Consider the following 68,896-nt stretch of genomic DNA (forward strand, 5'->3'; position numbering starts at 1 on the left):
AGGGGGATTTGGGGCAGGACCTGGGGGGGGGGGGGTCAGGTCCCCCCCGAGGGTTTGGCACCCCTCTGTGGGGGGGGGGTGGGGTGTGGGGGGGGGTGTTCAGCCTCTCCAGGACCCCCGGGATACGAAGTCCCCTTCGTCCGTCCCCCCCCCGGGATAGGGGGGGTCTCAGCCCCCCGGGACCCCCGGCATGGGATGGGGGGGTCTCAACCTCCCGGGGCCCCCAAAATGGGGTGAGATGGGGGGGCTCAGTTCCCCAGGGACCCCCCCGGGAGGGGGGATTCAGCCCCTTTGGTTCCCCGGGATGGGGGGGCGCCGGGATGGGGGATGAGATGGGGCGGTCGCAACCCCCCGGGACCCCCGGATGAGATGGGGGGTGGGATGGGGGGGTGGGGGGGTGTCAGTCTTCTCGGGACCCCCGGGATGGAAGGGGAGGGGGGGGTCTCACTCCCGGGCCCCCCGGGATATGATGGGGGGGGTGTCTCAGTCTTCCCGAGCCCCCCGGACGATATGGATTGGGGGGGGATGGGGGTGTCTCAGTCTTCCCGGGAGCCCGGGGTGGAGGGGGCGGGAGGCGGGGGGGGGGGTCTCACCCCCGGGATGAGATGGGGGGTAACCTCACCCCCGGGACCCCCAGTATGGGATGGGGGGGGGTGTCTTAGCCCCCCAGGACCCCCGGATGAGATTGGGGGGGGTGGTGTTTCTCAGACTTCCCGGGACCCCCGGGATGAGACGGGGGGGGATCTCATCTTCCCGGGACCCCCGGGATGGAAGAGGGGGGGGGTCTCACCCCCGGGACCCCCGGGATGAGGGGGGGTGTCCCACCCCCGGGATGAGACGGGGGGAGGGGGAGGGGAATCCCACCCCGACCCTCGCAGCTCCGGGCAGCCGTGCTGGGGGGGGGCCACCCGGGGGGTGTGGGGGGGTTAGTGTTGGGGTGGGGGGATACAACCCCCGTCCCCCCCCCCGTCCCTCCCTCCCCGCTCCCTCCCTCTCTGGCCGTCGGTGCCGTCCCGGAGGAGGGCCGGGGGGGGGGGTGGTGGGGGTGGTTTGGGGGGGGGGGGGGGGGGAAAGGAGGAGGGGGGGGGGGGGGCGGCCCCGGCTCGGGTTACAGGGCCCGGGGGGCCGCGGCGGGACATATACGCGGCGTCGGGGCGGCGCGGGCACTGCTCGGCCCGACGCACGGTGAGGGGCGCCGCCGCCTCGCCATGCCCGGCCGCCACCCGCTCCGCCTCGCCGCCTCCCTCCTCCCCGGCCGCATCCTCCTCTTCTTCCTCCTCCTCCTCCTCGCCGCCTTCGCCGCCGCGCAGGACCGAGACCTCCGTGAGTACCGATCACCCCCCGACCCCCGAGAGGAGCCCCGGAGATGGGGGGGGGGGGGGGGGGGTTGGTCGTAGGGAACAAGGGGGACATCGGGGGACAGCGGGGGACAGCGGGGGATGGAGGGGGAAAGTTTCAGAGTAGTGGGGGGGACACCCTGGGGTGGGGGGGGGCAATGGGGGACAGCGCGGGGCAGGGAGGGACAGCGTGGGGACACCGGCGGACAGCAGAAGGAGAGTGGGGGACATCGTGGGGACACCGGGGGACAGCTTGTGACACTGGGGAACACCCGGGAACAGCGTGGGATGGAGGGGGAAAGTTTGAGGGTAGTTGGGGGGGACAGCCTGGGATGGGGGGGACACTGGGGGACAGCGTGGGACAGGGAGGGACAGCGTGGGGACACTGGGGGACAGCACAGGGAGAGTGGGGGACACCGTGGGGACAGCAGGGAACAGTGTGGCATGGAAGGGGGACAGTGAGGGATGGAAGGGGAAAGTTTGAGGGTACTGGGGGGGACAGCTTGGGATGGGGGGACACTGGGGGACATCTTTGGACAGGGAGGGACAGCGTGGGACGCTGGGGGACAGCACAGGGAGAGGGGGGTACAGTGTGGGGACACTGGGGGACAGCGTGGGGACATGGGAGACAGTGTGGGATAGAGGGGAAAGGTTTGAGGGTAGAGGGGGGGACCAGCCTGGGATGGGGGAGGGACACTGGGGGACAGCGTGGGACACTGGGGGACAGCACAGGGAGAGTGGGGGACACCAGGGGACAGCGTGGCACAGAGGGGGACAGCGTGGGATGGAGGGGGGGGGTGTGGGATGGATAGGGAAAGTTTGAGGGGAGTTGGGGGGAGACCAGTCTGGGATGGGGGGGGTCACTGGGGGACAGTGTGGGATACTGGGGGACAGCGTGGGGACACTGGGGGACAGTATGGGATAGAGGGGACATAGTGTGGGATGAATAGGGAAAGTTTGAGGGTAGTGGGGGGGACAGCCCGGGATGGGGAAGGGACACTGGGGGACAGCGAGGGACACTGGGGGATAGCACAAGGCGAGTGGGGGAGACTGGGGGACACTGGGGAACGGTGTAGGACACTGGGGGACAGTGTGGGATTGAGGGGCCATAGTGTGGGACAGATGGAGAAAGTTTAAGGATAGTGGGGCGGGCAGTCTGGTATGGAGGGGGACAATGTGGGACACAGGGACAGCGTGGGACAGAGGGGGACAGCACAAGGAGAGTGGGGGACAGCGTGGGGACACTGGGGGACAGTGTGGGACACTGGAGGGATGGAAGGGGAAACTTTAAGGACAGCGGGGAGGAGAGCACGGGGTGGATGAGGACAGTATGGGACACTTAGGGGACGCCTGGGAGACTGGGGGACAGCCTGGGAGACTGGGGGACAGCATGGGACACTGGGGGACAGGGAGGGACAGAGGGGACAGCCTGGGATGGGGGGGGGGCAGCATTAGGACCATGGGGTATGGATGGGACAGCGGGGTGCAGCTTGGGGACAGCAGGTTACAGCGTGGGGACAGTGGGGGACAGCCTGGGGTGTAGGAGATGGGGCAGGGGACACGGCGGGGACAGTGGGGGACAGCAGGGTCCAGCCTGGGACATGAGGTCCAGCTGGGGACACAGGGTGTAGCTGGGGACAGGGGGGTCCAGCCTGGGGACACTGAGGTCCAGCCCTGGGGTACATCCCAGGGACCCTGGGGACTGGCCTGGGGACACTGGGGAACAACCTGGGGACACCAGGGAACATCCTAGGGACCCTGGGGACACCAGGGCATCTCCTGGGGACGCTGGATCACATCCCAGGGACCCCGGGGCACATTCTGGGGACCTGGGGCCACCTGGGGCCACAGATGACATCTCAAGGTCCCTGGGGCCACCAGGGCACATCCCAAGGCCACCAGGACACATCCCAGGGCCACCTGGGCACCTCCTTGGGGACCATAGGGCACCTTCTGGGGACCCTGATGTGCAGCCTGGGGACACTGGGGCTCCTCCTGGCCACCCAGGGGCACCTCCTGGGGACATCAGGACACATCCCAGGGACCCTGGGGCACCTCTGGGGGACGTGGGGGTGCAGCCTGGGGACACCAGGGAACATCCTAGGGACCTTGGGGACATCAGGACATCTCCTGGGGATGCTGGATCACATCCCAGGGACCCCGGGGCACATTCCGGGGACCTCGGGGACACCTGGGGCCACAGAAGACATCTCAAGGTCCCTGGGGACACCTGGGCACCTCCTGGGGACAGTGGGGTACCTCTTGGGGACACATCCCAGGGGCCCTGAGGCACCTCTGGGGGACGTGGGGGTGCAGCCTGAGGACACCACGGTGTCGTGTGTGTCCCCCAAGACCTTGGGGACACTGGTGACAATGCCCACATCCCACCAGAGATGTAGGGGCTTTGGGGACACACTGAATGTCCCCAAGATGGGGGACACTGAGTGCCATTAGGGTTCCTGGGGAGGTTGGGGACCCCCCCACCCCCCCACTTCAGGCTGGAAACCCTCTGTGTCCCCACTGAGACCTTGGGGACACCGGTGACAATGGCCACGTCCCACCAGAGGTGCAGGGACACACTGAGTGTCCCCAAGACGGGGGACACCGAGTGCCATTGGTGCCCTGGGGAGGTTGGGGACCCCCCCACCCCCCCACTTCAGGCTGGAAACCCTTTGTGTACCCCCCGAGACCTTGGGGACACCGGTGACAATGCCCACATCCCACTGGGGGTGCAGGGACACACTGAGCGTCCCCAAGACAGGGGACACCGAGTGCCATTGATGCCCTGGGGAGGTTGGGGACCCCCCCACCCCCCCTGCTTCAGGCTGACCCCCCTTTTGCTGAGCGCTCCCCCCCCCCCCCTTTCCCGGGTGACCCTATTCCTCTAAGGGGTTGTCACCCCTTAAAGGATGGCAGTGCCACCACCTCCGTCACAGCTGACTGCGGTCCCCTGCCACCCCCTCCTCTCCCCCCCCTGCATCTCCCCCCCCCCCCCATCCATCCCCGTGTGTGCGTGTGTGTCGTGTCCCCCGTCCCCTGTCCCCCCCTGTCCCCCCCCCCCAATTCGCTTGTCCCCGCAGCCGAGGCGGGCAGCTGCCTGCAGGACGGGCAGAGCTATAGTGACAAGGACGTGTGGAAGCCGGAGCCGTGCCGTATCTGCGTGTGCGACACGGGGACCGTCCTCTGCGACGACATCATCTGCGAAGAACTGCGGGATTGTCCCAGTCCCGAAATCCCCTTCGGAGAGTGCTGCCCCATATGCCCCACTGACCAACCCAGCGGTTGTAATTTATTTATTTATTCCTTCCTCTCCTCGAATAAATAAATTACCCGGTCGGGGGAAGGGGCTTTTAGTTTGCCCCATAGTTGGGGGGGATATGGGGGGGGGGGGAGGTGGGGAGTGTGGGGAGGAGGGGGGGTGGGATACATCCACGAGGAGCCCCAGGGGAAAAGGCAACTTGCCCCCCAACTCCCCCCCCCCCCTAATTTTTACAGGGGGGTTAAAAAAGATAAAATCATCCCGGGGTGGAAAAATGTTATTTCCCCCCCCTCCCCCCCTAAATGGCAGCTGGTTTTAAAGCTTTTGGGGTGTTTTTTTTTTTTTTTTTTAAATGAGATTCCTCCAAAGGCGGATGGATTTGGGGTGATGGGGGGACACACACACACTACAGCCTTGTGTGTGCCCCCCCCCCCCCCCCCCCCATCATCCCACCCAAAGGGCCGCTCAAATGGTGTTTCCACCCCTAAAACTGTGATAATTCCCTCGGAATGATGGAAAAGTGCTGCCCCCCCCCCCCTTCCACCCCGCCAGGAAGGGCTATGACCCCCCCCAAAAAAAAACCCAAAGTTGCCTTTTTTAACCCTTCCCTGCCCCCTCGGGGGGGTGGGTGGTGGTGTGAAGGGTTAAGCCCCTTCCCCCCCCCCCAAAAAAAAACCCACCCTGCGCGGCCCCATTCCCGCATGCTGAACCCCGCTTTGCCCCCCTGCCCCGCTTCGGGGGAGCCCCCGCGCTCCTGTGCCCCCCGGTTTGGCCCCACAGCCCCCCCAGGAGCATCACCACCCCCCCCCCCCGGGCTGGGGACGGTGTCCTCTGTGTGTGTGTGTGCCCCCCCCCCCCGCCCCCTCCAGCCTGTGTCCCCCCCCCCCTAATTTCTCTTTATTTCTTTGTTTTTCCAACAGGGCAGCCTGGCCCCAAGGTGAGGTTGGTGTGTGTATGTCCCGTCCCCCCCGTCCCCCCCCCCCGCAGTCCCAATTTCCTGGGGTTTTCCCCCAAAACGGGCTGGGGGGGGGGGGGGCTCAAGGCAGGACCCCATAGCATCTGCATGGGATGAGCGGTTCGGGGGTTGTCACCTCCCGGGGGGGGGTGTCACCTCCTGGGGGGGGGTTGTTACCTCTTGGGGGGGATTTTTTTTACCTTTGGGGGGGGGGATTTTTTAGAGGGGGGGTCTGGGGGTGGCCCCCCCCTTGGCTCACCCCATGCTTTGCCTTGCAGGGACAGAAGGGTGAACCCGGTGACATTAAAGATGTAAGTGCCCCAAGTTGGGGAGGGGGAGGGGGGGGGGTTGCGCTGGGGTACCCCCGAAATGGGGGGCCCTGTTGTTGTGGGGATGATATGGGGGCGGGGAGGGGGGAAATCCCCCCAGCCTGCACCCGTCTCACCCCACCATTGTGTGTCGTCTCGTGTCCCCCCCCCCCTAATTTCACAGGTTGTAGGACCCCGAGGGCCTCCGGGACCGCAGGTGGGAGCGCGTTTCTCCGGGCGCATTGCTGGAATATTTGTGGGAGGGGGATGTGGGAGGGGGGGTGGTCGGGGGGGAGACCTGACACACCCCCCCCCCCCCCCTTCTTCCTCTCTCAGGGCCCGGCAGGCGAGCAGGGACAACGAGGGGACCGTGGCGAGAAGGGGGAGAAGGTGACTGTGTACCCCCACCCACCCACAGGACCACTGGTGTGGTGCCGCAGAGAACTGTCACGCTCGCCGCATGGATGACACCCCCTCCCCATCTTTTTTCTCCCCCCTTCCAGGGTGCTCCCGGCCCCCGCGGTAGGGATGGAGAACCCGGCACCCCTGGAAATCCCGGCCCCCCCGGCCCCCCCGGACCTCCCGGCCCCCCCGGCCTCGGTGGGGTGAGTATCGAGAGCGGTGTTTTTTGGGGTGAAATGAGGAGGTTTTGGGGGCGGCGGGTGCGCTCAGCCCCTTTCCCCTTTGCAGAACTTCGCGGCGCAGATGGCAGGCGGCTTCGACGAGAAGGCTGGAGGCGCGCAGATGGGCGTCATGCAGGGACCCATGGTGAGAGGGGACCCCCCCCCAGGACCAGGGACCCCCCCCCCCAAACCCAAACCCACCCCCCGCCCCAGGGGGACGTGGTGGCGGGTCCTGTCTTGGGACACGGGGGGACCTCTGCGTCACCAGCGATGAGGACCGTCCCCGTTTTGGGGGCACCCCACTGATTTGGTGATGAGGGGGGGTGGGGTGGCCACCTCGCCCCCCCCCCCAACACTATTGTCTCTGCCCTCAGGGCCCCATGGGACCCCGCGGCCCCCCCGGACCTTCTGGTGCTCCCGTAAGTATTCCCCCTCCCGCCAGGCTGGGGGGTCACCGGGTGGGCACCCCGCCACCCCGCTGATGCCACCGTCCTCCGTTCCAGGGTCCCCAAGGATTTCAAGGCAACCCCGGTGAGCCCGGCGAGCCCGGCGCTGCTGTGAGTGTCACCCCCTGTCCTGTGTGTGTGTCCCCACCCCCCCATCTTAGGGACATGCCACCCACCCGCTCCCACTCACCCACCGCTTCTCTATCCCCTTTAGGGTCCGATGGGTCCCCGGGGACCGCCGGGACCTCCTGGGAAACCCGGTGACGACGTGAGTCCTTTGCCGCGCCGGCGCCGGCTGGCAAACCCTGGCTGAGAACGGGCAGCTCGTTGCAGCAGTGGCCGCAGCCAGAGGCCAAAGGGTGATTTTATCCCCCCCCCCCCTTCCCCATCTCATTTCAGGGTGAGACAGGAAAACCCGGTAAATCCGGTGAGCGTGGCCCCCCCGGTCCCCAGGTAAGGCAGTGCCGGGCTGGATTCGCCCCCCCCTCCCCCCACGATGGACCCCCCCCTCCGCCATGTCCCCCCTTTGTCCCCAACCCGCTTTCTCTCCGCTCGCTCGCAGGGTGCTCGTGGCTTCCCCGGAACACCCGGTCTCCCTGGAGTGAAAGGCCACCGGGTACGTGTGTGTGTGTTCCCTGTGCCCCCAGTGTCCCCACCACCTGGTGGCACAGAGGGTGACACCCCCCCCCCCCCAAATCTCTCTGTCCCCAGGGGTACCCCGGCTTGGATGGCGCCAAGGGAGAGGCAGGGGCTCCTGGAGCCAAGGTAAGTGGTGGGTGACCGTCCCCGTGGCATCGGGGCTGGCAGGGTGACCGTCCCCATGGTGTCAGGGGTGGTGGGGTGATGGTCACTGTGGCATTGGGGTTGGTGGGGTGACCATCCCCATGGCATCGGGGCTGGCAGGGTGACCATCCCCGTGGCGTCGGGGCTGGCGGGGTGACGGTCCCCGTGGCAGGGTGCCACACACCGGGGCTCACCCTCTGCCCTTCCCCGTAGGGCGAATCCGGCTCCCCCGGCGAGAACGGCTCTCCCGGCCCCATGGTGAGTCTTTGGGATGGGAAATGGGGAAACTGAGGCACGGGGGGGGGGGCGGTAAAGTCCACCCCCCCCCCCGGCCCCGCACTGGGCAGCACAGCACCTGACCCGCCGCCGTGTCCCCCCCAGGGTCCCCGCGGGCTGCCCGGAGAGAGAGGACGTCCCGGCCCCTCCGGCGCTGCGGTGAGTGTGACACCGCCTGGGTCCCCGCTGGCACCCCGCTGGCACCCCGCTGGCAGGGGGCTGCCAACAGGGCAGGGGTCCTCCATCCCACCGCGGTGCCCCCCGTGACCCCCGCTGCCGTCTCCCCCCAGGGCGCTCGTGGCAACGACGGTCTCCCCGGCCCAGCGGGACCCCCTGTAAGTAAAAGGCTTCTTGGCCCCTTCCTGGGCTACCGCACCCCATGTCACCCCAGTGGGGGACACTGGGGTCCCCCGGGACCCCCCAAAACCCGGGCAGACCCCCACGCTCTTCTCGCCCTCAGGGACCCGTCGGCCCGGCTGGAGCCCCCGGCTTCCCCGGTGCCCCCGGCTCGAAGGTAAGGGGGAAGGGGCTGCTCCCAGGTGGGGAAACTGAGGCACAGCACCAGCTGCCCCCCCCCCTCACCCCATCTGTCCCTCCCCCTCACTCCAGGGTGAAGCTGGTCCCACCGGCGCACGAGGTCCCGAGGGTGCCCAGGGCCCCCGCGGTGAATCCGGCACCCCCGGCTCTCCTGGCCCTGCTGGCGCCCCCGTAAGTGCCATCACTCGCTGTGTTCTGTCCCCCCCACCCCTCCCCTCCCGCAGCGGTTTGTCCCCACATGTCCCCTGGCCTGGGAGCCAGGGGGATGGGGCTGATCCTGCGAGCAGGGATGGGGGGGGATCATCCTCCGGTTGGCAGTGGGGAAACTGAGGCACAGGGGTGTGTCTTTTTTTAGGGTAACCCAGGGACTGACGGCATCCCCGGCGCGAAGGGCTCGGCGGTGAGTACGGCTGTGGATGGGGACCGGGATGGGGATGGGGACAGGGATGGGGTGTCCCAAGCCCCGGGGGGGGGGGGGCTGGGGCTCGGGAGAGGGCTGGCCCTGTGTGGGGAGGGGCTGCCGAGGGCTGAGCTGCGATTTGGGGACGCATGGGGACCCTGGGGGTTGGGGGGGGACACAGGGATGTGGGAGGGATGGGAGGATGCGGGATGCTGGGGGAGGTGGGATGCTGCGAGATACTGGGGGACACGGGGACGCTGGGGGACACGGGGACACTGGGGGACATGGGGATGCAGAGGGATGCAGGGAGGTACTGGGGGACGCTGGGGGACACGGGGACACTGGGGGACATGGAGATGTGGAGGGATGCAGGGATGCTGGGGGACACTGGGGGATGCTGGGGGTTGTGGGATGCATGTGGGACATGGGGACGCGGAGGAGTGTGGGGATGCTGGGGGACTCTGGAAGATGCTGGGGAACACTGGAAGATGCTGGGAGGCGCCGGGGGCTGCGAGGACACTGTGGGACACAAGATGCTGGGGGATGCGGGGATGCTGGGGGACACCGGGGATGCTGGGGGAGGCGGGAGGACACGGGAGGTGGGGACATCGGGGGACACGGACCGTGCCGTGCCCCCCTCGACGCGGCCGGTTCCCCGCAGGGCGCCCCGGGCATCGCCGGCGCTCCAGGCTTCCCCGGCCCCCGTGGCCCACCCGGACCCCAGGGTGCCACCGGCCCGCTGGGACCCAAGGGACAGACGGTAAGAGCCCCCCGAGAGCCCCCCAAGATGAGGACCAGGGCCCTGGCCCCGCCCACTGCCTCATGGCTCCGCCCACTGCCAACCACCCCACCCACTCTGTGACATGCTCCGCCCATTCTGCCACAGGCCACGCCCCCATTGACATTGCGGGTCCCCTCCCCGGTCACCCTTGGGTCACCCACGTCTGGTCCCCAAAGGGGCCACTGGGGATGGGGTGGGGTGAGGATGGGGATGGGATGAGGATGGGGACAGGGATGGAGACAGGATGGAGATGGGGACAGGATGGGGACAGGGATGGGGATGGGGACACTGATGGGGACAAGGACGAGGGCAGGGATGGGGTGAGGATGAGGATGGGGTGAGGATGGGGACAGGGATGGAGACGGGATGGAGATGGGGACAGGATGGGGATGGGGACAGGGATGGGGATGGGGACAGGGATGGGGATGGGGACAGTGATGGGGACAAGGATGAGGTGAGGATGGGGACAGGGATGGAGTGAAGATGAGGATGGGGACAGGGGTGGGGACAGGATGGGGATGGGGACAAGGACGAGGACAGGGATGGGGTGAGGATGAGGATGGGGTGAGGATGGGGACAGAGATGGGGACATGGATGAGGTGAGAATGGGGATGGGGATGGAGCCGAGGACAGGGATGGGGACAGGGACAGGTAAGAGGACTGGGATGCGGATGGGAATGGGAATGGGGATGCGATGAGGAAAGGGATGGGGATGAGGATGGTGATGGGGACAGCTATGGGGACAAGGACAGGGCTGAGGCTGGGGTCAGGAATGAGGGCAGGAGTTGGGGAGAAGAAAAGGGATGGGGACAGTACTGGGGACAGGGATGGGGACAGGGATGGGGTGGGGACAGGGATAGGAATAGGAAGGGGGGACGGGGATGAGGTGGGCACAGGAAAGGAGACGGATGGGGTGGGGACAAAGATGGGGGTGGGCTTGGGGACAAGGATGGGAGCAGGAATGGAGGATGGGAGCGAAGATGAGAACAGGAAAGGGGATGGGGACGGGATGGGGATGGGATGGGGACAGGGATGGAAGTGAAGGTGAGGACAAGGCTGTGTTGGGGACAGGGATGGGGACAGATGGGGACAGGGTGGGAAAGGGATGGGGACAAGGACACGGACAAGGATGGGGACAGGGATGGGAGTGAAGGTGAGAATAAGGCTGTGTTGGGGACAGGGATGGGGACAGATGGGAACGGGATGCGGACAGGGATGGGGGCAGGATGGGAATGGAATGGGAACAGGGATGTGAACAGGGAGGGGGACAGGGTGGGGAAGGGATGGGGACAGGGATGGGGACAGGGATGGGGGCACAGGGATGGGGACAGGGATGGGAGTGAAGGTGAGGACAAGGCTGGGTTGGGGACAGGGATGGGAACAGGGATGAGGACAGATGGGCACAGGATGGGAACGGGATGGGAACAGGGATGTGAACAGGGAGGGGGACAGGGGTGGGGATGGGAACAAGCAGGAAGATGGGGACAGGGATGGGGTCACGACCTGGAGAAGGGACCGGGGACGGGGACAGCCGTGGGGACGCTGCGGCCCCGTCCCCCACCGCCGCCCTCTCGCTCCGCAGGGAGAACCCGGCATCGCGGGCTTCAAAGGCGAACAGGGACCGAAGGGCGAGACGGTGAGTGCGGATGGGGGGGGGTCCCCACATCCAACCCCCCCCCTAAAATCCCCCCCCACCCCCCCCCACCCCCCGCCTTGGCTGGGGGGTCCGTCCCGCGGCCCCTCGCTCTCCGAGCGGGGCTGGAGTGTCTCGTCGGCGTCTAACGAACCTCTTCCCCTAACGAGGCCCCTCGAGGGGCAGCGTCCCCCCTCCCACGGGGGAACAATAGCCGCTGTGTTCGTGTCCCCCCCCGCCGGGGACATTCCCCCCTCGCTTCATTAACCAGCCTCAATACGTGGGGCCGGAGCCCCGCCGCGGCGGCCGCCGAGCCCCGGCGCCGGCGGGACACGTGGCACGGCGAGGGGGCTCCTGCCCGCCACCCCCGGGGTCTGCCATTTATTGGGGGGGTGGGGGGTGGGGTGATGAGAGGGGAGGAAGGCTCCTCGTGACCCCTTTTTCCTCTTCTTCCTCAGGGACCCGCAGGACCCCAAGGTGCCCCCGGGCCGGCTGGTGAGGAAGGCAAAAGAGGAGCCCGCGGTGAACCCGGTGCTGCCGGTCCCGTGGGACCACCCGGAGAGAGGGTGTGTGGCCCCCCCCATGCCCCCCACAGCGAGGTGTTGTCCCCCAAAATCTTCCTCCCCCCCACACACACACACCCTGACTTCACTCCTCCTCCTCTTCCTCCCTAGGGTGCTCCCGGCAATCGCGGCTTCCCCGGGCAGGACGGGCTGGCTGGACCCAAGGTGGGACGTTGGGGTCATGGGTTGGGGTTGGGGGGGGGGAGGGGGTCCAGGGGTGGGGGTGAGCACCCCCTGAACCCCCAAACTCACCCCTTCTCCCCCCGCGCAGGGTGCTCCGGGCGAGCGTGGCCCCGCCGGCCTCGCGGGTCCCAAAGGAGCCACCGGTGACCCCGGTCGCCCCGGAGAGCCCGGACTGCCCGGAGCCAGGGTAAGAGTCCAGGGGGGGGTCATATCCTGCACCCCCACAGGGTAGGGGGGGGTGTGCATGGATGGGGGCTCCCCACTGAGCTGGGAGAGGGGGGGGTCAGCCAGGGCAGGACCATGTGGGGATGGTGGTGACACTGGGGGACCTGCTGGGGTCAGCCAGGAGGAATTGGGGTCAGTTGAGGTGCTTTTGGGGTCCATGAGGTGGTTTTGGGGTGGATAAGGTGTTGTGTTTGGGGTTGGTTAAGGTGCTTCTGGGGTGGATAAGGTGCTTTTGGGGTTCATTACGGTGCTTTTGGGGTTGGTTAAGGTCCTTTTGGGATGGATAAGGTGGTTTTGGGGTTGGTTAAGGTGCTTTTGGGGTGGATAATGTGGTTTTTGGGTTAGCCAAGATGCTCTTTGGCATTAAGATGCTCTTTGGGGTTGGTTCAGCTGCTCTTTGGTGCTAAGTAAGAAATTCTTTGGGTGCTAAGTAAGAAATTCTTTAAGATGGTCTTTGCTAATTAAGATGTTCTTTGGGGTTATAAAAGATGCATTTGGGGTTAGTAAAGATGCTTCTTGGTGGTAATTAAGTTTTTCGGGGTTAGTTAAGACGTATTTGGGGTTAGCAAAGATGGTCCTTGGGGTTAAGATGCTCTTTGGGGTTAAGATGCTTTCTGGGATTAGTGAAGATGCTCTTTGGGGTTAGTGAAGATGCTCTTTGGTGCTAATTAAGGCACTCTTTGGGGTTAGTTAAGATGAATTTGGAGTCAGCAAAGATGCTTTTTGGGGTTAAGATGCTTTTTGGGGCTAAGATGCTCTTTGGGGTGAGTGAAGACGCATTTAGGGGTCAGCCACCATGCTCCTGGGGTTAGCCAGCCCCCCCCAGCAGTGGCCAGGACCTGGGCAGGATGGGGTCCCCAGTGGCCCCCCACCTCGGGGCCGGCCGCTGCAGCCCCCCCAAACTCCTTTCCCCCCATCGCAGGGTCTCACCGGCCGCCCAGGCGACGCTGGTCCTCAAGGCAAAGTCGGCCCAACCGTAAGTGATGCTCTGGGGGGGGTGTCAGTGTGGGGGGGGACACACACCGGGGTCCGACGCGGTCCCTGCTGATGTCCCCCCCCCCCCATAGGGCGCTCCCGGCGAGGACGGCCGCCCCGGCCCCCCCGGCCCACAGGGTGCTCGCGGCCAGCCCGGCGTGATGGGTTTCCCCGGTCCAAAAGGCGCTAATGTGAGTATCGACCGATTTTTACCCAAATCGGGGCTGCGGCCCGGGTGCGGAGCCCATCACCGTCACCTCTCTCCTCTCTCTAGGGCGAGCCTGGAAAAGCTGGTGAGAAAGGACTCCCCGGTGCCCCGGGACTGCGGGTGAGTTGTTTTCCCTCTCTCGTTGCCCCCCCCCAAAAACACATCTTGGGGTTGCTGCAGCATCACAGCCCCCCCCTCCCCCCCACCCCAACCCCCCACCCCCGGAGGCATCTGCGGTGTCCGGGTGGGGAAACTGAGGCACGGAGGGTGGAGAGGGGTCTGCAGCATCGCACCCGGAGCTCAGCACCGACTGGTTTGTCTTCTCCGTAGGGTCTCCCTGGCAAGGACGGTGAGACGGGAGCTGCCGGCCCCCCGGGACCTGCCGTGAGTGTCGCAGCTTTGTTCACCCGGGGCCAAAACCCGGGTGGGGGGTCGGGCGTTGTAGCCCCCCCCCCTTCCCAGGATCTGGCAAAGGACCACCCCGGGTCCGTTGGGGATGGAGCCCCCGCGCTCCCCGACCCTCATGGTGTTGGGGCGGGGGGGATGTCGGTATCCCCCCGTGATTGCGGCTCTGCCCAAAATCTTGGGGTGGGTGGAGCGCAAACCCCAGGAAGTTTCGGGGTTCCTCACCACCGTCCTTCCCGCAGGGTCCCGCGGGTGAGAGAGGAGAGCAAGGAGCCCCCGGTCCCTCCGGCTTCCAGGTGAGCACAAAAAGGGGCGATTTGGGGTGCTGGGGTCGGGGTGATGCTTATAGGTGACCCCAAGCCCCCGTCCCTGGGGGTCTCGCTGCCACCATGCCAATGCCACTGCTTTCCCCTCCCAGGGGCTGCCCGGGCCACCAGGTCCCCCCGGAGAGAGCGGCAAACCCGGAGATCAGGTGAGGCCCCGTTTTTCCCTCCTCTCAGCCTGCGAAGAGGGGGTCAGGACCCCCAGTAGCCCCTGAGGCTGACCCCCGACTCTTTTTCCCCCCACCACAGGGTGTTCCTGGAGAAGCTGGTGCCCCCGGTCTCGTCGGTCCCAGAGTAAGTGTCACCCGTCCTCCCGGCTGCGGGGACAGGACGCCTCTCCCCATCCCATGGTGGGGTTTTGGGGGGGCTCGAGGGGGTTGGCAGAACCTGACCACCCCTAACCAGGGCCATGGGCTCCCCCAGTCCTGGTGGCTCAGCCTCCGCTGCGGCACGTCCCCTCTCCCAGTACATCCCAGTCCCTTTGGGGCAGCGCGGGATGGGTGTTCTGCCCACCTTCCCTGGGGACATCCACGCAGAGGATGTTGTGACCCTCTCTGTGGCCCCCTAACGCTGTGTCCCCCCCACCCCAGGGTGAACGCGGCTTCCCCGGTGAACGTGGCTCTCCTGGTGCACAAGGGCTGCAAGGTCCCCGCGGGCTCCCCGGCACGCCGGGCACCGACGGACCCAAGGTGGGTGACAAGGGGGGGGCCACGTTTCGGTGGCTCAGTGCCACCGGTGGAGCCGTGAGGCTGGGGGTCTGCACACAGCGGGGGGTTGGCACCCCAATAACTTCACTTTTGCTCTGCTTTAGGGTGCAACTGGACCAGCCGGCCCCAACGGTGCCCAGGGTCCCCCAGGGCTGCAGGGAATGCCCGGTGAGAGAGGAGCAGCCGGCATTGCCGGTCCCAAGGGAGACCGGGTAAGTGATGGGTGCCGGAGGTGTCCTGAGCAGCGTCAGGTCTCAGCTCAGCTCACACCACCTCCGTCTCACCCCGCAGGGAGACGTCGGAGAGAAGGGCCCCGAGGGAGCCCCTGGAAAGGACGGCGCACGCGTAAGTGGGATGGGGACACGGTGGGAGCAGGGTGGCCGGTGAGGGATGCTCGTGGTGGCCTCATCCTCATCTGTCTCTCCTCCACAGGGTCTGACGGGTCCCATCGGTCCTCCTGGCCCTGCTGGCCCCAACGGCGAGAAGGTGAGAGTCTGGGCAGCCCCTCGGCTGCTCCCGACCGAGGGAGATGCTACCCACCCCCCCCAACTCTCCATCCTTTCTTTTCCAGGGTGAATCCGGCCCTCCTGGTCCATCCGGCGCTGCCGGTGCCCGCGGTGCCCCCGTAAGTGCCACCCCCCCACAGCCCTCTAAGTGCTGGCAGTGCCACCACTGGCCTCGCTCCCCCCGATCCTTCCCCACATTTAACCCCCATTTCTTCCCCACAGGGCGAGCGCGGTGAGCCCGGTGCCCCCGGTCCCGCCGGATTTGCCGGCCCCCCGGTGAGTATTTGGCCCCGTTCCCCCCGGCACGGGTCCAGCGTCGGCTCAATCCGCTCACGGCGGCTGCTTCCCCGCAGGGCGCCGACGGGCAACCCGGTGCCAAAGGCGAACAAGGAGAGCCCGGACAGAAGGGTGATGCCGGTGCTCCCGGTCCCCAAGGTCCCTCCGGCGCACCTGGCCCACAGGTGGGTACAGCCCAAAATGTGGGGTGAACCCCACGGGGGTCCCTGTCCCCGGGAAATTTGGGGCATCGCCTGGGCAGACACATTTCTAACCCGTTTTCCTCCTCTTCCCAGGGTCCAACTGGTGTAACTGGTCCCAAAGGAGCCCGGGGTGCTCAGGGTCCCCCTGTGAGTATGGAGGGGGTGGGCTGTGGGAGGGGGTGTTTGCAGGGAGTGCGGTACAGCATCGGAGCTGCCTTTCTCCTCTCTTTCCACAGGGAGCCACCGGATTCCCCGGCGCCGCCGGCCGCGTGGGACCACCCGGCCCTAACGTGAGTTGGGGGGCAGCCGGGATCGCTGGGGGGCAGCTGGGATCACTGAGGGGGGGGAAGGCACTGGGATGGTTCGGGAGCAGCCGGGATCGCTGGGGGGCAGCTGGGATCGCTGACCCCCAGGTTCGGGGCTCAGGAGATGCTGCTTGCTCCATGCCAGGGGCCGAGCAGCAGAGGGTCCCCGAGAAAAACAGCCCCCCTGACACCAGGCAGCTCATCAGCCCATAAAAAGGGTTTTTTTTTCTGCGGGTTTTCAAGCGCAGGAGCTGACCCGGAGCCCAAGCGGTGCCAGGATGTGGGGGATGAAGGTAGAAAAGCCGCCTCTGTTTGCACTAATCCCATCTTGTCCCCCCGCAGGGTAACCCAGGCCCCCCCGGTCCCCCCGGCTCTGCTGGCAAAGATGGTCCCAAGGGTGCTCGTGGCGATGCCGGTCCCCCGGGCCGTGCCGGTGACCCCGGTCTCCAAGGCCCCGCTGGCCCCCCTGGCGAGAAAGGCGAACCCGGCGAGGATGGCCCTGCGGTATGTTTTTTTGGGGGAGGACCTCATTCCGTGCTCATTTGGTGCTGCGCCGCCACCCCACCGGGTCTGATATCCCCACCTCTGCCTCCCCGCAGGGTCCTGACGGTCCCCCCGGTCCCCAAGGTTTGGCAGGACAACGTGGCATCGTCGGTCTTCCTGGCCAGCGTGGTGAGAGAGGCTTCCCCGGGCTGCCGGGGCCATCGGTGAGTTGTCACCCCCTCCCGGGCTCAGCCCCTTCACCCCTCCATGCCCACGGCGGCATCATCCCCCCGGTAGCCATCGGAGCAGCCAAGCTAAGCTTTCCCGACCTCAGCACCGTGAATTTGGGTGCTTTGAAGCCTGCACTGCAACGAGGCGGTCACGGGGCCGGTAGCCCCCTTGGGTGCAGGTTGAGCACCCCCGGGATCCCAATCCTGGGTGCGCTTCGGGGTTTTGCAACCAGGAGCTGCCGGTGGCATCGGGACAGGGCAATAACTGATGCTTATTTGGGCAGAGGGGTCTGGCAGCCTTAAAATGGGGCGATTGCAGGGTGAAAGGCTGCACTGGGAGCTCTCCTGCTCACGCGTGTTGTCTCACGGCTTTTTTTTTCTCCCCCCTTTATTAGGGCGAACCTGGGAAACAAGGAGCACCCGGCTCTGCGGGTGACCGAGGTCCCCCCGGCCCCGTGGGTCCCCCTGGTCTGACGGGTCCCGCCGGCGAACCTGGGCGCGAGGTAGGCAGCACCCCGGTGCGCGGGGAGGGGGTGAAGTGGGACGGTGCCTCCGTCCATGCCGGGCTCAGGATCATCCCGGTGTAACCCCAACGGCGGCACTGGACTGGCTGATCCTGCACCATAACTCAGCTCCTGGCACCTCTTTGCCGGTGTTTTTTGCCCCAAAAGGGGAGTTTGCACGCATCCTGCTCCATCCCAAGGTCAAGATTTAATTTCCCCTCTTCTCCTCCCAGGGTAACCCCGGCTCCGATGGACCCCCCGGCAGAGACGGCGCAGCCGGCGTGAAGGTGAGTTTGCCCGTGCGCTTCCCGCAGCGCTCGCTATCCACATGCCCTCTCATCCCGACCGAAAACCCCGTGGGTCTGACCATCCCCTTATCTCGGCGCAGGGTGATCGTGGCGAGACCGGTCCTGTGGGTGCCCCCGGCGCTCCCGGTGCCCCTGGTGCTCCCGGCCCCGTCGGTCCCACCGGCAAACAAGGAGACAGAGGCGAGACGGTGAGTAGCGGCATGTTGGCGAGGGAAACGGCTCGTTGGCTTTGAGGTCTTGTTAGGGGAGACAGGAACCACCCTGAGCGCAGATAAATGAAGGAACAGCAGTGCCTCCCCGGGAGCAATTAGCTACTCGGAGTAATTGGGAGAGCCAGGCGGGTGCCGTTAGCGGCTGTCACTAATTCGGCGGTGCCCCGAGTGCCGTTAGTGTCTCCGAGCATCTTCCCAAGGATTCATGAGCACCAAGAGCCCAATTCGGGCTCTGCCTCCGCACAAGCACTGCCCGGGGAGCCGTAAGCGCCGGGAGGCTTAACCGGGGAAAATCTGCCACGGTATTTATTTGCAAGGATCGTTACTCGGCGCTGATGATCCGGCTGAGAGTATTTAAAGATGCCGTTCGGTGCCGGCAGCTGCCGATTCCCGGTGCTGTGAGCAGGGCAGCTCGCGGGCAGCGGGGCTGGTTCGGATCCCTCCTCCCCCCCCCTCCCCCGAAGGCACAGGGTACCCCCGGCATCATCCCGTGCTCCTGCCCCTCTTTTGACTCCCCTCTTTTCTCTCCCCAGGGTGCACAAGGTCCCATGGGTCCCTCCGGTCCTGCTGGCGCTCGAGGCATGCCGGTGAGTGATGCCGGGATCATCGGGGCATCCCGTGTGCGATGCATGGGGTTCTGGGGGGCGTTCGGTGGGGGTCTGCCACCCTGAGACTGACACGTCCCCTTCTCCCCTCCCAGGGTCCCCAAGGGCCTCGTGGTGACAAGGGTGAGACGGGAGAGGCTGGAGAGAGAGGGCTGAAGGGCCACCGCGGCTTCACCGGGCTGCAGGGTCTTCCCGGACCACCCGTAAGTGTTGTTTTCGGGACCCCAGCACTCGGCCCCATCATGTCTCGCCACGGAGCTGGATGTGGCTCCTTCAGGGTGGCTGCGGCCACTGGCGGAGTCTCAAGCCCGTGCAAAGGCTCTGCTGGGGCTGAGCACCCCTCGGTGCTGGAGGTGGAGCTGTAACCATCCACCCTCACGTCCTCCTCAGGGTCCTTCTGGAGACCAAGGTGCTGCTGGTCCTGCTGGTCCCTCCGGTCCCAGGGTAAGTCCTGCACGTGGCGTTTGGGGACATGAGAGGAAAAGGAGGCACCTCCGTCCTTGAGCCCCCCCAGGTCGCCCGCCTCGCTCGATGACGGCAGGAGCTAACACCTTCCCTGCCCTGGGGTCTGGCAACGACCTGACCCCCCTCTTCGGGGTTCTCTTGTAGGGTCCCCCAGGCCCCGTCGGCCCCTCTGGCAAAGACGGCTCCAACGGCATGCCCGGCCCCATCGGTCCCCCCGGCCCCCGCGGACGAAGTGGCGAACCAGGTCCTGCGGTGAGTTAAAAATGCCATCAGCGGCAGGGAAAGGGGGTCCAGCTCACAGAGCAGCCCATCAGGATTGCATCTTCTTCCACCCGTAGGGTCCTCCCGGCAACCCAGGTCCCCCCGGTCCTCCTGGCCCCCCAGGCACCGGCATCGACATGTCAGCTTTCGCTGGCCTGGGTCAGACGGAGAAGGGTCCCGACCCCATCCGCTACATGCGAGCGGACGAGGCAGCCGGCAGCCTGCGGCAGCACGACGTTGAGGTGGACGCCACACTCAAGTCCCTCAACAACCAGATCGAGAGCATTCGCAGCCCCGAGGGCTCCAAGAAGAACCCAGCCAGGACCTGCCGTGACATCAAGCTTTGCCATCCCGAGTGGAAGAGCGGTAAGAGCCTCCATGCCTGCCTCCTCCTCTCCTGTCCTTCTCCCCCATTCTCAAGAGGACAGCCAACTCCACGACGCTCTTTGCTCTGACCTCCAAAACCTCATGTTTGCACACCGTTTGTCCTCCCCGCTGCAGGAGATTACTGGATCGACCCGAACCAGGGCTGCACCTTGGACGCCATCAAAGTTTTCTGCAACATGGAGACGGGCGAGACCTGCGTCTACCCCAACCCCAGCAGCATCCCCAAGAAGAACTGGTGGACCAGCAAGACCAAAGACAAGAAGCATGTCTGGTTCGCAGAGACCATTAACGGCGGTTTCCACGTAAGCATCCCCCTGGGCTGGTACCGCACACTGAGAGCAGGAAGGGAGATTGAGCAGCAGAAGGTGTTGGGTGTCTGGTTGGAGGGATGGGATGTCCTTCCTTGGGGTTGTGTCGATACGAGGGACTGGGTGCTTTAGAGGACTATATTGAAAGGTTGGAGTTGGGCCAGTCAGGCTGTGACTTTTGCAGCCATCTAGGAAGATAAAGTATGGAAGTTCCCTCAAAAGGTGCCTGAAAATAGGGTGGTTGTGACACCCCCAGGTTTTAACGTCTCGCCTCTTCCCTCCAGTTTAGCTACGGCGATGAAGACCTGGCTCCCAACACCGCCAACATCCAGATGACCTTCCTCCGCCTCCTGTCCACTGAAGGCTCCCAGAACGTCACTTACCACTGCAAGAACAGCATCGCCTACATGGACGAGGAGACGGGCAACCTGAAGAAAGCCATCCTCATCCAGGGATCCAACGACGTGGAGATCAGGGCTGAGGGCAACAGCAGGTTCACATACAGCGTCTTGGAGGACGGTTGCACGGTAAGTCTGCGGGCGCCTGCAAGGGAAAGACGTAGACGATGAGTTGGGGTTCAACCCGTGGGGTTGCTGGTGGTTTGGAGGGCTCAACAGCATCTCATAACATCCTCCCTCCACGTTTTCTCCCCAGAAACACACTGGCAAATGGGGCAAGACAGTCATTGAGTACCGATCACAGAAGACCTCGCGCCTGCCCATTGTAGATATTGCACCTATGGACATTGGTGGAGCCGATCAGGAGTTTGGCGTGGATATTGGCCCAGTCTGCTTCTTGTAAAAAGAATTGTTTTATTTGTGTGTTTGTTTGTTGTTTGTTGTTTTTTGGTTTTGTTTTGTTTTGTTTTTTAAAAAAAAAATCCAGGCCAATACCATAAAAGTAAACTAAAAAAACCCACCAACCCACCCCAAACCCACCCCGAGGACCCGAGTACCTTCCAATCGCTCATACGACTTCTGCACTGAATGGCTGCAACAACCCCTCGATTCACGCCCTTCCGTCGGGGACCACCGCCTCTTTCCAACGCCGTCCGGGCAGGCTGCGAAATTAAAAACAGAAAAAAAAAACCAAACCCCACGGTCTTATTTATTTATTCTCTTCCTGTAAGACCTATTTTTTAGGTCAGGTGGAGGTGGGAATCTAACTGGCAGGTACGACGGCCCTTCCCTGCAAAAGGGATCTCGCAAATCCAGGTATCACGAATCCCCTCCCGCCCCCGTCCCCTCCCCCTGTGTATCACCAGCAGGAGTGCTAATGTATAAATACGACAAAAAAAAAAAAAAAAAAAAGAAATAATAATAATAATGGTGCTATTCTTGTAAAACAAGTCTGTATTTTTTAACATCAGTTGATATAAAAAAAAAAAAACTTTTGGTGGAAAGTACAAGTCGATCTGGTGTCGTTTTTGTCGGTGTTCGTTGCAGTCTAACGCCTTTCTCCCCGTTTCTCAGCCGCGATAAAGGAAGGGTTTGGGGTCAAATCTCCAACTTTTCTGGGTTGGGGCTACCTCACAAAGGGAAAAAAAAAAAGCACCAAAACAAATCAATCCCCCACAAAGCCAAAAAAAGGGAGAGGAAACCCAGCACGAGGTTTCTCTTAAGGGATCCCTTCTCCCACTAAACAGAACTGGTGCGAGTCAAGGCAAGCGCTTGGGTCACAAGTTAAAGGAAACCAGTAAAACCAGTGGGGAGGGGGATGCTGGGCCCGATCCTCACGCAAATCCATTTGGTGGTGCCCTCTAACCCTCTTCCCCATCCTCACCCCTGAATTTATCCCATTTTGTACGTGTAAAAAATGTAATTTCAGGATATAATTTGCAATACTGAGAGCGGTAGAGTTCGCAGCCATCGCATGTAAAGCAGCTGCGCCTTTATGGCTTCATAAAAAGTTGCATATGTAAATTCTTCTCTTGCTAATTAGAGGAAAAGATTCAGTAGTTGAGGTTTTATTTATTTTTTATTATTATCTTAAAGGAAAGTAGCCCACTGACCCCACAGGAGTTACAACCATGCCCGAGCTTTATGTGCAGGATGGAACGGGCAGCAGTTGACTGGGGAGTTTGAGTTTTATGACAGTGCTTTTGTAAAAACCTCAGCTTTTTGCATCCGTTGATAGCACAGGCACTGCCGTTTTTCATTAAGAGAAATTACGACTTTAAAGGATTAAAAAAAAAAAACCACCACACAACATGCTACTTTGGGGCCCTCATCTCAATTTTAAACACTCACAGCTGGCGACGCAGCAGCAACCGCTCCTGCTAAAGCACCTGAGGATCTTTAAAAAACATTGGCAGAGGAAATTCATTAGAAAGGATTGGAGGATTAGGAAGGATTTTCAAAATAAAAAACACCCTTTAAAAGGCCAAATGCTTTGCCACATGACCTGGAGGGCACCCCTAATTATTAGAGCTCCGGCTCACCCCTGCCGCACGACTAATTTGGGGCAAAGCCGCCTCTGTTCAGCCAAGCGGTGGGTTTAGGGTTCCTGCTGCAGGCACCCAGGGAGCAACCCCCCCCCAAAAAAAATAATCACCCAGTGGGAATATCAACCCTGCTTGTAGGACCTGGCCCTGAGGAGCAGGAGAGCATGGGGGTCTCTCCAAGACAGCGACACAGGTGGGGAAGGTAATGTTGGGGAGCAGGAGGCTGCGTCGCCCCACAAGGAGAAACCACATCTCGGCCAGGAGTGAGCACCGCCAGGAAACGAGATGGGTGAAGAGCAAAGCTCATGATTTCCTTATCTTCCTTAAAAAAAGGAAAGCCCAACTCATCATAAATCAGGGTTGGGGGGTTACGAAAGTTAGAGGAGTTCGTGGCAGAGACGAGCAGGGAGTGCACAGGGTGACAGGCACTAAAGTGGGGTGGGTGACTCCAGTCACTGGTCCCAGCTCCCCTTGTGGGGGGGAACAGGGAGGTGGTTTGCTGCTCTCTGGCTGAGTTTCTTGGTCCCCACCTCCCAAAAATCATCAGGAAGAGAACAGGTACTTCTGGGCAAAGGATGAGATGACACCACTCATGACGCAGAGCGCTAACTCCAAGACAAAGCTCGATTTCTACAGGGGCTTTTCTTCAAACAAAGGACAGCGCACAGTAAGGTACAACCCAGCTTTAATCAGCAGAATTCGGTTCTAGAACCCCTGCCAGGCAGAAACACCGCTTCTTGCACAAAGGCAAGGTGCGTTTTTATTTCCCACTCACACAAAATAAAGTATCCTTCATTGAACACCTTTTCTTTTTTTCTACCTGCGCTTTGTTTCCACACACACACTCACACAAACTCACATCCAAGAGGCAGCCAGAGAAAGGGGTCGGTGCAGGTGGGGAAGAAACGAGGGCAGCAGGAGCCATCAAGCTCCAGAGAAACTACAAAGGGCAGCAGCGGAATGAAATCCTCCAAGCTGCAAACGGCGCAAGTCCGCAGGGAGAACTGCGGCAGGCTGAGCTTTCACATTTATTTGCTTTAAGAGCACAGTTGATACCATCCGCGGGGACAACCGGCTCCTGGGAGGCAAGGCTTTGAAACACCGAACTCCCACAAAAAAAATCAGTTTAAATCTGCACTCGTTCACGGCAGGCACAAGTACAAAGCGACACTGAGCTACGAGTTCCTTGGTTTCAAACCCCAGAGGCCCCACAGCTGCCAATCGTGGGGAGAAGAAGGTTCAGAGCCACATGCGGAGGAAGGTCTAATTCACAGGGAGCCTTCATGCATCCCCAGCAGCGCCGCACTTACTGAGGTCGTCTTCATTAAGACGGCGGCGTTTTGGTACGAGTTTGCTGTAGGTGGCCTCAGCTGCCAACAAACAAAATCTGCGCAACAGAGGAAGCGTGTTTCAAAGGTTTCAATTCCTTTACCTCCTTCTAGTGCAAGTTACAGAAGTGAAAGCCTTATCTGTGCGTTCCTTAAGAGAATTATCCCTTTTTATCAAGCCCTGCTTTGAAACAAGCCAGTGACACGCTGCCACTGAATAAAAAGTGGAATAAATTAATTGGACAGAATTAGTTTACCCTGAAAGGACTCGACACAGTGCTAAGCTTCAAAACAGCTGCAAAAGTCAACCCTAAATCTTTGTGATCTTCAGACCCCAAAGCATAAAGCTTGAGAGTCCAGTTTCCCTACCAAAAAAAACCCAAACTAGTTCTTCGGAACAGAAGAGGAAGGCAGGTGCAGCAGGACCCTGACTTTGGGAAGGGACCTGTGTGCTCACACATGAGCAACACCCCAAGAGGGTTTCATGGACAGGCCAGCAGCGCAGCCCAGCTGCATGTGGAAGACCGCGAAAGGGACCCAGAGCTTTCAAGTATCTCCCACCAAAGTCACTCGTGGTCCCTCCACTTTCGTTTGAAAGTTCCTGGTCCTTTCTAGGAATCCATCTGCACGACCAAGTGCCCATGGAAAGCACCAGCTGCACCCTCAGGGCTTGCTCTTGGCTTTGGCTGCGTCTCCCATGGAGGAGGACAGCAGAGGCAGCAGGTCCTGGGCAGCCGTGGAGTTGGTACTGCAATCCACATAGTGGTACGTTTCCAAAGCGCTCTGCGTCACATGGCCGATGTAGGAGAGCTTCACCGATGTCCTGGGAGAGGGGGGGGAGAGCAGTTTAGCAGGGACAGGACTAGTGACAGCAATCCCTCTATCAAAATAGCAAACCCAGCAGGTTTTACACTCATCACGTAACTCCTTTCCCCCTCCCCACCTCAAAAGCTGCAAAACCTCTCAAACTTTTGCTCAAGATCACTCACTGCAGTGAGCAGGGATACACAGAGCTGGCAAACACAGCCCCCCGGGGCACACCACCCCTCACGTGAAAGCTCAACGTGGAGCAACCTGGTGTCTTCTCCCCTCTATCTTACATTTCACCCAACTGTGTCAACTGGCCTGGATTAAAAGCTGACACAGTGAACCAGGCTGGGGTGCTTGCCAAGGGGGATTTTCTTCGTGTACCCTAGATTTGCTGCAGCAGCAATTCCCTTTTGAGTCAGGAGCCAAGCAGAGAACCACCTACCTCATGAAGATCACTATGTTATGTACCTTCACCTTGGGAAACGTGCAAAAGAAACTGGAAGAGACCAAAACAAAGAAATAGGTCAGCACGGGCTAAGCAGGGTTGCAGAGACACTTGCGTTTCTCAGTATCTTCTGATGATATTTTCCCTTTAGTGCCAACTCAACTCGAGACACCGTCCAAAAACCACGTCACAACATCCCGACAAAGCAGCTTTTCAAGTCATTTCTAGCAAACAGTTACTTTCCAGGAAGCAAGCAGAAAACAAGTAATTTCCAGAGCAAATTCTAATTAAAGCAGCTTAAACTTGCCCTCTCCCCAGCTATACACAGAGAATAGTAAATCCTTACTACACATAGAAGAAAGGCCCACCCAGCTCCGCCCTCACAGTGAAATTCACCTGTAAAAGAGAAAAGAAAAATACATTCAGTCACTGCTTGAGTAGTTGTGTAAATCCACCCCTTCCAGAGTCTTTCCCACCTTCTATTGCCTCTCAGCTAGTGTGCCTAAAGCACAGGCTGCTCTAGCCAGGAGACTGTTTTGCCAAGCAAAGCTTTAAGGTATAGGTAGACTATCATCAAGTTAACTCGCCATAGCGCACAGGTTTCATACTAGATTTGGTGATGTTTAGATTGTAAGTGCAATGAAAGATGAATACCAGTTTGTCGCTCAGCGGCTGGATGCTGGAGACGTTGGTGATCTGCTGGGTTCCCACCACGGTGTTCATGTACTGCACCTGACTAGTCAGGCTGGTCACTGTCACCGAGTAGAAGTTGGAATTCCTGATCCGTAAGGTGGCCTGGATGGAAACAGCGGGGGGAGACATGAGTGGCAGCGACCTTCCTGGCAGCTCAGCACAGAATTTATTCCCTTGGGCACACAGACGCGCAAAAAATTTACCGTGATGGCAAGAATGACAGCGGAGTTCTTCTTGTCGAACCAAACCTGAACCACTTTAATCCCATCATCATCCACCAGGACAGAGTGTGGGAACAGGAAGAAAACCACCAGTCCTGATATCAGCAGGCAGAGCAGCACGGACAGCAGGACATACAGCTTTCTGGAAGAGACAGGGAAGGGGTCACCTCCTTTGCCCTAACACAGACTCTGCAGCCACAAGAGACCTTCTACCCGAAACCCAACCCAGCCAGCAAACAACTCCTATTTGTTCTTCCCTGGAAGAGGCACAGAAGTGCTGCTCTAACATTTTCGATATCTGAAATTGCTCAAAACCCTCAGCCTTTAAAAAGTGTATTTTTTGGTAATGAGTAACCAAAGAATCATTTTTGCTCCCATAGCGTTTTCACAATCTGGTATTTTGCTGTTGGTAAGACAGTTTCTTTCTAAAAGCTTCAGTAAAGGGCGCAGCGCATGAGTAGGATCGTTGTTTCCACGTTCACCCCACAGTGGGATTTCACAGGAAGTATTTAAAAGTTACACTCTCAACTGTATTTGTTGGCATACTTGGATGAAAACAAACCACCAGATGAAGGAGAGGCTGCAGACCGGGTGAAGCGTTTAGTTGCGGCAGTAAGTGACAAAAGAGCCTTGTTTGCTCTTCACAAAATGTAATTAATCTCTTACTACACACTTACGTTCTCTGTGGACGAAGCCGTTGGTCGCTGTAGGGTATCAGAGCCACCAACTCGTTTACCTGCTCTGGAAGGGAAAAGGAACATGTTAACTGATTCTATACATTTCCAAGGTCACTCATGTAAATAGTCGAAATTTTCTTCTAATATTTAGGCCTGAGAGAAGCACTCACCTGTGGGAATGCAGCCAGTGCCTTGGCAAGTAGGACAGGTGATGCTGTCCTGACCCGTGAATTCAACATACGGAAACTTGGCAATGTCTTCCACACGGTCTCGGCTATCGAGTAAGTCATCATCATCATCCTCAGCCTTCCTCCTCTGCCTGGAGGCAGCGTTATTAACGGAGAGGGAAAGCACAGAACCCATTGCAGCTGCTGTAGAAAAGCCGCATAACCTATGACAGGGGCAGCAAGGGCAATCCTGGTCATTAAATGGGTTTTCCACATGCTTCTGGCCAACAAGGAAACCCCACCCTGAATTCCATGCATGAGGGAAACAGGCCCACCCTGGAGATCCATCCCCAACACCCCTTGGAGAAACAGCCACAAACAGAAACAGCCTCCCAGAGGGCCCAACACCCACCACAGCCAGCCCCCCAACCTCAGGGCCGACTCCCCCAGCACCCTACAAGAAGAGACACCCTATTTCAGCACACCTCAGTGGAGGCTCATTGCCACAAAGCCCCTCAAAACAGAGACACCCCCCAAAACTCAACAACTCCACAGAGACAGACCTACACTCCTCAGGACCCCCCCCAGGGGGGAGACGTAACCCTTCTCCACTGCCAGTTATGCCTTCTTAGACACCCCCGACCCCCAAAAAACACACACAGCGCCTCACACACACCATACCCCCCCAGAGGCCTACCTGTCTCCACACACAGAAACGTCCCCACTCCCCCCCGAGACCCTCAAATCCCCCCAAAAAGGAACAGTTCCCTCCAAATGACCTCACAGAGACCTGCCCACCCACACACCCATGAAGAAAAAAGCCTCCCCAGCGATAAACCGACCCCAAAAAACACCCCTAGGCCCAGCACAACCCCTCAAACCCACCGCCACAACCTCACCTCCAGCCGCGCAGCCGCCGTCTCTATGACAACACCGCCCTGCGGCGGTGGGTGGAGCCTCACCCTGGCTCCACCCCTCCGCCGCTGCCGGCGCAGGCGCACAACGCGCAGGGCGGGATGGAGAGGGCGGGATTCTACAGAGCCCGCCCCCTCATTGACGCCCCGCCCCGTGCGCCCCCCAGCGAGGGGAAGTGGGCGGAGCTTTGGTGGCACCGCCTCACCGTGACGAACAGCCCCGCCCGGGCGTGGCGATCCCTCAGTGCGCATGCGCCTCACCGCAGGGGGCGGTGCCCACGGTCCCACCCTTTTGGGCGCGGCGGAGGGGGCGTGTTCGGAGCTGCGCATGTGCCGGTGCTACGCGGGGGGTCTCGCAGGCGGGGTAAATTGGGTGTGGGCGTGTCCGCATGCGTACGCCCACTGCGGGTTTCGCCCCGCCCTTCTCGCGCATGCGCGGAGGAGGGAGAGGGCGCGGTGACAGACCGCGCATGCGCGGGGTGGGAAACCAGTACGGGACCCCCTTTACGCCAGTATGATTGCCCCTGTCCCAGTACGGGGCTTTCCCACACCAGTATGAGGACCCCGTCCCCGGATGGTGCTTTCCCATACCAGTTGGGGTCACCTGTCCCAGTATGGATCTTTCCCACACCAGTATAAGCTTACCTGTCCCAGTATGGGGCTTTCCCACACCAGTATGAGGGCACCCATCCCAGTATGGAACTTTCCCACACCAGTATGATTCCCCCCATCCTAGTATGGGGCTTTCCCACACCAGTATGATTGCCCCCATCCCAGTATGGGGTTTTTCCACACCAGTATGAGGACCCCGTCCCTTATGGTGCTTTCCCATACCAGTCTGGGGTCACCCGTCCCAGTATGGAGCTTTCCTACACCAGTATAAGTTTACCTGTCCCAGTATGGGGCTTTCCCACACCAGTATAAGCTTACCTGTCCCAGTATGGGGCTTTCCCACACCAGTATGAGGGCATCCATCCCAGTATGGAGCTTTCCCACACCAGTATGGGGTCACTCATCCCAGTATGGAGCTTTCTCACAACAGCATGAGGGTCCCCATCCCAGTATGGAGCTTTCCCACACCAGTATGAGGACCCCGTCCCCGGATGGTGCTTTCCCATACCAGTTGGGGTCACCTGTCCCAGTATGGAGCTTTCCCATACCAGTATAAGCTTACCTGTCCCAGTATGGGGCTTTCCCACACCAGTATGAGGGCCCCCATCCCAGTATGGAGCTTTCCCACACCAGTATGGGGTCACTCATCGCAGTATGGAGCTTTCCCACACCAGTATGGGGTCACTCATCCCAGTATGGAGCTTTCGCACGCCAGTACGAGGGCTTTTGCGTACCCGTGCGTGCTCGTGCGAGGCCGTGCGTGCTGGTGCGCGCCTGTGCGAGGCTGCGTACGCTCGTGCGAGGCTGCGCACGCTTGTGCACGCTCGTGTGGGCTTGTGGAAGGCGGCACGGCAGTGGGAGGCCGTTCCTGCCGGGACGAGGCTGTGCCAGACCGTGCACGCTCGTGCAAAGCGTGCGAGGCCGTGCGAGCTTGGCGCCCCCCTCCTTTGCCACGGTATCCCCAAACGTCACCTCATTCTCCCCCCGGTGCTGCCCGGGGGTGTCGGCACGGGGGTCCCAGTGCCCTGACCCCTGGGACACCCCCGCCACGGGGATAAAAACTGCAGAAAAGCCCCAAATCTCCCCAGTTTTCCCCCAAAACAGCCTCTCCCTTGTGGCGGCAGCATCGGGTGTTTGGGCTTTGCTCCGTCTCCTTTATTACCCTCTCCTCAACTCTCCTGAAGGTTTTATTTCTTATTTTTCTTTCCAGTTTTACAGCTCGAAGCTCCCGGTGCGGCGTCACCCTGTCACCGGCTGTGACGCCACGCAACATCTCGGCTGTTTCGAAACCTCTCGATTATTTTGGAGGGGAAAAAAAAAAAAAAAATTCCAACCAGCCCTTTCCTCCCACCACCCTCAGCCCCGACGGCTCCGGGACAGGAGCGACCGAAACCGCCTCATTTGGGTCAACATTTATTTCATAAACTCCCTCCCGTGCAAACGCTGGTGGGTTGGGTTGTTCACCCCCCACCCCCCCCACCCCCCCCCGCCACAATAGACATGAGAGCTTCATGGAAAACTGGATTCCTTCCCCTTATAATCGCCCAAACCATCGAAATAAAGTTTAGGGCAAAAAATTGAATATTTCCACCGACGTTGAGGGCTCCGGAGGCAGACGCCTCCCGCGCACGGCGGCCGTCGGAGCTGCTCTCCCCTGCGTCCCCGATGGAAACTTTATGGATCATTTATTTTCTCCTTCCCAGGAGCAAAATGCCAGGGAGAAGGAGGCTTCCCACCTCGCCTTCCCCCCCTTCCCCAGCGCTAATTGCCTAATTGCGGGCTGTACATCTCAGGTTGTTGCCCGCCCGCAGAAGGTGCTGGGTGCAGGATGGACCCACGCGGACGGATGCTGCCGTGGATGGACACCGCCAACAGTGCCTTGAGAGAGGACGGGGAGGGGGGAAACCCACAGTGAGCCCCCCAGGGATGGGGTTCGGGGTGAGCTCAACCCTATATTAGACAACAGAGAATCCCCAGAGGGAGGGAAGACACTGTCCCTAAAAGGCATCAGTGCAAAACCTCATGGTAGCCCCCCCTTAGCCCCTCTTGCCATGTTGTGTTCTGGGTTTAATTTCTTTTCTTCCCCTTTTTAACCCATTCTCTCCCCAAAGCTGGCGGGGACGGGTGGAAAGGGAGGGGGGGGGGAACAGACAAGCCGCACCTCGCGGGGCGTATCGCCACGTTGGTGGGGATTTTGCAACCGCTTCCCGAGAAAACCTTCGCTCACCAGGGGATGGAGCAAGAGCGTGAGTCACCTCCGGGAGAGCCAGCTCCGTCCCCAGGCGGGGGGACAGGGACAGGGTATCCCCCCTCCCAGGTACACCCCTTGGGCAGCTTTTGGGGGGGGGGGTGTCCATCCATCCCCGTTGTGTTTATGCTTTTATTCCCTTGTCCGTTGGGGTGATGCAGGAGGTGACATGACTCTGCTGCGCCGGTGGCTTCGATTCCTCCCCCCCCACCCCGACACCCCCACCCCAGCTGCGGAACCATCATCATCCTCCCCCAGCCCCACTGACCCCCAGCCGAGACCCGCTGAGCTGCGGGACCCCTTTTTCCCTGGCGGGAGCAGCGCGAAGATGCTGAATGACGGTCCCAGTTCTCGGTCGCCGTTCCCACCCCATTTATGGGGCGAGAACGAAACCCTCCTGCATCCCCGCGCATCCCCCGGCTGCCCCACCGGAGGGGTTCCGCAGCCCACGCGCACAACTCCATATGGCACCGAGGGTGTGGGGACATCAGAAGGACACAGAGCTGTCGGAGCGGGGCCAGAGGAGGTCCCGGAGATGCTGGGAGGGCTGGAGCCCCTCTGCTGGGAGGACAGGCTGGGAGAGGTGGGGGGGTCAGCCTGGAGAAGAGAAGGCTCCGGGGAGACCTCAGAGCTCCTTCCAGTGCCTAAAGGGGCTCCAGGAGAGCTGGAGAGGGACTCTGGATCAGGGAGGGGAGCCGTGGGATGAGGGGGAGCAGTTTTACACTGGGAGAGGAGAGATTTAGGTGAGATATTGGGGAGAAATTGTTGAGTGTGCGGGTGCTGAGCCTCTGGCGCAGGTTGCCCCGAGGAGCTGTGGCTGCCCCATCCCTGGAGGTGTTCAAGGCCGGGTTGGACGGGGCTTGGGGCAACCTGGGCTGGTGGGAGGTGTCCCTGCCCGGGGCAGGGGGTGGCACTGGGTGAGCTTTAAAGATCCCTCCAGAACCCAAACCCTTCTGTGATTCTGTGACTCCATGTGCAAATCACGGGGATGTGATGGTGGGCACATCTGGACCCCATTCCACTGCGCGAGGTGGATTGAGGGGGCAAAAGCAGCAGGAAAGGGGCTGGAAAACAGCTATAACCAGCACCGGTCGGGACAGAGGGAGCAAATTAAACCTCTCGTGAGCTGCAAGCCTTCCCCATAGCCTGGGGCACAAACCCGGCCGCGGCTGCGGGAAAAGATGGGTTTTGGCAGGAGAAGAGGTTTTTATGGGGTTGAGAAGTGCATCGCAGCGGTCCAGGAGAGACGAGGGCAGTGGGGCATCCCCTGCGTGAAGGCTTGGGGTGTATTTTAGCATTTAAACGCCTGCGACGGTGGAAATCAGCGGCGGTGGGACGGGTATGCGCATCCTTGCCCGTACAAAAATCACCCCGGCCCCATCCGCAGCCCACTCCCCGCCCGCCCCAAAAAGTTCTGCGCCACTAAATTGCCTCTATTGAACTCCCATTTCTTCCCAGACGTTGTTTTCTCTCATTTGCCTCGTTAAATCAATTTGAAAACGGTTAGCGGAACGCTTCCCCCGCGCAAATTAGAGCTGTTGAACCCGGTGATTGCAGCTGAGGGGCGGCGATTGCCGTCTGCCTCACTCGTGTGCGTCGGGGGCTCATTTTCTCTGGGGATTTTGGGTTTAGGGGACACTTAATAAACCCTAGGAACATCACGCGGGGGCTTTCTCGAAGCATTTCTTGCTGCTCTATGACGGGGTGGCCGCACCCCAAGGGTGGGTTTTTGAGGATGGAAAGGGAAAAACCTGTCAAACATCCCGAGTTTTTCAGAGCGGGGGGTGTAACGCCCCCCGGGCGATGGAGCAGCTTTGGGTTGGGGCTGCGACACCACCCGAACGGGCTCAGCCCAAACCCCCACGCTCCGACTTTGCCTCCCGTCACCGGTAATGGGATTTTGGGTGGTCCAGGTCAGTCCTCATCACTCAGGTGGTCGCGTTGTCCCAAATACCACCAGGAGCAGCCGAACGGGGGTGTCCTGCGGTCCTTTGGTCCCCAGACCTGCGAGGGCTTCGCATGGGCTCACTCCACGCTCGGGACGGGAAGCCCTGGGCTCTGCGGCATGCCAAGGACCGGCCGGAGCAGCCCGGAGGCTGCAAACAGCCATGGTTCTGCCCGGAATGTGTCTACCCGTGGTGGTACTCGTCTGCAGCAGCGGGAGCTGTGCCGAGGCACTCACCGATGCCGCTGTCTCTTGTCCGGAGGCAGAGGATGAATCAGCTCTCCCTCTGCCCTCAACCTGATCTGAGCATCAGAAATATGCCAGAACTCTCTCCAGGCTCTAATCACAGAATCAAATCACAGAAGGATTTGGGTTCTGGAGGGGCCTTTAAAGCTCACCCAGTGTCACCCCCTGCCCTGGGCAGGGCCACCTCCCACCAGCCCAGGTTGCCCCAAGCCCCGTCCAACCTGGCCTTGAACACCTCCAGGGATGGGGCAGCCACAGCTTCTCGGGGCAACCTGCGCCAGAGGCTCAGCACCCTCACACTCAACAATTTCTCCCCAATATCTCACCTAAATCTCCCCTCTTTCAGTGTAAAACCATTCCCCCTCATCCCGTGGCTCCCCTCCCCGATCCAGAGTCCCTCCCCAGCTCTCCTGGAGCCCCTTTAGGCACTGGAAGGAGCTCTGAGGTCTCCCCGGAGCCTTCTCTTCTCCAGGCTGACCCCCCCACCTCTCCCAGCCTGTCCTCCCAGCAGAGGGGCTCCAGCCCTCCCAGCATCTCCGGGGCCTCCTCTGGCCCCGCTCCGACAGCTCCGTGGCCTTCTGCTGTTGGCACCCCCCGAGCTGGAGGCAGCACTGCGGGGGGGTCTCCCCAGAGCAGAGCGCAGCAGAGGGGCACAATCCCCCCCCCCCCCAACCCTGCTGGCCACGCTGCTGGGGATGCAGCCCAGGTTGCCGGTGGCTTTCTGGGTCAGATAGAAGTTTTGTGGTGGCAGGTCTCTTGGGTGTCCTCCCGAAAACGGGAGAGCAGGGAAACGAGCGCAGAAAACACTGCAGTAGCCAGACGGAGTTGGTTTGCCGGGTGACGAATGCAGCGAGCGCTCCCAGTGTGTGGTGGGCTGTTACTCTGAAATCCAGAAGGGCAGCAGCCTCTGAGCCTCCGGGGATGGAGCTCTGCAACCCCCGGAATTCCAGGAGATACCCGAGCAAAGGTGGAAGGCGGTGGGGACGACCGATGCGACAGGGAAGCAGTTTGCCCAGGAGTGCTGGGGGGGGCACTATTGTGCTGGTGGTTTTTTGCTCTCTCCCAGTAAGGGGCTGAGCACGGCCCAGGAGGAAATGGGTAAGCTGCCTGAGCCTGGCACTGGGCTTTCTGGAGGGGTTGTTCCCCCAAAAGTGTCAGGCAGCGGCACCCCAAAAGCCCCCGGCAGCATCCCTGAAGCCCCCGTGTCCTGGTTTGAGCGACACAGGATTAATTTCTCTTCTAATGTTTGGGAAAACTGCATTTTTAGAAGACTCTTTTGTCTGAATTTGTGAAAATATTTACTTTATAGCCAGCGATGGTGTGTGGGTTTCAAGGTCTCAGTATTTTTGAGCTCACCAGGTGCGGGGACAAGGAGGAGCGAGACCTGGGCACTTGACCCAAGCTGCCCAACAGGGTTATTTCATACCATCAACGGCACATTCAATATAAATGAGAAAGTTTGCTGAGGAGTTCTCTCTCTCCCTTGAGGGCCACCATCCTGAGAACTCCTTGCCCCGGTGCTGGACCCCTGAGCCCTTCCCTTCCTCCCGAAGCCGCAGCGCTCACAGTGTCTCACGTTTGCTGCCACTGCTGGGAGTGCACAGCTTCCACTGATAGAATGGGCTGACTATAATCCTTGTGTATTTTATATTGGTACCGGGATGAATATTGGTTAATTATGTTAATTATTTAGTGTTATTCTATTAAATCTGTTTATATTTCAACCCTCGGGTTTCCTTGTTTTTTCCCCGATTCCCCTTCCCGGGTCGGGAGGGGCTCATGGAGTGAGAGAATAATTGTTTAAAACAGCAATAAATCCTTTTGGGTTCCTCAAACCGCATCACGCCGGCGGGGCACAGGGCTCCCCGCGGGCCAGCACGGGCAGGGGCTGGGCCGAAGGTGGGGACCGGCCTGGGCCGCGGGGCAGTGCCGGTGTTCGGGGTCCCCAAAGCCGGGCAGCCCCCCCCCCCCCCCCCGCTGCTGCTGCTGCTGCTGCTGCTGCTGCTGCTGCTGCTGCTGCGGTGCAGGTAGCCACGTGCAATCTCCCGCCAGCCCTCGCCACGCCCCGAGTGGGCGTGGATTCGCGCAGCGCGAACCTTATACGGTGCTGGTGGGCGGTGCCAGATCGGGCCCGCCCCCGAAGGGGCGGTACAGAGGAGGTGCTGCTCTGGCATTGGCGGGGCGGGGGAGGGGCTTGTGCCTGAGGAGGCGTGGTCTAGGCGAGGGGCGGGGCGCGGCGCTGGCCGGTTCCCGTCAAAAGGCGGCTCCGGGGCGGTGGGGGAGAGAGGGGGCGGCGGTGCCGGGAGCGCAGGTACCGGGGCTCGGGCCGGGGGCGTGCGGGAATGCTATTTCTGAGGGAAACCCCCACTTGCTGCCCACCGTGAGCCGCGTCTCGGGGGCGGCAGTGGCTCTGGTGGTCGCCGGGACGTGGGTGGTGCCCGGCGGGGGACGGCTGTTGCCGTGGGGAAACCCCCGGTGTCGCCATGGAACGGGGGATACGGGTGGAGGGGGGGCACCGGTACCCTCCGTGGCTGGAGAGGTACGGGCATGGGGTCATTTTCCAGTATCCTCTGCCAGTTGGAGGGTCTGGGGGGGTACAGGGGGTGCACCCAGTGTCCCCCTCCACTTTGGGGGGCTCATGTGGGTATTGGGGCTCCCCCGGGGCCCTGTGAGCCCCCCGGTTTGGGGTTCTGTGTGGGTATGGGGCTCCCCGTGTTCCCCATCTTGGTTGGGGGGCCCTATGTATGTTTACCCCCCCCACAGGTTGGGGGTCCCATGTGGGGCCCTCTGCCCCCCCCCTCAGCTGGGGGCTCTCTGGGCTGTTAAGGGCTTCCCCTGCTAAAACTGGGGTGCCTTTAGGTTTGGGGGGGCTGTCCCAGTCTCTGTGAGTTCTGTGGTGGCTCTTGGGCTGGGGGGGTGTCCAGGTCCCCCCAGTGCCGCCCAGTCTCAGGTCTGACATCCCCCCCCCCCCCCCTTACTGGGCTCACAAGTGAGGGTTCAGCTTGGAGCTGGGGGGTGAATGTGACTGCAGTGGGGGTGCTCCCCCCCTAAATTCTGGATGACTTAACCCTTTCTGGGCTGGCTGGTGATTCCCCCTGGGGTCACCATGTGGATGGGGAGAAGCTGGAACCAGTTGTGTACCCCTCGTTGGTGTGACCACCCCCCCTTTCTTCTCTGCAGCCCTGAGCCCCTTCCTGAGCTCGACCCTCCATCCCCCATCGTGGGAAGTCACCCCGTCCCCTCTCCCCATATCCCTCTCTGGGGCTCCCCAAATCCTTCCTGGGGGGCTCTGAAGCTGCTGAATTTCCCGGGTGCTGTTGGGGTGCTTAACTGGTGATTTTGGGTTTCCAGCCTGTTTCTTGTTAACAGGTTGGTTCCCGATTTAATGATCGGCTTTAAAATGAATCTTAAACTTAAAATCTCCTCTTTTTTTTGAAGCGAGAGCGGGGGGGAGAGGTTTCAGATGCCAGGCTGACACCCCAGCACCGCCGTAATTGCGCTCCTTTGTAATTCCCCAGTGACTTTTCGTCCATCTCTGAGAGATCCCATTGGCCGTGTCGGATGTGACCGCCAGGATCTTTCAGCCCCGAGTTCCCAGTGCAAAGAAAACGAAGGTAATGAAGGTACTGGGGGATCTTCCTGCACCTCCTACACGAGGAAGGGGGGGGTTTCCTCTATTTTTTTTTTTTTTTTTAGACCAAGCAGGGCACCCCGGGGCCAGGACTGAGCACCCAAAGGGTCCTGGGCGGTTGCGGGTGCTTGTTCTCTGGGGTGAGCTGCTCCTTCCTCTTCCCCCCTTATTTGAGCCTGGGGCTGGAGCCTTCAGCATTAAGAGTTTCTTCAGAAACTGGTTTTCTGGAGAAGCCAGCCCTGGCTTTGCAGCATTTTGTGGCGTGCTTTCCTCCCACACGAGCTGGGCAGTGACTCATCTTCCTCCGAGGACTCGGTTAAAGGAGCACCAGCGATCTCTGGGCAACGTGCGTCTCCTCCTGAAGGGAGAGAGAGACATCTGCTCGGTGTCCCGCTACGGTCTACAAACCCTGTTGGTGCTTCTTCCGCGTCTGGCGGGGAGTGAGAGCGAGCCGGGCTGCCTTGGGTTAGTGCTCTGAGTGGCTCTGCGCGGGAAGGGAGGAATATTTGACCTGTCTGCTTTGGGGGAGGAAGCTAAGGCTGTAATTACTCATTTGAATAAAACCTCTTCTTCCTTTGCCAAAGCTGCCCGTTAAAACTGAGTCAAATCAGGTTGGCTGCCCGGTGGCTTTTGGATGGGCTTTCGCAAAGTGTGCTTAACTGGGAGGGAGGGCAAAAAAAAAAAATCCAACCCCCAAACGTGCCTGGCTGAGGTTGGGAAGCTCTGGGAGCCACGTGTTGGTGGTGTATGGCTTGGAGACCTGTCCCTCCGGCATCGTGTACCCCCTCCCCGAGGAAGAGGCGTGAGGAAGGCCGGTCAGGTGCAGAAGGCGTTGGCAGATGTCTGCCCGAGATCATGCTTGTCTGTAAACACATCAGGTGTAAGATCTCGCAACGGGGTTTTGAATAACAAAGGCATGAAGCACAAAAATAGGTTTTTCATCAGGCAAGAATTTGCCTCGGGTCAGTTAGTTTTTCACTAGATGTTTGTTTCCTGAATCCCGATGTACTTAAGACAAAATAACTGGATAATCTAGGCTCTTTTTCCATTTAATAGCTAACTGGAGAAGCGGCTGTCCCTCTCTGTGGCTAGAGGTGCGCTCGGGAATAATTTTTAACCCGCTGTCGCTGAGCCAAAGCGAAGTCAGTCTGGCCCGAACTTCCTGTGGCTTGTGAAGGGGAAATGCTGAAGCGTATTCCTCTCCCGGTGACTTGAATCAGAGTTAAAAGCGGTTGGAAGTGGGTCTGTCTCTCCCACGCCACGTCTTGAGTGTGTGTGTGGGGGGGGGGGGGGGAGCTCTCAGCCGAGCTGTGGCACATCTTCCCCTACTTGCGCAAGGGAGTGTGGGTCCATGGCCGCGAAACAGCTACGGGAGGAAGGGGACGTGTGTCTGGGGTGCAGGGTAAGGTCTGATTGCTCTGGCGTGAACTTCCTCGGTCCAATTCTGCCCACAAACGAGGGCGATCAGCTGGAGGAAAGACATGCGTGGCCGCAGCAGGCGCGGGGGCCGTTTCATGGGTGGGCATCGGTCACTGCTACGAGGGACTTCCCTAAACCCACGGCACGCGGAAGGAATTGAATCCCGCTTCTGTGTATTGGGTGTCCTGTTTCGGAGTTGTATCGTGGGCAGCGGGTTTTACGTGGTGCCCTTTCGTATTCGAATATGGTGGCAAGTGAATAAATGCAGGTGGCGTCTTAAATAACGATATAAATAATGATGGGCATTGTCCCAACCCGCAGGACTGACCTCTCCCAGATGCTGGATGCGGAGAACTGTCTGCATCGCAGTTCCTCCTCGTCGCCGGAGATGTCGGGGAACCTGTGATGCAGACGGCGTCTGCCCCAGCTCCCGCAGAAGCGGCTCTGCTTGCTGCCGACTCTTTCCTAATGGTAGCCACGAGGGGGTGGTTCCCCCTTTTGGGTAACCTCCTGGTTGGGTCTCTTGGGTAAGAGGTGGCAGCGGAGCGATGCGGCACTCGGTGCTGGCGTCTGCGTCACTCACGTGAAACGGCTCACGCTCGCCGTGCGTCGCCGAGGCAGAAAGGTTGGGGAAGTGGTGGTGGGGGGGGGGGCAAAACAGCCGCTGCCTTTTTCGGGTGAAAGTTGTTGCGACTGCTGGCTGCTGGTCTTGCAGCCCACGGAGAGCAGGCACTGAGCATCTGGTTTCTGTTGATGGTCGTCCTGCCTCCCCCTCGCTTGAGAGTGTGTTTTGGGAGACCCAGAGGTGACAGCTGCTGCACTGCAGGTTCCCAGTTACCCTCTTTGTTGCCCACTCCAGTGCAATAGTTGCCCACTCCGGCCCACGTGGGCACCCCCTGCTATCTGGCGACACCCTGTGCTGGGGATGAGGCGGCAGCATTAATTTAGAACAGTTTTGCGAGCGTGGGGATTCAAATCTACCTCCCCCCAAAATGAGAGGAATGCGAATGGGGCCGCTTATTAAAATAGAGATATTGACCCCCAACTTCCAGCTGGGTGTTAACGCAGCGATCGTGGAAAGCATCCCTCTGATTTGGGCTGTTTGTGTTAAAATTTATCTCTGACGTTGTACCCACTGTGGAGGAGGACAGCTGAAGAACCAGGTGAAAATGGAGTTGGACTAGCTGATTGTTGTAGGGCCCTTCCAGTTGAACTTTTCTAGTCTAAATGTGACAAGTACATTATTTTTTAATTTTTTTTTTTTCGAACGAGACCTGTGTGCCGGTGCTCGGCTGGCAGCCCGTGAGGACAGCTTGTGCCCGTGGGGTTGAGAGAGGGAAGGACGGTTAAACCAGGGCGTGAGGAACATAAATGACACGGGGAGCAAAAGTCCAGGGAGATAAGGAAGGTCAGAGACTCTCAAAGGCTTTAAAATGGAGCGTCTCAGCCGTGACCTGAAGAAGCAGATGCTGTGGCTGAGGAATGGGTCTCCTCTTACAGTCGAGAGACCTCGGTGTGACTTCGGCTGAAGGACCGATGTGGCATGGTAGTCACCGGCGCTGCTCTCCCCTGCTTCCACCTTCATTTTAAGTGTTTGCTGAATCAGCTGCAACTCGAGTACTGTTTCCTTATCTATGGCGTTTAACGGCAGTATCGGTGTAAACCTCACGTGTAAGTGACTTTTGGCTACTAATAAATGGAAAAGGGGTGTAAAAGTGGTGAAAAACAATACCTGGAACTTTTATCTGTATATCTAAAAGTAGTTTCCTCATTGCCAGGAATACATGCTGTCTGCCCAAGACGTCGGGACCTGCTGACGTGACTTCTGAGCTGTGATTTTTTTTTTTCTTCCCGGTCAGTGGGACACTGGTGAGTGACTCTCCCGCTTTAAACAAAAGTCCTGTGCGTGTTCGCAGCTCCCAGAGGCTTTCGGTGGAAGCCCTGGTGCGCTGGATGAGGTTGAAAAGGGCATTTTTAACACACGATGCCTTTCTACCCTTGTGACGAGTCTGTGCCTTTCCCTAAGGGTTGGCACACCAGAAACCTCTGCTCTCTTTTGCCGTGGGCCTTCCCATCCTGACTGCTGCGAGCTGGCTGCCCGACTCGCGTAGGCGCTATCCCGATTTCCCAATGCCGGGCTGCGACACACAACGCCTCCTGCTTTAATCAGTGCTCCCGCTCCTCCAACTCGCTTGGGCAAGGAGCCTCCCACGATCGGCCGGCGCGATAGGCGAGGCGATGGGCGGTGTGGGGGGGGGTGAGTGACCGTTGCCTTGCTCGCCGGGCAGGCTGCCGTCCTGTGCCGTCTGTCACCCGCTGCCAGGCGAGGGATGGGGTTTTGGGAGCTGTGTGTCACGTCAGGTCTGTAAAGGCTTCGCTTCTCTCCCCTGCAGGGATGTGGATAGTGCTGACATGGAGGGTTCCTTAAAAATAAGCACTTACAGCTCCATAAATATGCCCATTTAACAGAACGCAGATAAGATATAAGCGTGGTCTATATTTAGACTCGCTTAGTTTTGCGGAACGTGCGGTGTCCTTGATCAGAGCTGTGAGCGTCAACTCACCTTTATGTCCCGGGAGGGGTGTTGAGTACCGGCTGCCACGTGTAGAGCTTGAAGGCGATGCCTTGGGAAACGCGGTCTGAGAAGAAGCACTTATCTCTCATCGATCCACATCTTCCCGAAGCCTTTGTGCCCTCTTGGACAGGGGACTTTTAACCTGGTGCTGTTTTCACCAGGTAAAGAGAGATTTTATTTCCCTGGCCTGGCTTACACTGAATGTGGGGATGGTGCTGACTAATCCCGATACTGAGTTTTAAAAAAAAAAAAATCTCTATTTGGGGGCCTCTTTCCCTAAGGGAGAGAGCTCTTCTCAACCCAGCAGTCCTGGCACGTTGCTTTCCTTTAGCCTTTTGTCCTGGCATCTGGGTGCAGGCAGTTCTCGTACCTGTCTGTGCCTGATAACTGGAGTTTCAAGTTGTGCTCTCGCTGGCACCCTCAAAGGAGAGGCGATTTGTTTTCTGAGCGTCTCTGCTTCGTGCTCAGACACTCGAGTAATCCTGTGGTCCGGTCAGCCTTGGACAGAGGAGGAGAAACCTGTTTTGTTGTGTTTTCCTGAGCTCTGGCTGCTGCCCTGGGTGGCCTCCCACACTGTCCTCCTGGTTGACACTGCACATTACTGGGAGAGGGCACAAAAAACTCGTGTGGTTGGGCTGCCTGATGCTCTTGAAACACAAAATATCCCTCACCGTAGCAGGGTGGGAGACCCTGTGTCTGTACCAGGACCGTTGCACGTGCACAGGGCTACCGCGCTGCCAGAAACGCTCCCTCCTGTTTGTTTTACTTCTTGTGGATGACAGAATTGCAAACCAGCGAAGTGCGTCGTGACAAAAATGTATGTGACCGTGGTTGTGTCATCTTTGCTACGCGGACTTAGCAGGAAAAAGGATGAGGTGGGATCTGAGGCACCGACAGCGCCGGGTGCCGAAATCCACGGGTAATGTATAAACCACCTCACAGGAGGGGTGATGCTTAACTTCTGGCTGGTCAGGGACAGCGCTTAGCGGACTCCTCTCCTACAGACGTGGCAGTCGCAACTGCAGAAGATGTCATTTCTCTTTCTTTCTGCAGCCCGGACACACCTGGCCGGAGCGCTTTCTGCTCCAGGGCAAGCTGAACCGAAAAATGGCTGATGTTGGGGTGGGGGGGGGGAACGGGATTGCTTACAGCTCACGTCTGGGAAGGAGAAAAGCAGAATTACCCACAGATTTCTTAGTAGAGGGGAACAATTTTTAACCCCGCTCACCCACTCACTTCCTTAAGTAGCAGCGAAATTGCTGGAGAAGCAACTGCCTGTCGAGGGCAGGGCACGACTCTGCCTTGGCATCGCGCGCGGTGGCGGTGCTCAGCTCTCAATTTACCCATCGGCTAGTCCAGGCAGGCAAGAGAAGCAGAGATCTTGGAGCCAGCTCCTCCTAGTCACGTTCCCTGGCCACCTGCCCCAGGTAAATAGCCGCACTGGTCCGGGCGAGCAGCTCGGCTGGCCGGGGAGGACCAGGGGCTCAGCTTGGCTTGTGGGTCCAATTCCTTCTTTAGGGTCCTTGATCTGCAGCAATAGGCTGTAATTCCGACCAAAACTTCACCTCGAGGTAAAACAGCAATTAATGCAGAGGTCTGATGGCCACTGGGTTTGGTTTTGTTTCTCATCTCCTTGGCGCGAGATGACACGGGGATTTCCTCTTTGTTCCGTCTGAATTCCGCTTTTCTTCTTGCTCTTTTTCTCCCCCCCCCCCCCCTCCCTTCCGCCCCGGCACTCTCGTCTCTTTTAACCTGTGGCTGCTGCGTTTCTGGTTGTCCTTTAATCAGCTGATAAGAGATCTGCCGAGAAATCACTGCCCCGCTCCTGAGGAAACCGAAGTTTCTCGGGAATGCTTGGGGCTGGAGAGAGGTATGGGTGCAAGGGGCGGGGGGCTGCACTTCAGGTGCTGGGGGGGAGGTGGGGGAGCAAAAGCAAGTGTTCCTGGCACTGGGGTGGCCTCAGAGATGACATGAGGCGTGGTTTTTTGTGTTTTGTGTTTTTTTTTTTTTTTTTCTCCCATAAATTGGAAATACCCCACTGTGATGCCCCAACCTTGTCTCTTCAGCTCAAGCAGGTCCAGGGATACACTGATTTTTTTTTTTTTTTTTTTTTTTTTTTTGGATCCCATCTTACCCAAAAGCTGGCAGCTCCTGTCATCGTATTGCAACTGCCCACTTGAACACAACGATGAGACTCAGTCCTGTTAATGTTGTATACTGGGAGCTAATTTTGTGGTGTTTTTTTTTTTTTCCTTCAACAATAAGACTCTTGTAATGCCCCGTACTGCCTGCTGTAATGCCAGATTCCTGGGAAACGTGCTCGGTGGTACAGTTGGAGCTCTCTTAAACCAGTGGGGAAGCCTGCTGCGTTTATTGAGGTCTTGTAACAAGGGCTGGTCAAGGCTTTTGTCTCTACGGTGTTGATTTAGGGTGACTAATTCATCACAAATCGACTCTTCTGTCACTTGCAGCTTCTCCAAATGCGGCTTTCTCCATGACGGTGTCTTTCCCCACCCTCATAAGTGAAGTGCCTTACAACTATTTAGGAAATAAGGTATCTGGGTAGAAAAATCTGTAACGGGAGCAGGTCTACAAGCCTAGATAGGTGCAAGGGGCTTCAGAAGTTATTTGCCCCCTCTCGTGAGAGGGTCTTGCTTGCCACAAGGTAGATTTGTGACTGTAGTTGGGTATTTTAGACCTTTTGCAGCAAACATCTAAGATCATCTGCTTCCAGCACAGGTCCACCGAAGCTGCCAGGTCTCTGCTGCTGGGAATGACCTCGGGTGTTGTCCTCTATCTCCTGGAATCTTAGTAAATTAGTTTATTATTTCAAAGGCCGCTGGAGCAAATCGGCGGCCTCAGAAGGGCTCTATTTTTTTTCCACATACGTTAGGGCTTTGTGAATCCCAAGACCTTGAATTCTGGACTCTTCCTGCAGAGCTCTGGGTTGGTGCTTTGCAAAGAGGAGCTGTTCTTCCAGAGCCTGGTCTTGCTGTCGGAGTGCCACTGGAATGGCTTGCCTGGCTCAACGCCCTTATTTCAAGCAAATTCGGGGAACATCTACATCGTAAGATCTTGACCTGGTTGCGTGGGTTTAGCTGTGGCATTACAAGGGAGTTCATAGGGCTCTCCCAGTCCTCCCGTCCTCTCCTGGGCAGTCTGAAACCAGCCAGGAGCGGCTTCTGCTGAAGAGTGGACTTTCGGCTCCTGACATTTGCTCCAAGTCAGGGGATGAAGGTTTAAACTCTCCTCTTCAGCCAAGCTTCAGTTCCTCTCCCAAATCTAGGGCATGTCTTCAGCAGGTCATTATTTCCATGCAGACTTAGTAGTATTCTGCAGCTTCATCAGGTGACGTTTTTCCTCCATCTCTGGGGGGGGGGGGGGAAACCCCAAACCTAAAACCACCCAAAAGCCCAAGGTAGGCTTGCTATGATAAACGAGAGATTTCCAGTGTTAAAGTTGTTGGGGTCCCTGGGGGACCGTGTATTCTTGGTGTGATTTCTCTCTCCGGCGGAGAGCGATAGAGCAATTTGCATTCTTAGCAAGAACCTGTTTGCATATATTTCGAAATAAGGGAGAAGCTCTTAAGGAGTGTGGTATTTGCCACATGCAGGGACAGCTCCTTTCTGTTGGCCTTTCTTGAATTTTTGGAATATGAGAGAAAGGATTCCTCAGCTGCTTTTACCCTGGAATTAACAATTGGGAAACGAAGGCGCAGGCGAAGCACACGAGTGATTGGCAGCGAGAGGAGGGGATGATTGAAATCGAGGAAGGGTTCGGGTGACGCTAAGTGCCACAGAGAAGCATCGGTGGAAATAATTGCCGTTCTGAATTCGTTCTGAGCAGAATATTCCCTTTGACCTCTCCTCCCCGTGCCCCGCAATTAGCTGAGCGCGAATGTGGTGGCGTTACTTGGAGGCACAACGGTACCGGCAGAGCAAGGGCGCTATCGGCATGGAAATCGTGTTGACTAAGCTAAAGGCAGAGTTTCCATTGGAAACATTAGCTTGGAGAACTAACTCTTAGAGATAAGAAGTGAAAATGTGAAAGGAGGAAACGGCTATTACGTGCTGCTCCTGTCTGCAGTTAAAATTACAAGCCGAAGGGGTAGGAAAGGCAGAGACATCTGCTGCCGATGGCTCGTGAATGGGTTAGGGTTACAGCATCTTAATGCCAAACACTGCACGGTGCAGCTGGTGTAGCTTTAATTTGGGAACCTGTTCCACGGCTGGAAATGCTTTGTGCTCGGCTGGCTCTGCCATCCTGCCGGATTCCCATCCAGGAGCCCGGGGTGAGCGAGTGCCTGACGAGGCGGCGCTGCTTCTGCATCCTCTGGCTGAGGCCGCGGACCCTGCACGCGGAGGCCGTCGTCTTTAAATTTCAATAAAACCATAGTGGGCAAAATAAGTGCCAGCTGCGCTGGCTGGGGTGCCGTAGGGAGAGGGGCCACACCAGTATCACCGCATCCTTCTGAAAAGCAAACAATGCTCTGCTGCTTACAGCTCGGCAGCAACAGCCCCTGCAGTGGCCTGGGCTTGTCGTGAGGTGCCTTTGGTAGCCCAAGACTTGATTATTTTATTTTTTTTTTTCTTTTTCCCTTTGATTTTTATTGATAACTTCCCGTAGCTACCTTTTCTGTAGCTCTTGAACGCCTTAGGACAGGCAAACAGGATGCCCCGCGGTTGAGGATCAGCCTGACTCCTTTCTCCGCTTCCCCAGCTTGCGGTAAGTCATAAAAGACAGAAGAAAAAAAAAAAAAAAAAAAAAAAAAACCAAAACAAACAAACAAAAAAACCAAAAAAAAAAAAAACCAAAACCCTTTTAGTGGGATTGACTTTTTCTGTACTTTGTCCCTCTTTTTCTTTTTTTTTTTCCCCCCCCCCCCCCCCCCCCCGAGCTAATGAATACTCAGGAGGGGGACGATGCTGGCTGGTAGCTGGCCTGCCTTAAGCTGTGTCTCCCGGAGAAGCAAGCGGGGAGCTCTCGCGGCCTCCCCGCACCGCTCTGTAAGCAGACCTGCCGTAGCTTTGCAGGGAGGGGAGATCGTCGGGGTGTCTCACAAGGGCGGATGTGCCCGAGGTGCAGCCAGGAACAGGCTCTTCCCCCGAATCCGGGCAGAGAGCGCCTGGCGGGCTGCTTCGGTGAGTCAGAGGAGAAGTTGGATGGGGCCAAATCCTTCCCGTGAACTGGCGATTGCGCACCTCCTTTCCTGGTAACTTCAAAGCTGAATGATCCTCTGCCAGCAGCCACTTCAGCCCCTCGATGGCAAGAGTGGGATAAAACTGTGTTTCCACACCGGTGCCAAAGAGGTTGGAGTGTGATTTGGCGTTGCACACTTTGATCCGCAGTGGGAGGGAGTCCATAGTAACGGCTCGGCTGACACGCGAGTGTGAACATGCCACGTGTCTTCCCTGTGTCTGTGGACCGATTCTGACAAATGGGAGTGTTTAGGGGCAAACCTGCCCAGACCAAACCCCTCAGCTCCAGCGGTGGGGGACTATCTCCGCCCCCGCGATTGTTGCGGTGCCCTCGGGCATAGCGACGCCGCTACTCTGGAAAAAGGTCTAATGACCGAAAAATCATCACGTGAAGCAGTCTGTCACGCAGACTGTGTCATTTCTGGGCTCTCCATCTCGGTGGAGCTGCTCGCCGGGGTTGCAGCCCGGCACAGGCTGTTACTGGGAAGGTTTTAGGCAAACCCAGGTGTGCCATAGAGCTGGAAAGGGCTTGTGTCAAACCTCACATCAGCTAAGCTGATGAGGTATCATGTCTTTGGCTGCTGGGCTGGGTCTGGAAGAAGGTCCAGGAGCACTTTCCGAGCATGCAGTGAGGTGGTAAGTTGGGAAAAAACTGGTGTCATCCAAGGTTTTTTTTTTTTTTAGCAGAATAGGAGGAATCTGTCCTGTTGTGGGTGCAGCGTAACTGGATTCGGCTGTGATCAAGGGACTGTATTTTAGGTAGTGCAGACAGGCGCTTGTACCAGAATTTTGAATTCTGGTTGTAAATTAGCACAGAAGCTATTCTTGAGATAATCCAGTTTAACATCTTACAGCCGCCACTTTCCTTAAATCATAAACGCATGCAGCAGCTTCTGAGGGTAAGAAAACCAAAGCCACTTCCATTGCGCGGACACCAGGCGCAATGGGTTTTATCAGCTTAGCCAAGCTTTCTGGCCGGCGAGGCGTGGGTTTGGCTACCACTGCCGCTTCTCGTTCGTGACTAACATCCTCCCGTGGCACCGCTCGGGGAAACAATGCACTCCGCAGCTCGTTCCCTGCGGGCACAGTGGTCTCCCCGCTCCTGGAGATGTCTAGCTTGCTCGTCAAGCCTAATACATTGGGAAAGGTGGTGTGGTTTGGTGTTTTTTTTTGGTTTTTTTTTGCTCTGTGTGGCTTGCAGTCTTGGAGGTGTGATGCTGCCTTCCTTGAAAGGCTGTGGAGCGAATGCAGTGTCTGCAGGCAAGGAATCCTCGCTGGGAGGAGAGGCATCCCTTGCAGAGCACGTGCCTGCGTGGTTAGCTTTTTATCACAGCATCCCAGACTGGGGAGGGTTGGAAGGGCCCTCTGGAGCTCCCCCAGTCCCACCCCCCCCCCCGTCAGAGCAGGGGCACCTCCAGCGGTGGCACAGGACACCTCCAGGCGGGTTTGGAATGGCTCCAGAGTGGGAGACTCCCCCCCTCTCTGGGCAGCTGTGCCAGTGCTCTGCCGCCCACACAGGAGAGAAGTCCCTCCTCAGGTTGAGATGGAACTGCCCATGGTCACGTTTGTGCCCGTTCCCTCTTTTCCTGTCACTGGGCACCACTGGAAAAAGACTGTTCCCACCCCCCGCCACCCTCCCTTGAAGGATTGATAAGCGCTGATAAGATCCCCCCTCAGTCTTCTCTTCTCCAGACTGAAAAGCCCCAATTCCCTCTGCCTTTCCTCATCGGAGAGATGCTCCGGTCCCCTCATCATCTCAGCAGCCCTTTGCTGGACCCTCTCCAGCAGTTCCCGGTCCTTCTCGACCCGGGGAGCCCCAAACTGGACACAGCGCTCCAGATGTGGCCTCCCCGGGGCAGAGCAGAGGGGGAGGATGACCTCCCTCACCCTGCTGGCCACGCTCTGCTTGATGCCCCTCAGGAAGCCGTTATCCTCGTGGAATATGCGGATGAGGCAGGGAGGTGGTGTTCTGTGGTGATGCCCTGTCTCGTTTGAGGCACAGGGGATGTCGATCGAGCGATTAAATACAACTTGAAGCATCAGGAGGATCAAGTGAACGGGGGATATTGTTATGTTTGTGTGATAGAGGATAATGGGCTCCATGGACCCCAAATAGCGTGGCTGGCCTCGCCTGACACGTGGGACCCCTGTCTCCTCCATGTCCGAACTTCGCTTTGGGAAGACTGGGAGGTCAGAAGCTGCTGGATCTGGGGTGGTTTTTCTCCCCTCTAATTTCCTGCTCCCTTCTCTCCCGTTCTGGGACTGAGCTGCCCTACCACGGGTGTGTTTGATCTGTCCTTCTGTTTGCTCTATCGGTTGGCAAACTTTCGCCCTTCTCTCTCCTTATTTTCCTGTTTGTGTGTTGTGTTGTTGGTTTGGTGGTGGTTGGTTTTTTTTTTTTTTTTTTTTTTCCTCTCTCTGGAGCAGCTACAACTGCTGCAAATTGCCTCTCCCTCGCATGGGGGGGTGTGTGTGTGATCTTCTATTTAAGAAGCATCTTTTGGGGATGGGGCACCCCATGGTTTGGGTGCTGAATGAGGAAGAGGGCAGGGAGGGCTCAGATGGGGCTGGGAGAGGAGTCTCCTGCCTTCCTGTTCTACCGAAAGCACTTGCGATTTCCTCCAACGGGGGAAAAGGAGTTCTTTAGCCCATTCCTGGAAACCAGCCCCGGTCTGGCTGGACACAGCTCTCCTGCACGCTAACGGGAAGGGGTGCCGGCACCCCAAACAGCCCCCCTGGGGGACCACAGTGCTGCTGGGCCCTGATGCTGAAGACACCGGTGCTCCCCAGTTTGGGGCTGCTCAGACCTGCAAAGGGGAAAAGAGCCATTGCTGTTCTTGCACCAGCTCAAACTGGAGGCAGTGGGGTGGGGAACAGCCAGTTTGTAGGAATGGCTTTTGGTCTGGTGGAGTAGTTTTGACTTTCTGTCCAAGAAAACTTAAATTCCTGCCCATCTAGCTGATCGATACGTATCATAGAATGGTTTAGGTTGGAAAGGATCTTGAAGATTCATCAAGTTCCAACCCCCTGCCCTGGGCAGGGCCACCTCCCACCAGCCCAGGTTGCCCCAAGCCCCGTCCAACCTGGCCTTGAACACCTCCAGGGATGGGGCAGCCACAGCTTCTCGGGGCACCCTGCGCCAGGGGCTCACTGCCCTCACACTCAACAATTTCTTCCTTAAATCTCATCTAAATCTCCCCTTTCAGTGTAAAACCATTCCCCCTTGTCCTATGTCTCCTGTCCCTGATCAGGAGTCCCTCCCCACTCTCCTGGAGCCCCTTTAGGCACTGGAAGGGGCTCCGAGGTCTCCCTGGAGCCTTCTCTTCTCCAGGCTGACCCCCCCCCACCTCTCCCCTCCTGTCCTCCCAGCAGAGGGGCTCCAGCCCTCCCAGCATCTCCGGGGCCTCCTCTGGCCCCGCTCCAACAGGTCTGAGTAATTTTTTTGAGTAATTTCTACCTTAGAAATGTTTTGGGGGCTCTAAATCTCTAAGCGAATAGGTGTCACGGGGCAGGGGGGTTGGAACTAGATGATCTTTAAGGTCCCTTCCAACCCAAATCATTCTGTGATTGTATGTGAACTGTTAAAATGCAGCAGCTCCTGTACTCCGTGCGATGTCACAAGCAATTTAGGGCTTTGCTTGTACGCGATCGTTGATCGCGGGCGTTAGGACCCGGTTTAATCTAGCGAGGGGACTTCAAACAAGGAGGAAGAGCCCCACATCAAGAGGTCTTTACTCAAAAGATGGCTCGGGAAGCCCAAAAAGTCTGATGGAGCTCGTGGCAGCTCGTGACTCAATGCCGGAGGATGCTCCACCCTTCCCAGTGCGTGTTTCTTTCCTGTTCCCGTGCCACGGCGCTCACGGGTCCTTCAGCAGCATTGAAACTCGCTGCGTTTCAGGACGGCTCTCGTCTCTTCTGCGGCGTTTGCTCCTCGAGGCAGGGCCGGGGGTCTGTGGGCGCTCCTGCGATGCTGCAACTGAGCACTCCTCTCTGTTATTACTCTTATCGGTGGCCGATGGCCTCTGCTCCAGCTGGGGTGTGCCAGGTTTGCTCATCCTGGTTGGCAGACGGTCTTTGAGACCTGGCGCCGTGTCAGCGAACTCTCGCGTCAAGTTGGTCCAGAGAGGATGCGCGCTGGGATGAGGCTCATGGGTTGGGAAGGAGGACAGAGCCTGAGCCAAACAGCTGCTCTCCACCTTCCTGCAGCCAGCCCAGGCGGCATCGAAAGGTACTGCCTTCTGCCGAAAAGCCGCGATACGGGGAAGATGCAAAAAGGGAAGCTCTGCCAGCCTGTGTCGAAGTTGCGGCCGCGTGAAAAGTTGCTTTCATTTATTTGTTGAAGGCGAGTTTGAGACAGGGCGCACGCCGCTCACATAAAAATGCCGTACTAAAGCGATCCAGCTGCCACGAACGCGGTGCCGGTGGGGTCTCCCCTGGCTCCCCCATCCAGATGGGTTGCTGTAGTGAGCGCTCCATCTGATTTTCGTGGCTTAAATGACAAAGCGTCGTGCCGGTGAGGAGTCAGGTTGGAGGTATTTTTGATGCGGTGCCCGAGCTGCAATCTGGAAATCTGTTTACTTCATTCCTTGCAGTCAGGGGAACGGCCCTCGGAAGTATTTTCTGCTTTTTCCCTGCACGTGTAAGGATTTGTTGCCTAATTGCAATGTCAGATCCTATAAAGATCCTTGGCTGGTGTGGTGGTCGAGCTTGTAAATGGTTGGTTTTTGTAAATGGGTGGTTTTTCTTCTGCCTCTCCATGCTAGTGAAGCTGCTGAGGGTTTGCACGGTGATGCTCGTCCCCGGCCAGCCCTTGTCCCTGCCGTACTCCGGCTCACTTCACCCCTTTCCCACGCTGCCGAACAGGCTTCTCCTGCGCTTCCCATCCAGGATTGATGCAATTCGTGCCTGGACTCCGGCTCCTGTCTCACGGCAGGTGAGAGGAACCATGTCCGCCATCCGTAGGTCTGCCTCGCACGTGCGCTTTTTGCTTGAAGACTTCATTTGGATGCGGGACGCTGGATGTGTTTTGCAGCCCACCCTGGAGGACTGCACGCTCCGCAGCTCCTGTGTGCCTCCAGGCTCTCCCAGTGCTGCTCCCCCACCTTCGGAGAGCGATTATCCTTCACAAAAGAGTCAGGAAAGGCGGTATTGCTGCGGTGATGACCCTGGAAACCCAAACCCAGGTATTTGGGGACTGGTCTGTGCATCCCCTCTCCTCCCTTCTGGTTTCCCAGACTCCGGATGCGATGGTGAAGATGCTCCGTGGCACTGGAGGTGGGGGGTGACAGCGTGGCCCCGGCGCACCGGCGGGAGCCCCTCTGGGCTGAGAGCAGACCTGGTCTTGCTCTGTCAACAACTATATTTATTTTTTATTTTTATTTTTTTTTTTTAGCTTTGCTGCCAGGGACGTGGCTGCTCAAATGTCTGCTCCTAACCGCGTTACCGGGGAACGCTGGTGGCCGTAATCGAGTTCAGCGTGTCCCTGGGCTTGCTCACTCCCATACCACAAAGCGTTTAGGGATCCCATAAGTGCCTGATCCCTCACAAGGAATGAGATTAGCATCCTGTGCCTTAGAGATTTTCTTTTTTTTTTTTTTTTTGAAGTCTGTCTGACCTTGAAACTAATATTTGCAGCTCCCTCGGTTGTCATGCAGCCGGACCCTCCTCTGGATGCCTCATTGCAGTGACATGTTGTTTGCAGACTGGGAGTGCCTGGGCTCTCCGGGGTAGGAATTGTCACGCTTACGTGTTGCCTGATATGGAGGAGCCTCCAGCCTTGGTCTGGGGGCGTTAGCGGAGGCTCCGGGCGGGTTTTACATCTAATCAAATTAACGGAGGAAGGGGTGGCATGAGCTGACTTGCATCACTTGCAGAAATAGCTGCCAGTCTCGTGACACTGCCAGGCTCGTCAGATCTCCTTGCCCAGCTCCTGGGAGGCTGCAGACGCTCTGGGTCTTACAATAAAAAAAAAAAAAAAAATGTTTTTCCAACCTAAAAATGGAGGTGAGTGGCGACAAGAGGGATCCAACCATGCGGCAGCACCAGGAGCTTCGCCCGCTACCTCCATCCACATGCAACGTGTAGAGCCACCATCCATGTGCTTCATCCTCCCGGGACTCCGTCAGTCCTCTGTCTCATAAATCTCACAGAAAGCAGCTAAATAACAGGCCTCCCTGGAGCTACAGAAGGAAATTATTTAATTGTCTCTTCTAATAGAGAAAGGGGTTGCTCACATGCCGCAATTAGATGTTATGAATAGGCTGATTTGTACTGGAGAAAGCCGCTTTAAATGCGAGTGCGTTGCCAGAGGCTCCGTGGAGCATCGTTTTGTTTTGACATGTCGGCAGCGGTGTTAATTGAGCGTGAGCCAGGCAAATAGTAAAACCTCCATGTAAATGAATGGGTCTCTGCAAAACTCAGCAGAGCCTTCAGTAGCAGGTCAGAACGGTGCCAGGGGTGAGGGTTTACTTAGACTTCAGAAACCAGCCTGTTCTTTCAGGCCGTGCGGGTAAAGATTTTTGTTTGGCTTGGCAAGTAAATTGGCCAAAAAACAAAAAAAAAAAAAAAAAAAAAAAAAAAGGCGTTTCGATGGAGCAACAAAGATATTGAGAACGTGACAAATACTTTCACGGTATTGTAACAGTTTATTTTCTGTACGCTGAAAAGGTTTCGTGATGTTAGTCTCAAAACAGCACAGACTTCAAAGCCTCTTTAATGAAACGCCACTCTTGTTTTCTGGGAGTGTTCAGCTGTTCCTTAACTGGTTTGGTTTCTCCCCCAAATTTCGGCAAAGCCTGTGAACCTCCTGGGGAGCAGTTGGCTGAGTACAAACCCCTATCGTTGCATCCTTGGCTGGACAAAGCCCCAGCCTTGCTCCTAGGTGTTTCTTACACTGGGCATTCATGATTAAAAAAAAAAAAAAACAAACCGTATTTCTGGCTTTGCACATCAGGGGGACGTGGGGGACCTGAAGCCGAACCGTGTGCCCACACCCAGTCTCCCATCAGCCTCCGAGCGCTGGTTTCTGGCTCTGGTTTTGTCTTAACTGGTGTGTTATTCCCAGCTCTGGCTATTGCTGTGGCTAGTGGAAGGAAGGAAGGAAGGAGGCGTTCTGGTGCTGGAAGGGGAAACCTGCTGCTGTGCAGACACCGAATGCGAGTGACTAAGGTTTTCGGCGGGAGCAATCCTCCTCCGACGCCTCTTCCCTCCTTGCCAAGTCCCGATGAGCTGTGAGTGTGAGTTTTGCAAGCTGGCGAGAGAGAAAGGAAAGTGATAAAGTATGAGAAAACACTTCAGCAAAAGACTTCCTACCGGTCTCTGCGTGGTTTCTGAGGGCGCTTGGAAATAAATACAGACTTGAAAGCAAAAGATCCACCTTTGGGCTCAGCATAAAGGAGGAAGAAGAGCACATGCTGTGCCCGTTCCCCTGTACGGGCAGGTAACTCTCATCTCTTGCCCTATAGCACAGACCCCCCTCTTGCCCCCCACGCCAGAGGTTCCGGCGCTTGTGCAGCCGCCCCGGCGTCACTGCACTGGCGTTTCAATGGCTGTTACACTAATTTTCAGGACGACTTGCCCAGTTTCCTTTAAACTGGCTCGCGGTTAGGGAAGGGCAAACCCCTCTGGAGGATGCTCTCCCCTCTTTGTACGGTCGTTTTGCTTCGAACAGATGTGTTGGAGCTTCCCGGCTGTGTGCTGCTTTCCCTGAGTACAGCTGTTGAACTGCCGCCGGCGCGGGGCTCTCGGCCAGCGGCGCGGGGCTCTTGGCCAGTGGCGCGGGGCTCCCTCCGCGCTTCACCGTCAGCCACCTGCTTTGGGAAGCTGCCGCCGGTCCAACATCTGTGAGGCTCTGGTTAGTCAGAAGAGCGCTGGAGACATGTCCTGCTTGTGGTTAATGACTCTTCCAAGTCGCGGCGATGGGAGCTGTGTCACCGGTCCGTCACACGCCGGTGGGAGACGGGCTGGCGGCACCACCGGCCGCGCCGCAGGGGTGTACCGTGGGGGGGGGAATGGCACCAGCGGTCAGCAGAAGTGAGTCCCCCGGCTCTGAGTAGGGCAGGGGGGGATGCGCAGGGGGAGCCGGCTCTTGCCTCTGCTTTGCTGCATCCTCCCATCTTCCCAGGTATGAGGGATCTCTGGCAACCCTGGCCTGAATAACGGCCGCTGGCAGGGCCACAGGGGCCGAGCTACCAGCCGGTGGCCCTCTGCGCGGCAATCAGTTGGCTTCTTTGTGCTGTTTTTCCCCCCAGTGTCTCCCGCAGGTGAGCTTTTCGCACGTCTTTAAGCCTCCACCCTGGTGGCTTCTGCGCTGCTTCATCATCTGGCCGCATCCCAGCGGAGGGCTCCGGTTGCTAATTACAATCACGCAGCCTTCCCCGCCGGCAGCTTGTGGCTGTTTGAGCTTTGTTGCTGTGACAGCTCCGTACAAACCCCAAAAAGGATCATCCGGTAGTATAAAACTTCCCGACCTACGCGTGGATTTGGTGCCTTGGGAATGAGATGACGGGGAAACCTTAGATTTAATGAAGCACGGCCAGCGGCAACCGGCTTGGTGCGACTTTACTCCAACCAGCTACAAAACGGGTTTGACCTTTCTGGTGTCAGCTTGAAAGAGGTCAGGGCTTTTAATGCAAATTATTTTGCTTCTTCCAAGAGGTGAAGGCTAAATGTCAGGTTTGATGAATGAGCGATCTTTCACGGGGGTGGAGGGGAACTCCTGGGCACACTCCACCCCGCGCACCGACGTCACTTCCATTAAGGGGCTGAGTAACGTTTTCCAAGAAGCCGGAGACGGTAGGTTGAAGCAGTGCCGTCATCCACGTGGGAATTGCGCCTGGAACGGACTTATTACTCTCTAATGAACATCGGTGACCAAATCACCTCTTATATTTTCTAACTGAGAGCTGGAGAAAGCAAGAGGCGTGATGAGGGTCGGGGGGGAGGCTCCCTCTGAGGTTGGCTAGTTGCCATCAACACCTGCTTTCCCCCTCCTGCCTCGTGATGCTGGAGGTGGCAGCATCCCCGTGTGCGGTCCTGGGAAGGTGTGGTAGAGCCGGGAGCAACACGAAGCCCTGCGGAAGTATTAAACGGTGCATCGGGATGCCTGTAGGGCAGGGAGAAGGTTTGCTTGAGGTCTCCACAAGGGTCTTCACCCAAAAGCAGCCTTGCTGCTTGCTGGAGAGGGATGCCCCGTGGGGGCTTGGCGGGTGTTTTGCCGTGACCCGGCATGCGGTGGCTGTCGGCGCTCCTGGAATCCAGCCCTTCAGGAAGGCAAGCCCGCTCGGGGCTGTCTGCGCCCTACTTCTCCCCGAGGACCTTGAATCCTGGTGGGACGGAGGTGGGTGCTTGGGAGCTGGCCTGGGCAGGTTTCTGCCCAGCAGGGGTGAGTCTCAGGCTCATCCTGGATCCAGAAGCTCCACCGTGCACTGTTTTCCCAGGGGGAGATCCCCGAGTGCTGCTCTCGGCCGATCACCTCTGCCGTGACCTTCGGCGGGAGCTGCAGCACCATCCTGCAGCGCAGTACTCGGGGAGGGGGGGGATAAAGAAACCCTCTGGCTGGGGATGTGTTCTGGGAGCCGACCAGCTGCGGGACATGGTTTGTGTCCTGGTTTGACATAGAACAAACCCAATTTTCAGTAATTTTCCTTTTCAGTTCAGTCTCTTCTGACTGACCGCACTCTCTGAAATTAAGGGTATGTTTTTTCCGGCAGCATCTGCTTCTGGCTGATGTTTATAGCGAATACAAAGGACTGGTGGGCAGAGAGGCTCCTGCTCACGCTTATTCCTATAACGACCGAGGTCAGATGATAACTTTATTTGCCCCGTTGGGGGGGGGGTTGGAAAGCAGAAGAGCTTAGAGGGACCGCACCTGCGGGGAGGGGTGGGTGGGACAGGGGCCCCCAAACTGACCAACGGGGTATTCCAGCCCATCTGCCTCATGCTCGGAATAAAGCTGTGGGATCAAAGGGGTCAACCCTCTCCTTCAACAGCCAGTGGCTGAGGAGAACGCTGTCCTCTCTTCTGCCTTTGATCCCGATCCGTGCGTTCCTGAATCCAGTTCCCATCCGCCGCTGAGTCCAGTCCCAGTGCCTGCCAGCGATGCCATCGTCATCCTGGGAGCTCGATATTGGTTTTATATATGGCACTCTCTTCTTATTGAGAATATTATCTTTTCTTTTTATTGTTAATATTTCTTTATAGCGGGTGTAGGGGTTTTTTTTTCAACTCATAAGTCTCTCTCCCTTCCGCTTTGAGGGGGGAGAGGGGTTAATAGAGAGCATCTGTTGTTCGTTTAGTGGCCAGCCCAGTCCAAACCTCCACAGTTTGCATCCACAGCTCTTCTTTGCTTTGGCCCTCTGTCGTGGCACCTTCATCGTTCAGGGCTGTGAGTTTGCATCGGGAGCGGTGGGGCGACACACGGGGACGAGCCGACCCATCACAGGTTAGCCAGGCCTTGAGGAAGGCAAAGCACCTTAATAAAACCTTTTCCCAGCTCTGCCCCAGCGCTGGTGCCAGTGTGGTGCTTCCCATCCATGAGCAGAGCTGCTGAAAGAACAAAAAACGATAGAAGGAGGGAGGAAAAAAAAAAAAAAATCCTCCAAGTGCTCAGTGCTGCGGTGATCCCATTGACATGGACCACGGGCGCTCTGTTGCATTTATAGCAGCCGTTGGGCTCTGCTTTATGCCACCCCACGCAAGCCGGCGAGGTTTCAGCCTGCTGCACGCTTGCCAGGCTGAACTGTGAAATTTAAATTTATAGGAAAATATCCCTGAGCGCCTCTCGCCCCTCTTCTTCCCATCCTGCGCCGTTGCTCTCCCCGAGGGTGGCCGCTGTGTTCGCCGGTGCGTTCCTCCGGCTCCCTTAGCAACCCGCCGGCACGCAGAGGGTGGCCGCGGCGTTGCGATATCTCCTCCCGACTCCGTGAGGAGGAGGTGGTGTGGGAACCAGACAAGTGGTACCCGAGCTGGCAGGCTATTTCCAGATCACCCCACCCCGGGGCACAGCGCTTACGTCTCGCCAAGGAGCCGGAGCGAGCCGTGACCGGGGCGTGCAGTCGGACGCTCTCCTTTGACTCATCGACCTCGATAAGTTTTGAGCTGTCTCGGACCGTGTCCTGTCTGTCTTCTTGATTGCAGGTGGCTCCATGTCCCAGCTCCAGACATCCTGGGAAATGCACCAGCAGAGTATGGCGTATCTTCCAGATACAGGTAAAGCGTAACCCTCCTCGGCGCGGAGGACGTTCTCCTTGGGGCTGTGTCTGTCTTTTCCTGGGAGCTTTCTCCAAGCAGCGTAGTGGATTAGGACTCCCGTCTAAAGGAGCCGTGCGTCCCCAGGTGCTCCGGGGATGTCACTTGCCAGCCCTTGGGCTTTGTGCTGGAGCTCGGCGGAGCTGCGCTCCCCAGTGAGGGGGTCAGGAGGAGACCGGGCTTTACTGGGCTCAAGCAATAGCGGTCTGGTAGACTCACAGTGAGACTTAAATTGTCAAGTTGTCCTCTTTGGCTTTTTTTTTTTTTTTTTTTTTGAACTCTCTTTTGCTCGCTGTCTGGAGTTACTGAGTGACTGATAAAGAGTATTTTACGCGGGACAATTCCAGCACCAGCTAAAAGCCTTCTGAAAGCAGACGAGATCCAGGTAGACAGCAGCTCTCTGCAGTGCCTCTTGAGGAAACATTTAGCCATACTTAAAAAAAAAAAACCAAAAAAACACAACGAAAAATTCTTGAATCAACCGAATATTTCTCATCCTGAGATGTGCACAGGGGGTAACTCTGTCCTGCGTATGGGGAGACTGAGGCACAGGAGCCGCTGCTGAGAACTCGCAGGATGAGCTGAGCTCTGAAGACAGCCTGTCCCACTGAACCACCGCGTGGGGCCATCTGATACCGCAGCCTCCGTGTGCTCTTTACCAAGATTGGGCACCGTGAAAATGTCTAACCTTTATTTTTCCCGGTGCTGTTAGATACTCGGGCTTTCTAATAGCAGGCAGACCTCTCCCAGCGGATACCATGAGCCAGTCTACTAAAAGCTCCGTTTTAATATTCATTTCAGCGATCTGCGTTAGGAGCGGTTTCCTCCCTCCCTTGCTTACGTCCCTGTTGAGGGGTTTTAATTTTTTTTATTTTTTTTAAAATAACGTTCACTTGACTCGCGTTTGGGATCTTTCTCACTTACGGGAGCGGGTGTGAGTGTGCCGGTGCCGCTTCCTGTCTGTACACGAGGGAAATTCTGCGCCAGCGTCCGGGTGGCGTGACCTCTTTCCCTGTGGTTTTGCAGCATCGATCTGGGTGAATTCTGGTCCCTTCGAGGCTTTCTGAAAACAAACATGAAGGAGTCGGGGGAGAAAAAAAGACACTGATCTGGGTTCGGGATACGCGATAGGAGTTCTCTCACTGGTGCACCGCCGTAAGCATGTGTTGCGGTGCGTTTAAGGCTGGGGGTATGGGAAGGGGGGGGGGATCAGCCCCGGTTTTACTGGGGAGATAAGCAAATGTGTACGTGTACTAAAAACTAGCTAGAACCTGCTTTTTGCTGGTGTTAGTGCATAGAGCCAAAAGGAACGCAGAAGTTTCTCTTGCCAAATCGCGTTGAAGTCAAGGAAAAATACTTTATTTGCATCTAATTTGCTTTTCGTAAAGCTGTCGCAGCTTTACAAAATAAATACCTGGCTTTCTCTGCTCTCCCAGACATGGAGACCGTGGCTGCTAGCACGTCGCTTCCCGACCCAGCCGGCGAGTTCGACAGGAACGTGCCCCGTATCTGTGGCGTCTGTGGGGACCGTGCCACTGGCTTCCACTTCAACGCCATGACCTGCGAAGGCTGCAAGGGCTTCTTCAGGTGAGCGAGGGTCTCTGGGGAGGAGGAATCTCACTCCGTAACCAGCAAGCCTCGAGGAGCAGGCGATCCCATCCTCAGGGTGGTGCCTGGCTGCTGTTCCAGTTACCTGCCTCCCTACGGAGCTGGGCTGCGGCCAGCCTCACCAGACCTGTGCCCGCCTTGCAGGCAGCTGACATGCCTGTAAATCTTGATGACGGAGAGATCGCAAACTACGTGGCTTGCTGTGGCACCCGGCTACGGGGAAATAGGTTGTTTTCCCCATAGCCAGAGATCTCCATCTGTCTGGGAGCCTTGCAGAGCTCCACGTGCTGTAGAGGCAGGAGCGTAGGAGCATCTAGCACACTCTGGATGGCACCTGGGGAAGAATACATCTGAAACTAGCAGTCTTTTGAAAACTAGGCTGGTAGGATGGCCACAACCTTCTTTTCTTGAAAGCAAGCTGCCTCTGATGCCTGCTCTGAAGCTCTGCACGCTTGTGTGTGGAGATGCACGGGGTCCTCTGCCCACCCGCTGGAGGGGGCACCGAGCTCTTACCAAAATCAGGCAGGCTTTCACTCCCAACTCTGCCTCTTGGAGGGGCTTAAAGTAGCTGTAGGCTGCATAGGCAGCTGGTTCGAGGCTTTTTTCCACCATCAGACGGGAGTTTTGAGTGGCCTCAAGCTGGCCCTCAGTAAGGCAGGAACATCTCCGAAAGCTGCCAGGATCTCTGAGGCTGTCGAGTTTGTAGATATTCGTTAGTGGCTCGGTTGTACCCCTGCGTCTGTCGAGGCGATGCTCCCCTCCAGCCGGCGCTGAACCCTTCACGTGGGAGTTGAGATCGCTTGCCCCAAGTGAGAGAATGACTAAGCGCTGGTGAAACGAAGCGAGATAATGACTGGCGTGGGACTGGCTGGGAAAAGCCTTGCTCGAGTATTTTGCACTGTGATGCGATGGTGGCGCAGGTGGCTGTGGGGTTGCAAACACCGGGGCGCACAGCTTTACGCCACGAGCTGGGCTCTTACAGCAACCAGAGCTTGAACTTTCACAGCAAAAGTCCTAACTCCTCCTCCGGCAGGAATTTCGGGGCTAGATGGGGGGTTTTCACATACCACAGTCCTGCAGTCTGTTTTCGAACGGGGCGGCTTCGCAGCCCGGCCAACCTGAGCGACAACATTTTCCTCAATTGCTGCCGCTAAATGAGTAACTCTTCTTTCAGGTGCTCTCCTCCGCGCTCTGGTCTGCTGTCCCTCACCTTCCCCATCCCCATTGTGGCCACAGAGGCAGCGGTCCGGCTTTTGACCTCTGAAATGGCCGGTGCTGCTCCACAAACCCTTCTTGGGTGCGACGTGGCTCTTGCATTAATGTTTCCCCATCTCTGTTGTCACACCATTGTAATCGTGCAAGAGGTAGAACGGTGACAGTATTTCTCAACAGACATCTTAACGATGTGAAAAGCTCTCGTCTTCAGCTCGCCCTTCATGCCCCATATAAAGCTTTTATTTTCAATTTAAGGCTCTTTACCGCTTTTTTTATCCTGCTTTCCAGGCACCTTCTCCCCAAGCTAGGCCTTGGTGTGTTCCCTCTTGCTTACACAGGCTTGTTTACGTGCCACTTTCAATCACTGAATTAATTAATGCTTGCTGCTGCCACAGTATCTAAGTGCTTTCTGCATTAAGATATAGCAGCACTGCCATGGAAGAGCCCGAAACCCTAAAGCTCTCCTAGAAAAGCTCTTCATCCCTTTGCCAGCACCTTGGGGTTTATAACGGGCTGTGCTTGTACTTGCTGGTTTTCAACTTCCAGTTTGCGCTCCCTGAGCAGGTCTTGGGGGGGGGGGGGGAGGGGGGGGAAGAAAGAAATCACTGCACAGGTCTGAGTTTAGGGCGGCTGATTGCGCTTACCCGGGAGGTCACACTCGCAGCCTTGGCTGGAAGGAGCTAAAAGAGTTGAGCGGCTGCGAACACTGACCTGCAGCAGCAAAACCATAGGAAGGTTTTGGAGCTTTTTCTGAGTGCTCATGGGTGATAGACGTGACTTTGTCTCCTCTGTGGGCTGAGCTGAGACCGGTCCCCGCGTACCCGGTGGTACGAGAGGGATGCAGCGAAATGCAGCCTGAGCCTTGGCTCGCTGCGGGGACTGCAGAACTGCCGGAGGACCTCCTGGTGGATCTCACCTGCCTTGGGGACGTACCTGTGTGACACGATTCCCCCGCGTGAAGTCCCACCCAGGAGGTCCTGGGTTTAATGGCTCTATGAAGGGCATTGGGAATTTATCGGCATCTCTGGGCGCTCAGACCTGCACGTAACCTGCAGCACAAACAGGCGTGAGGCAACCTTTGGCCGCTGGCTTCCAAGTCCACTGTTTACTAATGATGCCAACGGCAACAGTAGCCTTTTATTGAGCTCTGCTGTTTGCTCGGGAGCTCTTGAAAAGCGGCTGAGCAGGAGTGATTTATTCTTCTGTGACTTGGCTGAAGCATCCACGGTTCCTCTGGCTGCTTCTACAGTCCCAGTTTCTCCCCCAGCACAGTGACACTGGGCGTTAGTAGCAGAGCTGCTTGGAAAGGCTCTGGGTATTTCAAAACCTCTGAAGTCCCCACCCATCCTGTCTGCGTCACTGCATCTCCCACTCCTGCAATCCTCCCCGGTTCTTCACCATGTTCTACACAAAACTTCTAAAATAAATCCATCCCCTCCTCCAAGGGCTGTCTCGAGATATTTCAGGGCAAGGTGCAGTTCTCTGGAGGGTTCCTGGGGTCAAAAGTGGGGTTGGAGCTGGTGGGATTTGGGGGAGAAGGTGCAAAACGGGTGCCAGAGAGCTGCAGCTCTGCTCCCGGCATTGACTTGGTGTTGGTGTACCTGTTCCCTGGGCGGCTGTCTAAGTGTAATGGGGGAGAAATTGGGGATTATCCTACCCCAAAGGGCTTGTGATGGCTGCAGGAGGTGGTGCTGCTGCAGCCTTGGTGCCAAAATGACTCCTGGTGTATGAGCCATGTGGTGGGTGACAGACAGGACGTGCCAGGAAGGCCACAGCGGGGTTTGGTTATGAGTAGGGTAGTTTTCAGGAAACGGTATTTCACAGGTTCTGCAAATATGAAAGTTGTGTGTATGGAAAGCCCATTTTGCTAATTAAAAAAAAAAAAAAAAAAAAAAAAAAAAAACAAAACAAAAAACAACCAAAAAAAACCCCCAAACTTAGAGAGAGTTACTTGGAAGATCAATCCTGTCTGGTAAAGGGGAAAGACCGAGCACAGCACTGCCACGTGGTGCGGGTCTGGTCCCGGCTTTGCCCTGCCTCCGGTGGGGGCTGTCGGGCTGCAATTTGCCGTCTGGCTGATACCTAACTTCACATTTCTGATAAATGGCCCCAACATAGGAAAGACATGGACCTGTTGGAGTGGGGACGGAGGAGGCCCTGGAGGTGCTGGGAGGGCTGGAGCCCCTCTGCTGGGAGGACAGGAGGGGAGAGTTGGGGGGGTTCAGCCTGGAGAAGAGAAGGCTCCAGGGAGACCTCAGAGACCCTTCCAGTGCCTAAAGGGGCTCCAGGAGAGCTGGGGAAGGACTTTCTACAAGGGCATGGAGTGATTGGATGAGAGGTAATGGTTTCAAACTGGCAGAGGGGAGATTTAAATGAGATATTAGGAAGAAATTGTTGCCTTTGAGGATGGTGAGCCCCTGGCGCAGGTTGCCCCGAGAAGCTGTGGCTGCCCCATCCCTGGAGGTGTTCAAGGCCAGGTTGGACGGGTCTTGGGGCAACCTGGGCTGGTGGGAGGTGGCCCTGCCCAGGGCAGGGGGGTTGGAGCTGCAAGATCTTCAAGGTCTCTTCCAACCTAACCCATTCTATGATCACCTAAAAGCCATTTCATGGAGGTGCTGAGGTTCGCTGCTCGCTCGGTGGGACCATCGGGCATAAGTCTACCAAGGATGGAGCTCAAGTGCTGCAGTCGGGGGGTGGTTAATGACCGGGTTTCCTGGTTTGCGGAGCAGGTGGTAGGCAAATCAAAGTCCTTGCTGCGGCTGGAGCGTTCCCTGGATCTGTAGGGCGAGACATAGCCAAGATGGTCTTTTTCTACCCCCGTGAGATGGGCATCCCGCGAGCAGCCCCGAGCGATGGCCGTCGCCCCTCCGTGCCCAGCAACCCGTGCTTTGCAATACTCGATTTGCCCATGGCGAGTGATTACGTTGGGGAGCACGTATGGGGACACTGTCCCTGTTTTCCCCAGCCACCCTGACCTCGGAGCACATCGCTCCCCGCTTGGCAAACCCCGGCTTCCCCTGCTGCTGGCCGTGGCCCTGTTTACTCTCACCCGCCGACTGGGTTTGCGCAGGGAGGGATCTCGTTATTTTTAACATTCGGCAGCCCGCCTGGGACACGGATCTTAAACGAGCCTTGAAATAGCTAGTTCTGGAGCTTTATAAAAATACACCGGAGCCAGACGGCGTGTGCTCCCGCTGTGGGGTGGACGGCTGCTCCCCTGCGCCGCTGGTGTAACTGGGGGTGGCCCTCTCGTAGCCAAGAGCCGCCAACCCTTGGGGCAGAGAAGCGGCTTCTTAGAAAAACCCTCTATTGTGCCCGGCCGCCCTGTAGTCGAATAAACTGCAATTTTCATACCAAACCCGTAATGTTGGCTTGCCCTCGCGCACAGGACATCTTTCCCTGCCCGAGGCCCTCGTGTTTCTCTGGCTTGTTTGTGCATTCCCCAGCTTTGCCCCGGGCTGCCGGCGAGGCAGGGGGGGATGAGGGGGGGGGGAAGGATGAGCCGCCTGCCCTGCCCCATGTGCTCAAAAACAGAGTCGCTCGCTAATACTGGGAAATTTGGGGGCGTTAAGTTGCAAATCCTGATTTGCCCCTGAGCTGAGCAACGTTTGTTCCCCGTTCCTGGGGGAGTAAAGGTCCTGCCGGTCTTGGTGGAAGGGGGGAAACCCAGAAAAAAGCGATAAACTGAAAGCCAGTTGCTGGGTGAAACAGGAATTGCTTCGTGTAAGGCAGATTACGGAGGGCTCTGCCACCCGCCTCTCCTGTATTAGTTTTCCTAAGTGCATTTATTCATCTGTGAGGTGAAGGGAGAGTAAAGCCTCTTTGTTTACATCGCCCTTTCTAAAATAGCCTCTAATTGCACTGCTACGTGTCACTCGGGTCTGCAGCCCGAGAACATATTTTATATTTATACCCTCTAAGCGCGGGCTTGGTGCCCTTCCTGGGCTGGAGGGGCCCCTCTGCCGTCGCCCTCAGCCTGCGCTCGCCCCTTCAGCGCGGCCACGTCGTTTGCCCGCGGACCACAGAGTTCACACCCCATCAGCTCAGCTTCGCCGAGGGGTTTTACCGCTAGAAGAGCGACTCTTTCTAGCAGGAGAGTCGCCGCTGCGAAATACCGCGTTGGCTTGGTGGCGGATTTCTCGCTGTTATACCTGAATCGCCCCTCTTCTCTGCTGCATTTACCTCTCAACGTCCTCGCTTTGATTTTTCCAGCCCGGAGGTCCCTGGGCTTGATTTCCCTCTGCGTCTTCATTTAAAGCGAGCGGCACCTTTAGAAACGGTCGCAGATCCAGAGAGAAGCTGCGCTCGCTGATGGCAGATCCTTGAGCAACTTTCGCCCAAAGCGAAGACGCGGCTTCTCCGAAACGCGGAGGAGAAACCGCCTTCGACGGACGGGCTCAGCTCTGCCTGCAATGTGTCATTAGTGGATATCGCGCAGGACGGCCCCACGGAAAGGCGAGTTGTCGCTGGGAGCTCTGGCTTTGACCCTTTGTACTTGGAAGATTTACAGGCCCGATTGCAGCCGTGGATTAACGTGGCACGGTGTGGTTTTGGTAAAGAGAGGGTCATTATGTTAAATGTTGTTTCCCTTGTATCCTGCAGTGAGATTTCGTTCTCCTGCACGCACAAACATGCACTCCAGCCAGTTATTCTAGCAAAGCCGGACTTTAAAGGTCGGTAAATGTTTAATAACACGCGCCGCTTTGGTACATGCCGGCCTCCACTCTGGTTTCTTTTGCTGCTGGTGGGGGTTTCTCTACAATCCTTCCACCCTTCTTTTGGCCTTCAAAACCCGAAAGCTGTTTAACCTGTGGTTGAACCCCCGGGCTGTGTCCTTGTAAGAGGTTCTCCTTTTCCGTGCTGTCCGGCAATGCCCAAACCTCTGAGATCGAACCCATAGATGTACCCAACCAGATATGACTTCTCCAACGTAGTCTTCAGGAATGACCAGCTGAGCTGAGCAGAGTCGGGTCAGAGATGTTTCCAGCATCCTCTTCGCAATCTCCCCCCAGCAATTTGCTGTCTGGAGAGCTGGATTTGTGCTTGCATCTCCTCCCGATGTTTGGAGCAGCCTCTTGCGCCGTCAAAACCAGTGTTGATTTGACCTAAAACATCTCTTTTGCCCCGTTCCTCTCCAGGAGAAGCATGAAGAGGAAAGCCATGTTCACGTGTCCCTTCAACGGTGACTGCAAAATCACCAAGGACAACCGGCGGCACTGCCAGGCGTGTCGGCTGAAGCGCTGCGTGGACATCGGCATGATGAAAGAGTGTGAGTATGCGGACACGCGTCCCGTGGGGATCGGCCCGGCTTCGCTCTGGGATGGCCTTTTCCTTCTCAATTAATGTGCGGTGCAGAAGGCAGGCGTGCGGGTGTAAAACCCGAGAGCCCTACAAGGACTCGGAAGAGGATGCAAAGAGCAGGGGACGTGGTGCGTAATGATTGCGAGGAGCTCGTTTAATGATTGAGGCTGGTCCTGTGGTGGTTAGCGACCTGGGGAGTGGCTTTTATCGGAGCCGAGTCACCTTTGCTGGCTCTTGGGGGGGGAATCGGCTTCATGAGAACATCTGCGGCTGTTTCTGATTAACTCCCGGTTACATCGACTGAACTCGCTCCCATCCTGCCCGTGCAAAGCCGTCGTCCTCTCCAACGCGTTTTTGCATGCTCCTCTCCTCGCTGCATCACAGCATCCCAGACTGGGGAGGGTCGGCAGGGACCTCTGGAGCTCATCTCGTCCCACCCGCCGCCAGAGCAGGGGCACCTCCAGCAGTGGCACAGGACACCTCCAGGCAGGTTTGGGATGGCTCCAGAGGGGGAGACTCCCCCCCCATCTCTGGGCAGCTGTGCCAGTGCTCTGCCGCCCCCACAGGAGAGAAGTCCCTCCTCAGGTTGAGATGGAACTTCCTATGGTCACGTTTGTGCCCGTTCCCTCTTGTCCTGTCACTGGGCACCACTGGAAAAAGACTGTTCCCACCCCCCGGCACCCTCCCTTTAAGGATTTATAAGCGCTGATAAGATCCCCCCTCAGTCTTCTCTTCTCCAGACTGAAAAGCCCCAATTCCCTCAGCCTTTCCTCATCGGAGAGATGCTCCGATCCCCTCATCAGCACTGAGGAGATCCCCTCTCAGCCTTCTCCTCTCCAGGCTGAACAGCCCCGGGGCTCTCAGCCTTTCCTCAGCAGAGAGGTGCTCCAGTCCCTGAGCATCTCCGTAGCCTCCGCTCTTCCAGCAGCTCTTTGTCTCTCTTGAACTGGGGAGCCCAGAACTGGACACAGTGCTCCAGATGTGGCCTCACCGGGGCAGAGCTGACCTCCTCGCCCTGCTGGCCACGCTCTTCTTAACGCACCCCAGGAGACCATTGGCCCTCTTGGCCACCAGGGCACATTTTGGCTCCTGGGCAACTTGTTGTCCCCCATCACTCCCAGGTCCCTCTTTCAGAGCTGCTCTCCAGCAGGTCACCCCCTAACCCGGACCGGTACAGGGGGTTATTCCTCCCCCAGTGCAGGACCCTACATCCAAACAGGGAGAGCTGAATGAGCTTCCCCATAGCAACAATAATTTCCATTAGCATGGAACTGGCTTGGATTTTGCTCTGTGACACCTTTTGGGCTTTTTTTTTTGGGGGGGGGGACGACACACCCTTATTCTTGCAGCACAGGTCCGTCTGTCCAGCCACGTGCACAGCAGAGACTTAAGTAAATAGCAGAGGGAAGCAAAGTAGTTTTTAACCCAATCCAAACACGCTAATGTTGTCCAAATATTTATTTTCTTCAACTATATTTATAGATAAGCAGCTTTTAAAAATAAAATCTGTTTGACACACTTCCTCCTACATGCTTTCCACCTCCAAAGTCTTCAGGAGAAGGCTGGTGTTCGCGTAGCATTCAAACCAAAATAACAGCCTTCTGCTAGGAGACATTGCAAACAGGACGTCACGTCCTATGATTGATGGACCTGAAAATTTGGAAAATGGTAGCGGCGCTCGTTTCCTTACGTGGCGAGCAGAGAGCAAACAGCGTTCAATGTCACCGGGTGCCACCAAAGCACCTGGGTCCTGCAGAAAACCAGAACAGGCAAGCGTTTGCAGGAAAAAATGCCTACATTTCTAATTGTCCCAAAGATCAAGCAGATCCCTGATGAAGAGAAGATCCCTGGATCTCATTCTTTTAAAGTAGCATCCGTGTGCCACAAAGAGAGAGAAAAAGACCATATAATACACCATACGTACCCACGTTTTGGGTGAGTACGAGCATGTGTGAGCCCGTGGTAGCCGGTTGGTGCGGTCCATTTGGCGTAGCCGTTGCTAACGAGGGAAATGTGTTGACTCGCACTGGTTAATTACCCAGGAAGGGCCGGAAAATTCAGCGGCAGCGATGCGCGGGGTGTTTGCACCCCAGCCGGGGTCAGGTCCCAGGGATGTGCACGCTCTCCCCAGGAGTTAACTTGTAAGCGACCTCGTTAGCAAACTGTTACCGGATTAACAAAACCTAACCGAAGGAGACTAAAAATAGCCGTCCTGTGGACTTTGCTGCTGGTTAAATGAAGGGGAACGAGGTGTGCTGCTGTTATTTTTAGGTCTTGAGGGGGGTTTGTGTCTTCTTCAGGCTGTCGTTGAAGGCGCCGAGGAGCCCCATGGGCAAGACTGAGCCAGTTTGACCCCACTGCTGATGGGATGTGAGTTGGAAGCAGAAATGAGGGAGTGAGATGGGGATGAAGAGGGCAGACCCCGGCAGACCTTGTGTCTATGTTAGTTTGGGGTCTAGTGCAGGCAGACCCTTCTCCATCCCCGGAGCGTGGGGTGGTTGGATGGCCTGGATGATTTTAGACGTCTTCTCCAGCCCCAAACCACGCAAGGCTGAGACCTGCGGCAGCGCAGCCGTGCTGAGGGTCCCTTCCCCGGCGCACGGTCCAGGTACGGCCAAACCTGTGGACCAGACACTGCGGTGATGGGACCAGACACTGCGGTAATGGGACAGCGTGTGTTGAAACTCATACAGAGCAAAAGCCCTGAGCCACCAGTGCTCCCCAGGGAGCTGGGGACGGCATCGGGGTGGCCACTGTCCCATAGTAGGGACCAAGGAGGGGAGGAGGTGGAAGCTGGAGGGCAGCCGAGGTTACGGCCGTAAGGCTGGAGCAGGATTTATAGCCCCGCCGCCAACGCCTGGGTTCACCCCAAGCTGTCCGCAGCCAACGTTAGCAAATAGTTGTGGTTTTCTGCCTGTCTTATCTGCGCAGGGTAAAGCGGGGGGCAAGCTTGCAGGGCTGCGGGGTGGGCGGTCGGCGGAGGAGAAATCCACCTCGCAGCCCGAGCTGCGGTGTTTGGGAACGCTCCTTTTGCCGCTCTCGGGAGCGGTTTCCCTTCGGATGGCTCCGAGGAGGGCAGATCTCCAGGCTAGGGATGCCTCGGCTGCCCTGTCCACTTGCCACTGGCTTCTCCTACGATGATGCTTAGCATGAATGTACTTTAAAGCAGGGCAAAGGGTTCGTTGCTGGGCTATCCTGCCTGCTTTAGCATTGTTTTGGGTGGCAAAATGCTGAAGTTACCCCTTCTGCCCTGCAAAATTGCCTTGTGCCAACTGCCTGGAGATCGGGAAGGGACGTCCGTCCCTCGGGGCCGTGATGGCCAAAGCACAGGGCGTTAGGTGGACCCGGGCTCTGCAGCCACCCATAACCTTTGGGTTATTCACCCCTCAGCGTCTCTGCCCCTTCTCCCCCAACCTTTAACAGCTCCCCCGTGTTCGCGGCATATTCACGCAGGGACGAGGGACAGGTCGTCTGTCCTGCGCCGTCTAAGGGTGTTACTGCAAAGCAGGAAGATAAATTATGCATCGCCAAATCGAGTGGCCGGAGGGACCCACGGGCTCCCCGGGGCTGTAGTGGTCTCATGGCATTGAATTTATTCTCTTCCCACCTCCTTAGTTGCTGCTGGGGAATTTTTTAGTGCTTGTCGCGGTGCCAGTCAGCCGGGAATCAGTGAATCTCCTTGGGGGGGTCACCAGCCGTGTGCTGGGGTGGTTTGTCCCCCTGCAGCCGAGTCCTCGGACATCGGTGAAGGTGGTTGCAGCTAAACTCCCTCCCTGGTGCAGCAGCAAGGTCTAGAGCTCGCCTGGGGTCAGCGCCCCGTGGATCTTCTCTCCCCTTTTCCAAGGAAAAGGCTTGCTGGGATCTGGTCATGGTCACGAGCAGCTGATGCTCAGCATCCTCACCACGAGGCTCCATTTATGATCTCAGTGCTGAAAATCCCCAGAGTGGAGGAGAAAAGAAAACAACACACAAA

General features: G+C 57.8%; 3 protein-coding genes across 3 annotated transcripts in view; 2 read left to right on the forward strand and 1 right to left on the reverse strand.

The window, feature by feature from the left end:
• Positions 1-2,796: 2,796 nt before the first annotated feature.
• COL2A1 (collagen type II alpha 1 chain) lies at positions 2,797-20,780 on the forward strand (the record flags this gene model as incomplete). Its single annotated transcript, XM_082496475.1, has 54 exons — positions 2,797-2,857; positions 4,418-4,621; positions 5,517-5,533; positions 5,830-5,862; positions 6,044-6,076; positions 6,196-6,249; positions 6,363-6,464; positions 6,550-6,627; positions 6,857-6,901; positions 6,986-7,039; positions 7,143-7,196; positions 7,328-7,381; positions 7,491-7,544; positions 7,640-7,693; positions 7,925-7,969; positions 8,093-8,146; positions 8,278-8,322; positions 8,448-8,501; positions 8,597-8,695; positions 8,880-8,924; positions 9,586-9,684; positions 11,288-11,341; positions 11,797-11,904; positions 12,013-12,066; positions 12,173-12,271; positions 13,232-13,285; positions 13,377-13,475; positions 13,559-13,612; positions 13,823-13,876; positions 14,140-14,193; positions 14,316-14,369; positions 14,470-14,514; positions 14,811-14,909; positions 15,032-15,139; positions 15,219-15,272; positions 15,360-15,413; positions 15,499-15,552; positions 15,656-15,709; positions 15,787-15,894; positions 16,006-16,059; positions 16,149-16,202; positions 16,560-16,721; positions 16,817-16,924; positions 17,326-17,433; positions 17,667-17,720; positions 17,822-17,929; positions 18,487-18,540; positions 18,654-18,761; positions 18,949-19,002; positions 19,168-19,275; positions 19,362-19,650; positions 19,786-19,973; positions 20,264-20,506; positions 20,634-20,780. The coding sequence occupies 54 exons, from the start codon at positions 2,797-2,799 to the stop codon at positions 20,778-20,780; spliced, it is 4,437 nt and encodes a 1,478-aa protein (XP_082352601.1).
• Positions 20,781-24,413: 3,633 nt separating this feature from the next.
• On the reverse strand, positions 24,414-26,959 carry TMEM106C (transmembrane protein 106C; the record flags this gene model as incomplete). Its single annotated transcript, XM_082496375.1, is given in 7 exon segments — positions 24,414-24,573; positions 25,003-25,056; positions 25,352-25,401; positions 25,660-25,806; positions 25,809-26,061; positions 26,597-26,660; positions 26,767-26,959. Coding segments are annotated over 7 exon segments (921 nt in total).
• Positions 26,960-58,235: 31,276 nt separating this feature from the next.
• VDR (vitamin D receptor) overlaps positions 58,236-68,896 on the forward strand; it is a 20,230-nt gene continuing 9,569 nt past the window's right edge. Inside the window, exons 1-2 of the mRNA XM_082496342.1 lie at positions 58,236-58,386; positions 64,761-64,891. Coding sequence (XP_082352468.1) covers positions 58,238-58,386; positions 64,761-64,891 — 280 coding nt within the window. The 5' untranslated portion in view covers positions 58,236-58,237. The remainder of the gene's footprint in view (positions 58,387-64,760; positions 64,892-68,896) is intronic.

This window comes from Vanellus vanellus, assembly GCF_965231255.1.
Source record: "Vanellus vanellus genome assembly, chromosome: 28".
Classification (NCBI taxonomy): Eukaryota; Metazoa; Chordata; class Aves; order Charadriiformes; family Charadriidae; genus Vanellus; species Vanellus vanellus.